The sequence below is a fragment of the Archocentrus centrarchus genome, chromosome 9 (assembly GCF_007364275.1).
Source record: "Archocentrus centrarchus isolate MPI-CPG fArcCen1 chromosome 9, fArcCen1, whole genome shotgun sequence".
NCBI classification, from domain to species: domain Eukaryota; kingdom Metazoa; phylum Chordata; class Actinopteri; order Cichliformes; family Cichlidae; genus Archocentrus; species Archocentrus centrarchus.
The window spans coordinates 21,147,456-21,218,127 of record NC_044354.1 but is presented as its reverse complement, the minus strand read 5'-3'; the positions used below and the strand labels follow the sequence as shown (position 1 = coordinate 21,218,127).

The window sequence follows — 70,672 nt, the reverse complement described above, 5'->3', positions numbered from 1 at the left end:
TGTTTTAAATGGTAAATATACTTAACTGTAGTAACTTAAGTGTTTTTTGCAGTCCTCCAGTTCATTATATCCTCAGCAGTGATCTGAGACGGGATCTGATTTTCCAAAACAACAGCTCACAAGATTTCTTTAAACACTGGGCCATGGACTGTGGAGGGTAATGATGCATAAATCTGAAGCCTGACAGCACTGTGTGACACCTCAGCTGTCTGATGTGATCCCTAGTGATCCTGTCCGCAGAACTAACTGATAGTTATGAACAATTACATTTTACCATATGCACAACCCTGAAATGATTCAGTCTGACAAGTTCTTCTCTCTGTGCAAAAGCTACACCCACTACACATGTTTGGCATTTTTCATAGCTGCAGACTTCAGCTTCTGTTACCTCACTGTTAGCAAACACCTAAGTTTGGACAGCCCTTTTAAGATATCAGTCTGTTAACATATTTATCAAAATACTTTTGCTTTGCCCTGCTAACAACTTCAAATGCTTAGATGAGATGTACCTTATTATTCATATATTTGGGAAATTCTTTTGTTGCAGCAGTTGAAATGATGATAATAATATCTGGGAGATGCTGCCCTGTCAGGCAGATATATTGCATTATAGCAGGTGATACCACGTGGTATGAACGATTTCCTTTATTTATTCTCGTAGCAGTGGAGCTCAGCCTGTCTGTTAGAGAAGGTCGTCCACTGCCCATCAGCAGGTGGTGAAAAAGGAGGTCAGGATTCTCCATGATGGATAACAGTTTTTTCAGTGACCTCTCCACCACAGCTTCAAAATTGTCCAGTTTGCAGCCAATCACAGAGCCAGCCTTCCTGATCAGTTTATTCAGTGTGTTGGTGTCACCAGCAGACCACAGCAAAGTACACTGCAATCCCCACAACTGATCCTCTTTGTTGATCTTACAGTTTAGCCTGTTTTCAATAATGACGCCCAGATAACTTGTACTTCTCCACCCCATCAACATCCTGCCCCATGACTGACACACGCTATGAAGCCATCCTCTTCCTTCTGTAGTTTATCACCATCTCTCTGGTCTAATTCACATTCAGAAGCAGATGATTTATACCCACTCCACAAAATTACTCACTACTGGTCTGAATTCCTCCTCCTGCTAGTCACTAATACATCCCAGCACTGCAGAATCATAAGAGTATTTCTGTAGGTGGCATGATCTGGAGATGTGCTGAAAGTCTAAGGTGTACAGAGTGAACAGAAATGGAGACAGCACAGTCTCCATTGGAGCGATGTGGAGTTCCTTTATTGCACATTGCCAAATCAGACAGAGCACTGCCCAGTCTCACATACTGTAGTCTCTCTGTCAGGTGGTCAGTAATCCAGAACACGGGTTTAAGAAAAATAAATTTAACCTCAGTAATGGCAACCATCTGAAGCTGCTTTGCAGCAGATTAGGCTGCATTTTAGTTATCTAGTTCATTTAATGAGAGGTGGTGAATTTCTTTAAATTTACTTTCCAGATGTGTGCTTCCTTGCAACCATCATTTAAACTATGAGCTTGCACTTTGTGCAGCACATTTTGTTTACACTGTAATCAACAGACAGAGAATATTTTTACAGTCTTTATCATGCAGTGCAGACAGCAGCTGTCACTATCCCAGTGAGTTAAAACAATCAAATAGTTTACAGCTGAAGCTTTTATTTTATTTTATTTTATTTGGGTGAGTGATTACTGACAAATTTTAAAGCCAGTCATGTACACTAACAGAATGATCTACCTGGTATGTGGTGATATATTTGGTAAGATCACAGAGTATGGGAAAGGTAAATATAAAATCTCTCATTGCAAGCCATGAGGGTTTAAATGAAGAGAAAGAGCCATCACCTACTGAGTGCTTTTGTGTTTATGATGATGTTGGGCACCAGCTGATGCATTCAAAGCACATAACTTTTAAAGTTGCCTGTCATATCACTTTCTGATGTGATTTCACACTTTCTCTATTTTCAGTGACATATTTCTTTCTCTTTCTTTTAGGCTGTTTATATTAATGAAATATTATAACTATAATAAGCCTGTTACAGCCATGCTGGTTTTTCCCACACATGATTAATCTACAGTCAAGTTTGTACAGTACTTCTATGCTTTGGATGGATCAGACTACAGAGAGACAAATGTAAGTGACTTTCGTTCATGGAATTAGGTGTTAGTTAAAATAAATGCGCGTATATACAAAATATGCCCTAACTGAGCAAGTGTACATTTCTTTTAAATGGTGAAGAGGTGAAGCCCCTTTTCAATCCGCTTCTACAGCTTGACGAAATGTTGACTGTTGTGTATGGGGGACACCTAGTGTGCAAAAATGGTTATTGCAGGTAAGACACTGCCACCGTGTTGGTTTTAAGACCTGAAACCCTGAATATTGTGTATTATTTATTATTATTTTATCCACCAAATACCATTTTTGCCTCTAGTAAAATGACAAAAATAGCTGTACTGTAATATGACATTTTACTTTTGACATTTTCAAACAAAATGCATTAAATAATTATAATTGAGGTATTTTTCTTGCAGTAGAGTGAATTTAAATATTCGTCTTTCACTGCAGACCAGATATTCATTAAAATTACATTAAAAATTAACCACCTACTCAGACTTTAGGTATGTTCACTGTGAAGTCTTCAGTAATGGCTGTGAATTGTAAAGGTCATGGAGTTTGAACCATTCTCTTACATAACCATCTACATGAAATGACTGTACGTATTCTTCAATCAAAAACAATAATAACATATATTTAAACAATAATTAATGACTGGATAAATTTTCAACTTATTTGAAACGATAATCGTATATTTGTGATATAAACTATATGGCGTCTGGCTCTCAAATGAGATCCCTCTTTGAAAACCTAACACAGTCGCCAGGTCAGATTTACGGTGTCATCCCTGATAAGATTTAGAGGGAGATTAAAAAGGATCCAGCTGATCTTAGGTCTGCGGCGGCTCTGCTGCGACTACTTGCGGACAGCCGTCCGTTGTTTGCTTTCTCGCGATAACCCGCGAAGTTTCCGGTGTTGTGTATGTTCCTGGAAACATGGCGGCCAGCTTCCGCGGCCGTCCTATCCGGAGTCTTCGGATGCGAGGTAAGCGCAACAAACCTCGATTCGGGGGTTGCTGTAAAAGCAGGATATTGCAAAATATGATTTTGTCACGCACGCGGTGGCCTTGCAGTAACGTCCCGGCGTGTCCGCGGTGTGTGTTTTTGGCAGGTCGGAATGACAGCGGGGAGGAGAACGTACCGCTGGATCTCAGTAGAGGTAAGCAGAGGCTTCATCACATCACCCTGAAAGCGATTATTGTTCAAAATGGATGAGGGCGATTTTTGCAAACGCTATCCCCGCGTGGTGAAAATCTACACAGTGTACGCGCTTGACCCGTCACTGGTGTTGTTATTTCGCCATTTTCCCTCACCGTTTGGTCTGAAAACGTCGCTATCGATGTCATAACAACAGGCGGCAACGAGCTAACTAACTAGCTGAGTTAGCTGTTAGCTAGCTGCCCCAGCTAACCAGCCGTGACGACGCTCTTGTTGTTTTGATCGGCGTGAGTGGGCACGATAGCCTGTTATTTAGCCAAATAGCCATAAGTGTTGCAGTCATGCATTTGTCAGCGCTGACTGTATGGGAATTGAGTCTGAAGGCTGTGGGCTGAGGAGCATTGAGGCAGCACACACGGTGGTTCTTCCAGAGGAACACTGATAACACAGCTGCACAACTTGTCAGATCTACTCCTCCAGCATCCACACTGCATAGCAGTTTGTTTACGCGGAGCAGCGGCGTCGTAGTCCTGCAGGCCCAGATCCCTGCTAGATTCATTACAGCCGTGTTAACAAGGGAAATGCTCACCTGAAAATGCATGATTGACAACTAATCTGTTAGCTGCTTCAGCATGATTTCCATTATTTGTTCGTTCTTCGTGACGTTAAGGCAGCTGGAGAAAACTAAACTATGTCGGTGCCCAAGGGTTTAAATTCCATGTAATCACTGTCCTGTAAATTAAAACGTGATGGATTCATATCATACTGTAAGGTTGTCTGAAGATTAGTATGTGCTGCTAATTGTATGTTAAAGATTAAGTGACCTTTTGGTCTGGTATTTTTCTCATTTCCACTTTTGAGCATTTTGTTTAGATATGATAGGTTGATTGTAGTGTTGGGAGCAGTCAGAATGATGACTAATACAGATAGCTGTTACTTTTGACAAGTTGAAACTGAGTCAGTCTTTATCCTCTGGCACACTTTGTTGTTGAGGAGAAAGTGATCTTTGCAGCTCTTTAAGATTGTTCATAAGATGTGTTCATAGTTTGTGTGACGTTTACATTTTTCTTACAGGGCAGTATCTGGAAGTTGATTCCTCTCAAAGTAGATGTTAAGGCATCGAGCACAATCAAACAGTCCTCTGTTTAAAATGCAGTTCCCGTTTGTCAAAACATTTAGCGAAGCATAGTTGAAAGGAACTGAAAACAAAAACACTTCCCGCTCAGGTCTTGCTTTTTACTGTCTAGTATTTGTTTTGATTATACACTCTACATTAGTTCCACCTAAACCAACTTCCTTCCTGCAGCATATCTATTATGGTTCATTGACTAATATTATGGCAATATGGTTTAATGACTCCCTTAGTTACATTGTATTTCCTTTTCATTCTCCTTCAGAACCATCAGAAAACTTCCGTGAAATCCTTCAAAATGTGGCCAAACCGCACGGAGTCAGTAACATGCGAAAACTGGGCCACCTGAACAACTTCATAAAGGTAATGCTGTCAAGCTCTGATAATTTTGCCTTATTAAAGGCAGCTTGCCTTGTGGAAATGTAGTGAAACATGCAGCTTTTTGAGAGGGTCCACTCAGTTCAGATATCTCTAAAGATTGATTAGCTGCTGCTCCTCTGTAGTGTCACTGCTGACCTCTCCTTGATCTTTTCCTCTTGGGTGTTGATGCCAGCAGGCCTAGCTGTGCCTGTCATTGTGATGCTGACAGTGAATATAACAGGAGCTCTAGGGATGGGAAAGCACTCCAGTCTAATGTGCATCAGGAGCAGCACTCTGACTTTGAAATCTGAGATTAATAGTGTCTAGTTTATTATTTGTATGGACGTGAAACTTGCTTAGCTGTAAAATATTTCAGCTTTTTGTGACTTTATTCAATTTTTTTCTTTTGGTTTTTAATGTTGATGGCAATAATGAGGATTTTTTTTTTTTGGGGGGGGGGGCACAAAAAGCACAAAAAGCACAAATATGTTATCGTGGATTGTAGCAGATGTAAGACCAGAAATTTAAAGCTGCATTAACTGCTCTGTTCCACATAAGTTATTTGTGATGTGGACATGAATAAGAACAGTAAGAAATTTAGGTTGTTTTCTGCTCATTTGCCATTTCACAGCAGATAGAAAACCTTTACAAAACACCCTAAACAAAAAAAGGTTGACTAGATTTTACATGTGAGCTGTGCTTTTAGGCTTTGCTGTCATCCTCGTCAGCCCTGTTGTGGACTGGTGACCTCTCCAGGGTGTTTTTCTGCCGTCAACCCAAAACATACTGGAGTAGTCTCCTTCCTGTTATTTTGAACAGGAATAACAGGGTGTAGAAAATGAGTTAATGATTGCAAGATGAGCATGAGATGGAAAACTAGCAGTTTCTTGTGCTTTGAGCACATTGGTTCTGCTGCCCATCACCTCATTTAAAAAAAAAAAAAAAAAAAAAAGTCAAAGCCATTTGCACAATGATTTTATTTACCACTGCTGGTGCTTTTGCAACAGTTTCGCTTTCGCTACACTGGGGTCAGAGTGGCATCTGTGGGTATTAGATAGGTGCAGTTATTTGGGTACTCTTCAGTTTGTTTTGACGACTCTGACTATGTCTGTGCCATCTGTACAGTTTGTCTTTAAATGCATATAAATACAGTCGCAAGCAATAATTCAAGGAGGGAAACTGTGGCGCTCACTCAAAAGCAGTATTATCAGAACAACTACTAGTCCGTAGTGTCTGCAGCTGTCCGTTCGTGTGTTTACAAGACAGTACAATCCTGACCTTAGACATAGTTCAATTTCCTCTTTCACCCCACTGCCTCAAACCCCTTCTGACTGTGGGTCACAGGCATATTGTAAACACTTGTTGGTGGCTGTTAAGCAAGTGAGTGTTAGCCCTCCTGCAACTGTGCAGCTGGCACTGGAGCAGGCTTGAGGTTGAGTGAGAGGGTTTGTGTGTCTGTAATCTGTACACCTAACTCTCTTGTTTACAACTGACTGGAGGGTTATAGCCATGACTTGTGTGTGTGTGTGTGTGTGTGTGTGTGTGTGTGTGTGTGTGTGTGTGTGTGTGTGTGTGTGTGTGTGTGTGTGTGTGTGTACATCCCATTAGAGCACCATGACTCTGATTCCTTATAAGGGTTTCAGGACAGTGAGGGTGACCTAATCCCCCCACCCCCCCCACCCCCGAGAGCATCACGTGCACCCTGTCTCCATCTCCTCTCCCCTCATCTTGCCTGTTTGCGCTCTGACATCACAGCTGTTTTAAAACAACCTCATACTCCTTCCTACGTCTCATCACCCATCCCACCCTGCTCTGTCTTGCCTCCTGCTCTGCAATGTGCTTTAAGAGATTTTTGCTCAGCTTTGAGGAACAGATCAAACAAAAAGTACTATCTGTGTTGGCATCAGGAAATGCATGGCAAAATAGACAACTGTGATGGAGTAGCATTGACTGGTTGTGCGAAGGAGCCTTTGAGTACCTCTAAGAAAGATAGCAGCTCCAAAGTGGCAGCGCGGTGTTGTCACTTGTCCTGCCAGGTGACACAAACTGTCTGTGTGGCTCTTCCTTTTAGTGATGGAGGACCTATTACCTTGGATATCTTGGTGGAATATTCAGCATGTCATTATATTCAGTGCTATTAAACACATAAAGCCAAATTTGAAAAAATCAGATATGCTAAATATTGACTATGCAGTTCACTGTCTCACTAATTGTTGTGTGCAACTCTGCGTTATTAGGGGGCTCCACAGACAGTCTACATAACATTTGGATAACCATCACATACTAACATAAGGCTTTTTAGATACTTTAAAGCTGTTTTCAGTAGTTTGAATGCACCTTCTGGCTTATATGTCTCAATGGCTGTGGCTTTGTGCTCTGGCAACAGAGTCACCCAGTTCCTACATGAAGGATCCTCAAGGCCATTTTTCTGCAGTGAAAGGTGGAAGTGTACAATCTTTCTTCTTTACTGTTTTTGTTATATTTATTTGTATTTATATATAAACAATTTTTATCGAAATGCATAACTATGATTTACAAAATACAAATACTACAATTTTGTTGTCGTCTCACAATTTTTCCACAGATTTTGATTGTATTTGTGGCAGTTGATGGGGTGCACATGTGCATGTATGTACATGATTCTGAAATGTAATAATAATAATAATACCAAGTTCTCATCTGCAAATAGGTTAGTTAACAATAAAGTTAGCAATAAAAAGAGCAACCTAAAAGGCTGCCTGTCCAGTGAGTCTCTCATCCTCAAGATGAACTCCAGCTCTGCCTGGACTGCAACTGGGCACAGTAGATCTAATAGCTCTTTTCTGCTCGGTGTGCTCGGCCTAATAACACATGTACCAGTAGTCCATCTGCTGTAGGTTCTGGTTAGTTTGGCATCCAGAGCAGGAGAAGGACGGCCATTGTCGGCTGCCGTCCAAGACTGTGGAATTGGACTCCGTTTGACCCTAGTACAAGAGGCTCTCTGGAGAAGAAGCTGAATGCTATTGAGGACATTGGTTAGCAGCCATTGAACTTTGGAAACAAGGATGTCTCTCAGATGGATAAATATATATTAAAAAATAATTAACTAAAATGAGTCATCAAGTAGTGTGTATAAGACTTCATTTATAAGTGTAATGAGATATGACTTTTTTTTCTCTTTTAGCCATATTGCACAGCCTTACCTGCCGTGAGGGAATTGCTAAAGGTAGACATTCATGCTGGAAACAGGGTCATGCTGAGTGCCAGGCCTGATGGGGTAGAGAAAATAGGAGCACATATCTAGGCTATGAGAGAACAATACAGCAGAATTACTCCAGCTATCGGAGAGTCTCTTATCTCCTTGTATTTTCACATATTATTATACAAGCATGTGCTTAAGCAACAAATGGTGGCAGGCAGTCGCTCAGTCTGTGAATGTGTTGCCTCTATGGCTTTTCTTCTTAGAGCCTTTGTCTAAAACAGGTGAAAGCATACGTTCATTCACAGTTATCCATTCACAGTTAAGTCAGCATGTATATGGCTGGACTTGGCTTACTCCTACCCTTGACTAAAGCCATGCTAATGTAGCCATAGCCATATTCAGATAGTTTTTCTGTTTCTGTCTTATAGCTGCTGTGCAGCATTGGCCACCGCGAGGAAAACTTTGGGTTTACATATGAAGAAATCATCATTTGGTAAGTGCTCTCGGCAACAAATAGTAGTGTAGATAAAGTATGTCCTTTTTTAATGTGCTCTGTTTATTTATTGTAGCTGTTAAGCTGTTCTGCATTTGGAACACAGATGTTTTGAATTTGTAATTGAAAACCAGCAAAAAAAAATAAATAAAAAATTGTCAAGTTCATTAAATAATTCAGGAAATAGTCAAATTTGGTGTCAGGTTGTCTATGCTGTAGTTTCATTCATTTTATTGTTTATTTTCAATCTCTAGTCTGCGACTAGCTCTCCTTAATGAAGCTAAAGAAGTGCGTGCTGCGGGGTTGCGGGCGCTTCGCTACCTCATTAGAGATACCAGCATACTGCAGAAGGTCCTCAGACTACAGGTGGATTACTTGATAGCCAGGTGAGCTTCTGCTTTGACCAACCCAGTCAGATGGAAAGGCTGTTGGGTTGGCTTCATGTTATGGGCTAAAGTGTATTCCTCCCCTTTTTTTCTTTTTTTTTTTTTTTTTTGCACAACAGTCAGTTTCTTAGAAAAGCTGCTTGTTAGTTTGTAGTACCATACTTCAGCCAGTCTTCTCCTGCTAAAGCATTGTTTTCTGGGTTTTTTTTGCCTAGCCATGGCACATGAGTAATTACGTCCGTGGGTTGTTTCAGATGCATTGACATCCAGCAGAGTAATGAGGGGGAGAGGACTCAGGCTCTACGACTTGTCCGAAAGGTAAGAAAATATATGTTTTGTTGATCTCTGTTCCTTCTTTCCAGTTGTAGAGTCACTCTCATGCCACTCTAGGAATTTGCCCTCACTGCTCAGTCTTCTGCCAGCAAGATGCCGCCAGAAAGATCCCGGGGTTAGCTGGAGTGTCAGTGGGGATGGTTTGCATGAGTCTGCAGGCGAGGTTATTTATAGTGTAGTTTACTGTAAATCTTCACACAGCACACAGTCAGTGCTGCAGTTTCAGCTTCAATTTTTGAAGGAACTACCAGTTTTACAAGAACTAAATATGTGACCTTCAGAATAGTCAGATCCTGTTTTTGCATTTCAAAAGTTGATTTTCTTTTTCTGGAAACCTACAAAAAGTGGCCTTAAATAAGAAAAAAGCACTGAAGTTATTTTTTGCCTCTCTTTGTCGTGACTTGTTTTTGATGACTCATGTTTCTGTTCTCTCCGTCCCTCTGTAGATCATCACTGTCAACGCCATGCTTTTTCCCACATCTATTGCAAACTCTTTAATTGCTGTGGGGACTGATGGCCTGCAGGAGCGAGACCGCATGGTCCGCGCTGCCATTGCCATCGTATGCGAGCTAGGTAAGTCCATGGCCTTTGAGTGAGAGCTCTTGGGGTTAAAAGAAAAACTTTCTAACATGTAGCACTATTATTGTTTGACATTATTATCATTGCTTGTGTAGCTCTGAAAAACCCAGAGGTGGTGGCCAAACGGGGAGGCCTCAGCACCATCCTTAAGAGTGTGATTGACTGTCAATTAAGTCGCATCAACGAAGCACTTATCACCACCATACTCCATTTACTCAACCACCCACGCACCCGCCAGTATGTGCGTGTTGATGTTGAGTTGGAGGTATACAGCACACACACACATTCACACTTGCACTCTGACACAGATAGTTTATGAATTGAGAAGAAGCTTCTGTTTATAAATGAGCCAGTGTGCTGGGAGCCATTCCAGTCAGGATTAGCAGAGCTGTAGGTGCCCGTCTCTTTCCCATGGAGCTTACAGTAATCAGTTACAGCATTTCTCTAAAGCCTCATTGTCTGTAAACACTTGAGACTCATCACTGCAGTCACACAGATGTTATATAAGATGTGTAGCAGGTTAATTATTACTACAAGATGTTTCCTGAGAATAGTAAATAAAGATGTAATGTAAAGCTCTCTTTACTGTTGTGTTTTGAATGCGTCAGTCTTCTGTTTTTGTGCTCTGTTTTCCAGCAAATCCTCGCGCCTTTCACTGATTTTCACTATCGTCACAACGCAGACACGGCTGAAGGGCAACTCAAGTGAGTGTGTGTGGTGGTATGAAGAGCCTGTGTTACAATAGAAACAAAAAGATTGAGTGTCTGGCATTTCCCTCTGTTGACTGTTTGCTATGTTCCAATATTGGTAAAACCGAGAGAGAGAGAGAGAGGAGGGTTTGTGTAGTGTTTTTGTTAGGCGACCTTTGTTGTCAGGGTGACTTGACTCCACAGCAGCTTGCCAAAGGATGTGAAGTCAGATTTTTATAAAAGATCTTTTATGTTTTGCTTGTGTTGTGTAGTTGGATCCTTTGCAGAAAGCTTTGTAATGTTTTTTTTGACCCCCTCCCCCCCTCCCCCCCTATAGAGATCATAATGATGTCGTGTGTACTGAACGTGATTTAAAAAAAATTTTTTTTTTAAAAATGTTTGTTTTTGTGTTCACAGGGAAGACCGAGAGGCCCGTTTTTTGTCCAGCAGAATGGCTATAGTGGCCGCCTTCCGCTCTTGGTCTGGTAAGGGCTTTAATATTAATGTAATTATTCTTTGTGTAAATATTTGTTAAGCGTATCTAGTGTTAAATATCTCCTATTTTTTTGCTCAGGAATTATCAACCTATGCAAGGCTGGAAATTCTGGAATCCAGTCTTTAATTGGTTTACTTTGCATACCAAATATGGAAGTTAGGGTGAGTATAAAAATGTTTGGGGGCTAAGGATGGTTGAATATTCAAAAACACTGATTTGATCGCTTGCCTGTTAAGATTTCGTCCAGTGTTTGTATTGGACTGCAATTAGATGGAGTTACATTAGAAAATAATAATAAACCAACATTTCCTGTATGAAACAGGTTTTTATATATATTTAGTGTTTGGCGTCAGAACCAAAGCACAAAGTATTTTTGTCATGCCATCTTATTGAACCAACGGATCAAGCATAAAATGGATTCCCTGAATCCTTTAAACCACTGTTTTACACAGCATTAACATTATAAGTGCCCTTTCCACTGCTCAATAATACAGCTTTTGCCATATCCAGTGTTATTAATTTTAACCAGTTTTATAAAATGTGCTCTGCAGAAAGGCTTGTTGGAGGTGTTATACGAGATATTCAGGCTTCCCGTGCCCATTGTAACTCAAGACTTCACTGAAGCTCTTCTTAGTGTCGGTAAGTACAAAAATATGGGATTATTGTCAAATCATTTGAACCCATATAAAGAACAAACACTGAAACTGAGAAACTGTTGAAAAATATACGCTTGCTATATGGGCAGCAAAAGAATAGAAAGGCTGTTCAATGTAAAACTAAACAAAATGGCAGAACATCTCACAGCTTGTTAGCTTAATAAGTAACACAACTGTGTGTAAAAAGAGATTCCCAGAAAGTTTGAGTTTTTCAGAAGTAAAGATGAAAAGCACCCTGTGGATAAGTCGTCGAACAATTCAGGAATAACACTTATCAGTGTATAATTTGGAAACAGAAAAGCAGAAGTCTTAATTATCTACAGCACAAAATATCATTAAACATTCTGAGAATCTGGAGAAGTCTCTGTGCAAACAGGACGCCAGAAACCAAACCTAAATGGCAGTCATCTTTAGGCCCTCGGGCAACACTGCATCAAAAATAGATATTTGGTCACTTCAAGGGGTTAGGAACACTTTTGAAAATCATCATCATCATGAGTGGACACAGTTCATTATCAGATCCACAGATACAAATTCAAACATGATCCAGAAACTTACATTTTTTCCTTTCAGAAGATAAAAAAAAAATCTTAGTTTTTAATATGTTGTCTGGGCACTACTTTCAGCTAAATATACAATTAAATGCTTTGTTTCTTCTGGACTCCAAGTAGGTCCATGCTTTACACACACTAATACACTTGTGTTTGCTTTGCAGACCCCGCCAGGTTCCAGGACACCTGGAGACTGTCTGATGGGTTTGTTGCTGCCGAGGCCAAAGTCATCCTACCTCATCGGGCCCGGTCTAGGTGAGACATGAAAGCAAAGAATAGAAATAAAATATAATGACAGAACTGCCAGTTCAGTGTGTAAACGAACCATAAGAACAATTTGTATCTGCTTGCTTCATTAGGCCTGACCTGATGGACAACTACCTGGCATTTGTTCTTTCTGCCTTCATTTCCAGTGGGCTTTTAGAGGTGAGCTCATACAGTAAATGGAAAGTGCTTTAATTTACTAAGGCCAGCTGTGCGTGACTTTCATGGTATTATATTGTAGCAGCTTTCAAGTGTTTATGTTGATATCCTTCTCCCTTATTTTTGATACTGTAGGGCCTTGTTGAAGTTGTGACTAGTAGTGATGACCAGCTTGCTGTCAGGGCCACTATCCTCTTGGGAGAACTTTTACACATGGTAATGTATATATTTAAAAAAATAAATAAATAAAAAGATTGAATTATAATTTTGCATAGTTCTAAAAACAGATCTGTTCCAGTGACTTTAATGTTCTATTCATGCTCTATTCATGGTTTTATTTCTCTCGTGTTTAGGCAAATACCATCCTTCCTCATTCCCATAGTCACCACTTGCACTGCCTTCCCACCCTCATCAACATGGCAGCCTCCTTTGACATCCCTCAAGAGAAACGACTGTGAGTACAAACTGCCCCACACTCACAAAACCACAAAAGGAGGTTTTGTTGGTGCAGCACCCTCTTTGCAACCGATTTCACAGAGCAGCAGCCAGTAACCTCCAGCAACCACTCGCCAACCGCTTGGAGAATATGTATTTTTCCCTAGTGACCGGAAGGTTGCCAGGGGGTTGCTGACTGGTCTCCAGGCCTTACTTGAATATGTGTTAAAAAAAATGTTTAAACCACTTGTAAAACATACTCCACCTGTACTGCTGTGTGCTCCAGGCGAGCAAGTGCAGCCGTCAACAATCTGAAACGTTTCCATGAGAAGAAGAAGAAAGGTTTGAAACCACACAGTCTTTACCTGGACCACATCATTCGCAAGTCTGTGTCGTCACATAACCGCAGAGACTCACGTGTCCACAAGGACATCTATGTCATTAAGGTAAATACCAACATTGTTTGCAGTAGTTTAAGGGAATGTTTTTTTTCTTTTTCTTTTGGAGATATGCTTGTTTGCCATCTTACGGTTGGTCTTAGCTTCATCTTCAGTGTGTTTATTGCAGCGATATGTGGTGTTTGTTTAGGTTTGAAAGAGGGAGGCTGATTGGCACAATGTAAAGCTAAATATTTAAATGTTTAAATATTATAGAGCTGCTTTTTTCTGCCTTTGTGCTCAGGACACAGAGGAAGCACTGATGATGAACCTGAAAGACAGTCAGATTCTCAACCACAAGCAGAACTTGGAGTGGAACTGGTTGCTAATTGCCACCATCCTTAAGGTCAGGCTGTTCACATGTAGCACCACAGACTTAGTGTTTGGGTTTTCTTGTGTAAAAACATGCTTTGGTTTGGGGTTTTTTTTGTCTTCTCAGTGGCCACATGTAAACCTCAGGAACAACAAAGATGAACAGATGCACAAGTAAGGCTTTTTTTTTTTTAACCACAGCCCAACATACCAAGCTGATGCAGTTTGGTGTATTTTTCTCACCTCCTGTTTTAAATTTCCATTTATTTCTGTGTGATGCAGGTTTGTTCGGAGGCTGCTGTACTTTTATAAGCCCAGTAGTAAATTGTACGCAGGGCTCGGGTTGGATCATGTAAAGGCCAGGCAACTCACTGTGGTTGGCTGTCAGTTTGTTGAGTTCCTCATGGACTCTGATGAGGTTAGAGAAGTTTGCATCGATGCACATATTCTCATTTTATTTTCTGTCATTTATGAGCCTTTGTTGTTGACTCTTACTCTTTTCCTACTATCACCAGGATGGCCAGGGTTACCTGGAGGACCTGGTGAAGGACATGGTGTCATGGCTGTCCTCGTCTTCGGGAATGAAGCCCGAGCGCTGTCTACAGAGTAATGGCCTGCTCACTACACTCAGCCAACACTACTTTCTCTTCCTGGGGACACTCTCTGCACACCCACAGGGAGTCAAACTACTAGAGAAATGTGGCCTGTTTCAGTGGTGAGTGAGCAGAAAAACCGGAAAGATATTCTGAGCTTTTCCAGGCCCCCAGAGTGAAACAGTGTCAGAGCTGTTTGATAAAACATCCTGCAAGGTGACATTTGCACTTTTTTTTTTTTTTTTCTTCCTGTATTTGCAGCCTGCTGAATCTGTGCTCTGTAAAGAACCAGGATGCTGTGCTGAAACTTGCTGTATCCACACTGGACTATAGTAGAGATGGTCTGGCCAGAGTGATCCTCTCCAAGATCCTCACTGCTGCTACTGATGTAAGAAAGCTGTGATAAGAGCAAGATAGCTAGACACACAGAATGCATATTGAGTAGTAATGGGGAAACTGTTTTTTCCTGCACAGTGGTCAGTTACCTCTTACCTCGTGCAAAAAAACCCCAGAATCATCTATTTCCAAACTTGCACTTTTTTTTTTTTTTTAAACACACCTAATCACCTCATTTTCCTCCACCTACCACACCTGCTGAAAAATGGTAGCTTTTCAATGCAATTAAATGCCTGCACCACCGTTTAACACACAATGCTTCTTGTCTTGCTGAGCAGACATGCAGGCTGTATGCCACCAAGCACCTCCGTGTGCTGCTGCGTGCAGGCGTGGAGTTCTTCAGTAGTTGGGGCATGGAGCTGCTGGTCACACAGCTTCACGACCACAGCAAGGCTGTGTCCATGGAGGCCCTGGACATACTGGATGAGGCATGTGAAGACAAGGTGAGTGATGACGCCGCTTAGATTGTTGTCAGCACAGCAATGAAATAATAAAGTAGCGAAAGTATCATTAACTCAGTGGTGTTATCTGACAGTATGCCCACTCTGCTGCTTTATAGGCCAACCTTCACGCTCTAATCCAGCTGAAACCAGCTGTGTCCCACCTGGGAGACAAAGGCCTCTTGCTGCTCCTCAGGTGGGTGTTTCCTTCCACAGCACTGCTTACCAGAAGTGTTTTACAAAAATGCCACATGTCACTTTCAAGTAGTCCTTCTTGAATACGCTCTACCTCTACTTTTTTTTTTTTTTTGTTTGTTTTTTTTTCTGCTGTTTAGGTTCCTGTCCATTCCTAAAGGTTTCTCCTACCTCAATGAGAGGGGCTATGTCAGCAAACAGCTGGATAAATGGCAAAAGGTATTATCCAAATATCAGCAGGCAGCTTAATGAAATCATTCAAATATTCTGAATTCATTTGGCTATAACAAGGACACATAAAAATGAATATTAAGTAGACTCATTTATATTGCAGGAGTACAACCTTAAATATGTGGACCTGATAGAGGAGCAGCTCAATGAAGCACTAACAACTTACCGCAAACCTGTCGATGGAGACAACTATGTCAGACGCAGCAACCAAAGGTGAGAAGATGTAATTTGGCGCCACCTGACGGGCTGCAGCAGTGAAAGTATTTTTAACTGTGCCTAATTTCTTTGACCTTGTTTCCAGGTTACAAAGACCAAATGTCTATCTGCCGGTACACTTGTATGGTCAGCTGGTTCACGACAAGACAGGCTGTCATCTATTAGAGGCTCAGGTATGGTCTTTTTTTTTTTTTTTTTTTTTTTTTTTTTTTAATTACTAACCTTGTTATTTAGCTGTTCTGTAGCACTAAATGGTGTCAAATTTGTCATTTATTTTGTCTTTTTCCCCCCATCTGTCTCCAGAGTGTAGTTCCTGACCTTAGCTACACAGTTCGCTCCCCGATGCTGGACACCTGGGAGGGCATTAAACAGCTCAAAGCTGCTCTCTGGGCACTAGTCAGTCTCACATAAGTTAAGCTTTAATGATAATAATAATACTCACAAAGTCAATGCCTTGATGGTGGATGTTGTTTTTCCTTTCAGGGCAACATTGGCTCTTCAAACTGGGGTCTGAATCTCCTGCAGGAGGAGAATGTCATTCCTGATATCCTTGCACTGGCTCAGCACTGTGAGGTGCTGTCAGTACGAGGGTGAGCGCTTCTTTCTTTGTCTTTTATTCAGCTACGTTTAAACAGCATAACTACTGAACATGTTGACTCGAAGCATGTTCAAGTCAACATGAACATGCTTAACATGCAAAACAAATGAGTCGGAAGTGTTTCCTTTATTTCATGCACGATAGGTTGCATTTTGACTGTCATCTGCTGTTCACAGGACATGTGTTTATGTACTGGGTGTGATAGCCAAGACCAAGCAAGGTTGTGAGGTGCTAAAACAGTTTGGTTGGGATGCAGTCAGACACAGTCGCAGGACGCTGTGGCCCGTCACTCCAGATGAGATCGACACACAGCTGACATCTGAGCTTTCTTCAGTACCAAGTACGCTCAGTTTAAACTCAGAGTCCACCAGCTCCCGCCACAACAGCGAGAGTGAGTCTCAACCAAGTAAGTAGCACATTGTCTTTATCCCCCGTCATTTCTACACAATTGGAAAAACTCTTGTATTTATTTTGTAATGATCTGTATAATAATTATTAATTACTGATATACCCAGTCAAATGGTGGTAGAGGTTAGACCTTTTTGCCTCTATTGTGTTCTTAATTCATATCATTTCTCTTAGACATGTACATCCTGGACGATGACAAGTATGATGTTCTGGACCAGTCAGACGAGACGTCTTTCTACTTACACTCCAAACCAATCAAAGACCGCAGCCCCTTTACAATCCTGGCCTCTACTCGCTTCGTTCGCACTCGCTTCCTGAACTCCCTGTCTCTCCCCAGCAAGAAACTACGCTCCACCAGCGACCCCAAAACACAGTCAGGCTCCCGCACTCCCACTGAGCTCAAGACAGGGAGCATGAGGCGGAACAGGACAGTGACCGAGCCCTCTGTCTACAGCCCAAACCAGGGGGACATCTTTACTCCTGTGTTTAATGGCCGAGGAATGCCAAAGAGTCCAACAGTCAGCCTGGAGACATCCTTTGTCGGGACCAGGGGGGGCTCGGAGGAGCACCTTGTGGATGGGAGGCTGGCCAGAGGGGGAGGCTCAGGCCTTGGACTCAGTACTCTAGGCGGGCACGGGACTGCAGAGCACCACAGCCGGGAGAGGGAGCAGAGTAGCCGAGAGCGTCTAGCAGGGGATGGCGGCTCTTCTAGTGGAGGCAATGTTGGAGGGGGTGGCGGAGGTACTCAATTTAAAAGCCGCAGTCAGAGCTTTAACACGGACACCACAACCAGCGGCATCAGCTCCATGAGCTCCAGCCCCTCCCGGGAGACTGTTGGAAACCCCGAGCATCCGGAGGCTGAACCCGACTCGTCTGACTGCGTGAGCCTCAACACAGTAGTGTCTGCCAAAACTGTCAAAACACTCTCGTCTCTCACCCCCCAGTCCCAGACTAACCACATGTCCACATCCAAGTCCTCCACTGTCTCTCTGGTACCACCCGGGTCCTCCCACACTCTCCCCCGCCGAGCTCAGTCTCTCAAGTCCCCCTCAGTGACCACCATAAAAAGCCTGGCTGATTGTAGCTTCATGTACACCAGCCCAAGAGACGCACTGGGCTACGCTACGCTGAAGAGGCTGCAGCAGCAGAGGATACACCCATCTTTGTCGCACAGTGAAGCGCTAGCTTCACCTGCCAAAGATGTGTTGTTCACTGACACCATCACTATGAAGAGCGGCAGCCTTGATTCCAGACTCACTCCTCGCAGGTAATTTAGCACCACTGCAGGGATTATATGATAGAAACCAGACATCTTAACCCATCTGTTTATTTCTGTTATCTTCCTGAGTGTATTCAAATGATGTTTGCTGCTGCTTGAAGACGTCATCTTAAAGAAAAACTCAAAAACATGCTTTAATTTGTGCTAGCTTGGGCTTCGCTTTTGATTGTGTTCTACCTTTGCAATGACAGATGGGGGTGTCTCTTTTGTGTACCTTTTGCTATGTCTGTCAGGATATCAGATAGGAGGGTTACCTGTCCAGAACCCAGCGCCTTAAGTTCATACCGCAGGCTGTCCAGAACACTTGTACCGCGGTGGGTGGACCTAGCTTGTGTCCTCCTTAGAGCTGTAGCTTCTAGCACCAGTTCAGACAGATCAATAAGTTGTTGCTGCTTTAATAGAGTACTAACAGCTCCTTGCCTACAGTTGATCTGCCATTGCTTTCCTGTTTGAGTAAGTCCCATGTAGACTGGTCATTTTCTAGTGGCCCCCTGTGACCCTAACTAAAAATAGAAATGGCAAACAGATAAGTGCCATGTTCTGTGTTAGAATATATTCTGTTTTATAGTATAAAATGGATCATAACTGATAAGTCATGCATGGAAAAACAGTGGTGGGTAAGTTGAATTAGGTAGTGCAAAAATCAGGACCAGAAAATAAGGAAATGTGAGAGTGTGAAGAACTGAGAAAAGAGCTGAAGCTCTGACACAAAAGTCAAACACGTAAGCTCTCAACTCTCAACCTGTATATTAAACATTGTTCTTATCGACTGCATATTGTACCTATAGAAATTAATTCATTTCTTACTTTAAAACTTAGACAGTGGAAACACAATGACTGTTGCTGCTGCCCTAATGGGTTTCTGCAGTATGTCAGGCTTTAGAGACTATTAATGAGTTCCCCCTCTCTGTTCTTTTATCCAACATTTTTTTTCCATTTACTCCCCACATTCCTTTTCTTTCCCAGCCTCTCCCCCCAGATCCTCTCACGCACTTCTCCTCTTGCCCTCCCTAGGTTTCTGAAAGCTCTAAGTTTTGCCTCTCTGGACAAAGAAGAACTACTCAGTCCCATCAACCAAAGCACCCTTCACCGCTGCTCTTCAGTACGCTCAATGGTCTCCAGCGTCACCTTCGGGTGTAATGATGACTACATTGGCCTGGCGCTGCCAATGCACATCAATCACATGTTCCACATCAGAGACTCGGCCTACTTTCAGCAGAGGATCAGCCCGCCATCAGAAGAGCGGAAACGCTTTCTTTTTGGTGACGGCGATGGTAACGGTGACTTTGCACCTAATTAAATAACTGAATTGCAAAAAGAAAGAGACTGATTTCTATTTGTGCTTCCCTTTGTAGGTGATCGTCCTGCCATCCCAGTACTGAAGCAGCAGTTTAGCATCTCTGAGCTGATAGTGCACCGAGGAGACACCCCGAACCACTTGGTGGGGTCAGAGGAGACAGGCCTGCAGGATCACACTGAAGAAAACTGCCTCTACTGCGTGGGAGCCATCGTTCTTGGATACCCCACCCAACCACAGATCAACAGCACACACACTCGTACAGGTAAGCTGACACGGACACATTCAGTCAGTTACATTGATATGATTTTAAACTCAGTGGAGAATTCAGGAAATGCCTTTTTTATTTCCTTGCCAGATTTTGTTGACTTTCCATCATGGGGAGGCCAGAGCGGCCATCGCCTGGAGGTGATGCCACAGTCCAAATTTTCTGGGGTGTCGGGCTGCAGCGATGCTGCTGTGTCACAAGGCTCAGTCTGTAGCACACCTACACCTGGTGACATTGTCATTGGTAAGCTAAAGGAAAAAAGTTCTGCTTTTTTTCCCCAGCAGAAAGTCTACAGCCTCCCTAACAGCTAAGATGCATCACCACATATCTGCATGTCTTTAGTTCAAATCCTTTGTTGGACTATTTTCTCTTTCTGCCCCTGCTTCCTGTCTCTCTAGACTGTCAACTGTCAAAATAAATCCGAATGAGAGAAAATCTTTATTTAACTAGCAAAGCCTTTTTAGATTAAACCCTGTACAGGTCTCCAGCCTGTCGCTGGGCTAACATAGAGAGAGACAGACAACTATTCACACTCACATTCACACCTCTGGGTAATTTAGAGTGACCAATTAACCTAACCCCAGTAACTGCATGTCTTTGGACTGTGGGAGGAAACTGGATACCCGGAGGAAACCCACGCAGACACGGGGAGAACATGCAAACTCCACACATTTATTTGCCTCTTGCCCTGTGACAGCTGGGATAGGCTCCAGCCACCCCCGCATCCCTGAAAAAGGATAAGCGGAAGAGAATGGATGGATGGATCATTTCATTACAAATCATAATGGTAAAATATATTTTAGAATTTGTAAAGAATACAACAAACAACACAGTAACTAACACATTTAAATAGCTCAACTATTGTAGAAGAAGGACATAAAGGAGAAGTTAAAAATGAATTTTGGACAATGGGTAGCATTATTTACACTAAAATACTTTATATTTTACCCACCTCTTCCACTTGGACCTGCAACCTTTCTCTCTCATCCACTGTCCACACTGCTCCTCACACCTGAAACTTGTCTGATTTGGCATCTCTGCTCCGGATTCCTCTCTTTATTTGCTCGGATTAGTTCTCCATACTCTGGACTCTCCCCTTAGGTCACCTACAGTTCCCCTGCTGCTCTGCACAGCCAGCAGCCAGCTCGGTTCCCCAATTGCATCCAATAACACACTCCACCCCCCCTCTGCCACGGCTCAGTATCCTGTTAGCAACTTTTTTTGCTTTTGTTAGAGCACATATTAAATATTTGCTTTCTTCCCTCAGGTGGCAAGGCAATATCCGAAGACGGCCCCGCCTCTCGAGTCTTACTGAGGAAGGAGGTGCTCCGCCTCATCATCAACCTCAGCTCTTCTGTAGGAACCAAAGGCCACGAAACAGGACTACTGACGTAAGACTCCTTTTCCCCCCTTCTACGTATATGCTGTATGTATTTTGAAGTTGTTTTTCAAGTTCTCTAAATAAAAAAAAAAAAAAAAAAAATCTTTCCTCTCTCTTCAGGATAAAAGAGAAGTTTCCATATGCGTTTGATGACATTTGCCTGTACTCTGAGGTTTCTCACCTCTTATCCCACTGTGCGTTTCGCCTGACCTCAAGACGTTTCATACAGGAACTCTTCCAGGACGTGCAATTTATGCCAGTAAGAGATCATTTTAAACTTCATTTGAAGTTTTCAAAAACAGACTGTGTATTTGTGCCTACATATTTAATCATTTGTCCCCCCCCTCCCCCAGATGTTTGAGGAAGCAGAGGCAATCCTGACAAAGCTACCAAAACCTGTTGAAGAGGATGCTGACCCTCCTCCAGAATCCTGATCATCTTATCCCCCCCCCCCCCCCTCACCACCACCACCACCTGTGTTCCTTGCACAGCTGCAGTCCCAGCTTCTTATCACCCTGAAAGGAAGGCAAAACTGAAATAATACGAGTTGTGGCTCTAAAGATTTGGGTGGGGGGGGGGGGGGGGGGGGGTGTTTCTGGTGGTTTTAACAGAGCACCATAGCAAAGGAAAAAGAGGAGATGGTCATCAGTCACCTTACATACGAGCTGGAAACAAAGGACATCAGTATTTATAAAGAAATGTAACCCGACATGCCTAATGCTGTCTCAGACTATTAAAAAAACAGAAAACAATTAAAAAAAAAAAAAAAAAAAAACAGGAAAAAGGGGGAGAAGTTTAACCAAATACTGTTTTCAAATGGACTGGCGATATTGAGCAACACTCAGTAATACATCAACATAACGCTCAGTGACAAGCTGGATCATTAGGACAAAGACTCGAGCTGTGTTTTAAAAAAAGAAACTATCACCACCCCCCCACCCCACCCCCGTCTTTCCAGAGGCGGCTGTTTTTCTGTAATGAAATGAGAAGTCATGTTGTCGTGTCTGCCCAGTGGTTCCTCGGACCTTGCGTTCTTTTCTTCGACAAAACACTACAGAGGGATCCTGCTGTTTTTAAAAATGTATCTGGAGCCTTCAAATCCCACCCTGACTCGTGATCTGTTCTAGCCAGAAATGTGCTTTTGCTTCTCTTGCCTCTCTACTTCCTACAACCTGTAGCCTCTTGTCAGCACAGGTAGCCAATTGCTTTTCTAGTTCTTATATCTCAGACAATCAAGCATCACTAGTATTCTGTTTTCTAAAGCATTATATCTACCACCCTTACTCAGTACATGGGAAGAATAGCACATAATTTATTGCTAGTTTATTCCATCCTTTACCTGCTAAGGACTTTTCATGGTTTTTCATCCATTGCATTTTTAGCGAGCTTCTCGGGAAGTGGGTTGATCCTCGGAAAGATGCTTGGGAGATTTGTTGCAAATTCAGTACCAAACTGTGCTTACACATGTTTCCAAACTCTGCATAAACCTAGCAGCTGCACATCTCCATGCCTTCTTCCCTCTGTGCGTCACCTCCACTGCATGTCCAACAAGCATGGCAAAGTTGTAATGTCACCTGAACGTGTTTCTTGCTTGTAAAACCTTTTTAAAAATAGGTTGCCATTACTTGCTGCCATTACGTTGTAGGAATATAATGACCCCTGGATTTGCCTCCACTGTGCAGTTTCACAGGGGGAATGCGAGCGATGACTAAAGGATTTGTAAAAGGTTTTCCAGGGAAATGAGGAGCTCGGTTTCCATTGGCTTGTTTTTTTGTTTTTTGTTTTTGGTTTTTTTGCTCTACTGCTGCTATACAAATGGACTCATAGAGAGATGATTCATAGATCAGCTGAGTGATGTCAGGCCCGATCTATTTATTATATGTCTGTACCATAGAGTGAGCTCAACCAGAGAAGAAAAAAGTTATTTATATTTTTTCCTCAAGACTGTATTATAATTTAAAAGTTTTTTTTTTTTCTTCTTTTTGTTTTTTTTTTTTTTTTTTTTTTTTTTTTTTTTGCCTGAATTGTGGTTTCCCTTGTATAATGTGTACAGTATGTCTTGGGGGCATTGGTGACCTAAAGAAACATACAATCCTATCAAAGGGATGCATTGTTAATAAAACAAAATTCGAATTACCCAAAGATAGTTGATATCATTACATTTTAATCTAACTTTTCTCATTGTTTGCTGTGTTAATGTCTTTTTATCAGTCTGCAAAATATGGTCAGTTTCAGCTGTAACTGAAGAAATATTTAAATTAGGTAAAAATTCTCAAAAAATAGGGTAGGCATATCTTCTACATATAGGAATGTTGACTTCTGAAGGTATAAAATATAGTTACTTAATGCTTAAGTTATCAGAAATCTTACCCATAAGATTTCCCATTTATGTAGCAAAACTTTGACAATTTCAGTAACAGTCAATTTTATTTAGATAACATGTTGTTCCAAAAACAGACAAATTTGTAGCCCTGTTGGGCTATGAAGCTGCAACAGGTGGGCTGTAAGAGGTCCTTTACAAGGGTTTGAATCCCAGCCAGGGCATGCATCCAGTAAGGGCCCCCAGGCTAGGCCCCCCAGGCTAGTCCCCCCATGCTACCTGAACCTGCCTCATAAGTAAGAGCTCCATAACTGAAGCCATACTGGCTCAGAGAATCAGGAACTGTTGGAATGCGTGTAACACCAGTGGAAGAGGTTACATGAAGAGGATGTGGGACCTCTAGATTCTTTGACACTCAACATCCAGACTGACATCAGAAGATGTGAATGCAGCATTGTGAATAATCCCTATTACGACCATCACTGAAACCAAGCAGCTGATCTAAACTACAGCAAAGGTGATTCTTGAGATGTTTGACTATAAGATGAATAGCCACCAGTAGCAGTACTCACTATGGAGAAGGACAGGTAGCACAGAGGGAAGTTGGCCACCTCAGAGCTGCAGAAAACTCTGATGAAGAGAGGGGGTGCCTAACAAGTACAACAAGCTGTCCATACCTGAGGGCTTGGAAACTGCCAAGCAAAGACTCACAGACTTGGCTAACTTCTTGAAGAGGTACACCAGAGACAGAAGCCAGGAGAATAAACCAGATGTTCTCCACTGAACCATCCAAGGTGTACTCTCACTGGCAATATGGGAACATCCCCACAAAGGCTGGAGATGGAGCAGTACTGGAAGAGAATATTGGAGGAGAATACAACACATAACAACAATGCTCAGTGGCTAGTGGATCTAAGAGCAGATCACAGCAACCTCCCAGAACAGGCTCATGGAAACTCGTGTCAGGCATAATAGTGGCTAAGATGAACCAGCACATGGCTCAATACATGAGCAGGGCCCAGAAAGGAATTGGCAGAAACACCAGAGGAGCAAAACACCAGCTACTGGTAGATAGAGAAGTCACTCGAGATTGGAAGACCAGACTGACCAGCCTGTGCACCACCTGGATTCATTTACAAGAAAGCCTATGAATCCTGGAATGCCTAGAACTATACAAGATCAACAGCCTAAGAGCTTTCATCAAGAATTCAGTGGGGATGTGAAGAACAACAATAGAGGCCAACTTCAAGCCAGTTGCACAAGTCACCATCAAGTATGGGATTTACCAAGGAGATGCTCTGTCCCAACTGCTGTTCTGCATTGGCCTGAATCCCCTCAGCCAGCTCATTAAGAAGACATGGATGCACTGCACTGCATGAGATAACCAACTGCGCAACCACAAAAGTCACAAGTAAGAGAGAAAACACTCCACAACAACAAGGTTCAAAACATTAACATCTCTCTGTTTTTCTTCAGCAACACACTTTCTGCACTGTTTGTCTTTATGGCTTTGCTCCACTGGGCCTAGAAAAAACTAAAAAATGATCAACAGATGGCAGCAAACATCAAGAACGTATGCACAGATTTAAGTTTGTAAATGATTAAAACCCGCCATAAATATATGTTGCGTGTTTGATGTGCAATGCACCATAAATCTATGAAATAAGTGCATGAAAATATTATGTAAATATACTACTTAAAACAGTCTAAAAATGCTGGCGTAAAAATGTAGTTGTCATTCTCTTAACTCTTAACTTAGATCCAGTCTGAATCCAGCCCTCTGCTGGGATTAGGGTAATTCTGATATTTTGCATCAAAGTAATCCTTATCGTTTTCAAATGTTTTGAACAACATAAACTGGAGGTCTGATCTGGATAAAATACTGGACTGAATTATCTGATCTTATCCGATCACGTAATCCTGTTTTCCCTTTGAAGAACCAGATTTCAGGATTTGATCCTATCTGAGGGGTTTCAGTTTACCAGTTTACCTTTGAACGACTGGAACCAGACAATAAACCTGTTGGATAAGACGCACTTCTATGATCATTTGGTTTGATTCTGAAGGATTCCAAAATGAAATCCTAAAGGAATTTTTAAAAGGGGGTTTTGTGATTTGCAATGAAATATTTACATTTTAAAAAAGAAAATGAATTACTGAAACAAAGCCGTGGGGGGTTTAAAACTGTATTGCTTACTATTATTCTTCTTTTCTGACCTATTTTTGATCCTGAACTCCTCTTATATATATCATCATTATTTGAAAAGAAATTGAACCAGAGTAGTGCATGTTTTAAACCTCAAACTAATGAATTAAAACACAAAGGACATATTTTATCTTTTGCTTGTGTGATGATCAGAGTTGGGATTAAACGTTTTGGTGGGCTGCAGAAGATTTTCAAATTTCCACGGGAGTGCTCCACGGCAGTTTGCAAATCAAGAAACTGCTTTTCTGATCTTAGTGGAGAGAAACGGATTGGTTCTTATAGAGCACTTTTCTACTCTACCTGAGCACTCAACATATCTTCATTCACTCCTTCATAAAAGTACTTTTTTCTACAACCACTGGAGAGCAACTTGGGGTTCAGTATCTTGCCCAAGGATACTTTGGCATGCAGACTGGAGCAGCCAGGAATCGATCCGCCAACTAATTAGCAGATGACCTGCTCTACCTCCTGAGCCACAGCCACCGAGAGACTGTGCTAAAGTTTGGGGATCTTTGCCCGGTGATCTTTGTTTATCAGCCAAGACCTCAGAATAACCCGCAGAGCCACATTCACCGATCTAAATAAATGACCAGGCACACAGGAGCTTAACAAGCGCTCAATGTATGAAGCAAGGCCATTTAATGCTTCAAAAGTATTAAATGCTTTTAAAAAATGACCTGAACAATCAGTGTTGTGTGGAGTTTAGAGTTCAGAATGTGTATATGAGAACATGAGATCAGTTTTCCGAAAGAAACACCACGCTTACAGGAGAGCATACTGTAGAGTTTTTAAATTTTTATTTTTTTTTTACTGCTTTGCTGAATAAGCTTAAAGAAATGTTTCCTGACCTTCTGGTTTCTAGTCATTCTTAAAGATGTACTTGAGACTGGGATTACTCTCTGGAACACATTGTAGATGTTAAAGTCCAGGGGGATATAAATGAAATTAATTAGTTCCCCAAACAAAATACACAAAAGCAGCCTGATATCAGGCAGAAACGTCAAGTCTTTACACTCCATCTCTCACCTGTGAAGCCTGGAAAACACAAAAGGGGACAGAACAATAAATCATGTCTTTATGGGCTCAGCAGGGATAATATACCTGATGCCTGTTTTTCTTTTTCCTTTAGAGAAAAAAAACACATTTCCACCAGAAAACTGATGGAGAAAAGAAAAATATGTTCCTAAAAATTCACCAGATTTAAAGAAATGAAATGTCTCGTAGACAAAATTTATTGGTGGGAGAAAGTTGTCACAAAGTCGGGCTAATTGCAAGAAAAAGCTGTAGGTAAAAGATGTCAGTGGACATTTTAATTTCATGAAATGACTCACAAAGTTTGAAGAGTGTTTCCTTTATTTTTTCTCTTACTATCTGAAAAAAAACAAACACATTTTTTGGGCCCAAATTGGCTGGATCTTGGGTCTTAAGTGCCAGAGCCATTTTTTTCTAATATATATTACAAAGAATTTAAACAAGACAATGTTGTGAGTTCTGGAAGTGTTGTTGGAAAGTGTTTGTGTACTTAGAAAGAACATATTAAATACATATTACAACAAAATATACATTTCTGCAAAGCCATTACATTTCTTATTTATAATCATGGAAAACTATAATGTTTTCAGTGCGGTTATTCATTCACATAATGAACATAGTTAATATTTTTTTCACTGATTGCACATTTTACTGTGGAGAGTGTGTTCATTTTGATGAGTCTAAACACTGCTACTGTGAAGCTTTCCCACATAACAAATAATTACATTCAATAAAAATACAAAATGACTAACTCACAATTCTTTGTCAAACCCTTGATCAAATACGCTTTCCATATGTTGATTCAGGAAGTTTGACCCTCATTGCAATAGTTTGTTGCATTGCAGTGCATTGCTTCAAAAATATTGCACAGCTGTCCAGTCCTATCTTCCATTATGGACCGAGATACACTCAGTCAGAAGAATGTGTCTGAATGTTTTTCACTGTCTTCATAGCTGACGTTATCATAAGCTTGTCTCACATGGCTGTCCTTCTCCGCCTTTTGCTTGGCCTCTTCTATTTCCCGCTGGAACTGCAGCAGCACGGCTTTATTTACACCGGGACCTGAGAGAAAGAAGCCCAATGCAACAGAAAGACATTTAGTCTTTGCTCTCAGTTTTACTGCTGTCTTCTGTTACAGAGAAAAAAAATGGGAGAAAATAATATATTTACCAAAATAACTGAGCAGCACAGGGAGGAATATAAGTCCGTGAGCCATTCCCAGTAGTGTAATGACAAGATTTAACCGGAAGAAGAAAATCTGGATGAGCTGTGCTTTGGCCAACGCCAGCACAAGGATGCCTGGCAGGTTAGTCATAGCAACACCAGCAAACACCTTTAGAGTACACGTACACACACACACACACACACACACACACACACACACAAAATAAATAAATAAATAAAAGAATGAAATCCTGCAGCTGTTAATTTATGGTGAAAATATTAATGTATCTCTGATTTTTGCTTCAAAGTTTTGAGGAATTACCATGTGCTCTAGATTAGTTTATAGTGTACTTACTGCACTGCCCATTTTGGCTGTAGCCTCGGCTGCTCTTGTCACACGTGTGGGCTTAGTGCTAAGTGCAAAGGATCTCGTCATATGGGACACAAACTCAACAGAAATGCCCACCGCCTGCAGATCACGCAGATGATGTGAGTTAGTAAAGAAAAAGAAGAAACGAAATTAGGCCAGACAAGGAAACGCTGAAACATGGGCTCAATTGTGATGCTGTACGCAGCAAACATCTGGCATTAATAAGATCACTAATGCATCTTTTCATTACATGGGAAAAATATGAAAGACTAGCAAATTTAGTAAAAATATTCACACTTTTATAGGCTGATTGTAGACCAAATTGCATAGGCTGGTCTCAAAAGAAACTCGATGACGCAGCTGGAAGGCACTTTTCATTAACCAGGCTGATTGTCACCGTGTCTTTTAAGTATCACAGGCAACTATAACATCACCACAGTTATTTTTGCTGCCTTAAAAAGCTTCATTTGGAGCTCCAGAAGAGAAACTGAGCCTCACTTATAACATGAAATGCTCCTTTAGTCCCAGTTACAGATTTGCTCTTACCGTGACCAGATTAATGAGGGCCACCGCATTATAGTCAATGCCCCACAGCGTCATGACACCAACAGTATCCACAACGATCATGATAATGGTGAGCAAATTGAGCAGGCCAGAGCGCACATCCAAGCCAAGCAACAGACAGCAGACCACGAAGGTCGGCAACAGACATATGGAGATGTTGAAGAGTCCCTCATTCACAATTGTCAAGTACTGCTCATAAAATACATTAGTTATCCTGGAAGAAGGAGAAAAGCAGAACAATGATCAGAAAATACAAACTGCTGAGATTTAAAGGCTCAGAGGCAGAGGCTGACATAGAGGAAAACAGGAAAAGCACATACGTGTAAGGAAATACTTCAAAGTCAGGCGAGGTGCCCGGCACCTTCCTCATGCTTAGAGTGATGTTGTAGGCCAGCTCTCTGGCCTTCTGCAGGGCAGCAGTGAACTCCTGGGAATTGGTCAGAGGTGTGTGGTAAGCCATGAACCGAGAGGCTGGAGAGACAAAGGAGTAAAAAAAAACAAAACTTTTTATTTACTGTCATCATTTCTATCTGAATGAACAGAACCTGTTTTACTGCTTCGAGGTGATTTCAAGGACCTACCCATTATTTCTCCACTTTCATCTCTCACCACTGCTTTGTCATAGGCACCTAGACCACTGTTTAAAAAGACAATAAGCCATGAGATTGCTGTTCCCATGTTTTGATGTGTCAGTGTGCATGTGTGCATCTACAGTACAAACCCTTTGGGGCACTGCAGGTCAGGCCTATTAGTCAGGAAGTCAGGGAGGAAGCGGTTGAATTCTTTCACAGTGGGCCTTATGATACCATCTTCAGGTTTTGTCAGACACTTTTTAAGACAGCCGAAACCAGCTATTGAGACAAGTGAGAAGAGTAAGCGTTAATAAAGTAATGTCTTTCTTCATGTATGGACAGAAAACATCAAAGACTGTGTGTAACTATGTTTTCTTCTCAGAAATGATTCTTACTTTGGTTTGCAGGACAGAACTGTCCTATACTGGAACCATCGGTGTACAGACGACAACATTTCGATTCCGGGTTCAACCAGTCAATGAAATCATCCACCCACGAGTTAGCAGGGATAGCCACATAGGATCTACAGGTGACATCATATAAATGATTAAGTTATTTGCATAGTGATCAAATTGAGGAAAATGTTGGAAACAGCAATGCACTGTCAGTCTGGTGCATTCAAAGCAACATTACCCAGCACTCCCAAGCAACACTTCATTATTTTATTCCAAATTACTGTTTGACCTGTTGCCCTTTCGGTAGACACTACAGGCCTATCAAAACAAGGACACCAGCTTAAAGAACAGTTTTTACACAAGTGCAAATACTGTCCTACTCAAGCAGAATTACTATAATGCACTATGGCATTTCTATTTAATTCTTGACTCCTTTATATTGATAATTTATACATTCATTATTTATCATCTTCTGCTAAAAGGGCACAGTTTACAGTGGGAATGACTTTGTTGTTTTATTGTGAGAATGGCTTGTTTTATACTCAAGGCAGAAGTAGCGCCTCAGCTTCGCCGTATTTTACAATGCAATTACAATTAAAGGCATTCTGATTCAGTTAAATTTATTGGTGTTTGAAACGATAATTTTGTTGTTGCTGCTTGATGAGTTGTTTGACAACTGATAAGGCCGGCAATAAATATGGCTCCATAATCCTTATCTCCAGGAAAGAAATGTGTTTTGTTACCTAGAAGGGTCTCTGTCTCTGTTCAAGCCATCTGATAAGGTATATCAAAATCAAAAGATGTTCATCTGCATCAGAGTGAACACATAAGCTGAAAGTGCTGCGATGTATTTGTGCATTGAAGGTCTCACACCTGTCAGAACACAGATTCTGACTACGCACGTTTCAAGTGCAATTACTGGGGATGTCTGAGTGATTGCACTCACTATCACTCAGAGCCACCCGTTATCTGCTCTATGGCATTCATGTAACTGAGTCAATCATTAACTAATCTGATTGGGAAGTATGTGAGAGGTTGTTACTACAATATCAGCAAGTTCAAGGATATGTTAGTAAAAAATGATGATGTGAAGGACACATGTAGAGAAAGTCTCAGTACTGTTGCAAGGAACTGGTAGATACAGAGTTTAAGTGAACAACAATGGTACGGAGCTTGCTTCAGAGCCTAAAGTTTGCTATGCTCAGATTAGAGATTTTAATCTTCTGACTCACAGTTCAGGGTAATCAGTGGCATATTGGATCTTCTGGGTCAGAGAGAACTGATCACAGCCCACGCTTGAGCAGACTGCATTCATGCCCTCCACAGAGTTGAAGTTAAACCCTTTTTTTGTTACAAAATAAACAGGGACTCCGACTTCAAAGTACTTGTACAGGTACTGGAAATAGGTCAGCATGTAAGAGTCCTGGATGAGAAACAAAACAATCTTAGTAAAGTTAGACAGGAAGAGAAAACTGCTATGTTAATTTACACATAACTGTGCGTACTGACCTGAGGCATAGCAAGCTCCTGATCCAAACCCACTTTCACATTCATCATGAGGAATAAGGATCCACAGAGCATGAAGATGAAAACCAACATCTGAAGAGAACATAGAACAGAGAGTAATCTACTTAAAAAACACAAATAAAAGCAGGACACAAAGCAGGGGTTTATGCTTATCTCTTTAAATTTGACCTCACAGGATTTGACATTACACTAGAGGTTATATGTTTAGAATAACCAGAGATTGAATATTTCGTATGTTATGGCATTACCACTATGATCCTGGTGTAGCGGTGCAGTAGGACAGGGGCATAGTATTTCTTCATGAAGGGCATCAGAAAGCCCTCATTTGGCTTTTTGGGACGCTGTGTGGACACTTTAACACAACAGAGCAGCTCGCAGCGGTTGTTGTCTTGGCGCCGGGCATCCAGGGACAGCAGCGCAACAAAGGCTGTCATCTGGAGGACAAAGTCCATGAGCACAGCCAAAGCAGCATAGAGAGCAAAGGACTTCACTGCTGGCATAGTGGACAGGGCCCCTGAAACAAGCATGGACAGTGGGTAACACACTGGATGAAACTCCACATCCAGCTTTTTTTTTTTTTCATGGTTTCCATTTTTCTCATGCATTTCTTTTAACCAGATTAAAGATATCAAAAGTTCATACCTAGAAAGAAGCAGACAGACTCAGAAAGACTGCACAGGAGCATGCTGGGAGCCACGCATCCAAGGACACGACCGATCTGCTGCTGTCGCGTCTCCCCAGGCCTACGCACATCTCTCTGCAAGAAAGGAAGAGTGACATATTAAAAATGGCACTGTCTTAGAAAAATGTCAGTATTGTACATTTATGGAGCACACAAATATACAATACCTGGTACTCCAGAACAAAGATGAAGATGTTATCAGCTCCAACCGCGAGCACCAGGAAGGGGACGACCTGAAGAATAACCAGTGAGGAGGGTATACCAATCCAGGAATAAAAACCCATAGAGGCCAGGACAGAACAGGCAACCACCAGGATCCCACCCAAACCAACCAGAAACTTGGAGTCCACCTACAGGACAAAGAGATGCAGATGTGCAATCACCTCGGTGAACCCATTCCCCTGTATATCATTTCTGTATTACTCTGTGTTCTACTGTAAAGATAAGCACAATTCTTATCTTCACAGTAAAAGATAAGTATTGTGCAGCTTCTTCTTGTCACATACAGTAGGTGACATATACCATTCAATTCTTTTTGCTTGTTTTATACTCAGATTTTTATAGCAACAATCAAATTAATGTTTCAGCAACTTTAAAAAAATGACCACAGTGCCAGCAGCTCTTGCTCGGAGCATTAAAACCATGTTTTTTCTAGTGAAATATGGCTTTATCTGCCATGTTATCAAGGTTACTGCAAACAATTATCTAATCTAACTCAGCCTACCTGGACTGCAGCTAATAGTTGCAACGTGTACCATATTATAGATCAAATGTGTGAAGAGTATGACAGGATCCATGAACACCTGTTCAAAGACTGATGGCAGTAAAGGCAATAACTGTTGATTTTTGGTTGAAATGGTGGACAAACCATCTCAGCTGGTATTCCTCAACTCAAAAATGCTCAAAAGCTGGGGAATACCTGATAGTGCACTGAAATAAAGCTGCTCTCTGAAGACATACCAGTATGCGTTTCCATGAAGAGTACTCGCCAAGTGCCACAGCGATGTAAATAAAGATTACAGCATAGCTGATCATGAAGATGGGGATATCTTCTGCTGTTGTTCGATTAATCTCATCTTCCAGAGACCTCTATTAACACAGCAGAGAACAAAGAGAAGTCAAGGATTAGATTAGAAAATGAGGTGATAGAGACAGAGAAGACAACTTAACATTTCTTAGAAAAAAAATGCAACGGCAGGTCTTTATCAGCATGCCTGCTGGTTGCTACCTTTTGCTGTCTTGAACATTTTGACCTTTGTTAGATAGAACGCAACTGTGAGCATGTAGAAAACAAGTGTGGAGATGTGGTAATGATATGCACAAAGGTACCTGGATCAGCTCAGACCAGTGAACATGGTCAGGGTCTTAAAATCATAGATAATTACCAAAATGACCAAATACACCTGAATGTCTCTTCAGAAACTAAGATTTTATAAAACATGAATAATGCGATCTCATAGTGTTGGTACCTCTGCCATGTATGCAAAAGTGAAGTTGGTGGACGGGTCTTTCTGGTAATCCTGGACAATTTTAAGAAACTCTTTCTCCCACTGCATAGCCACTTTGAATTTGGGGTCACTGCGAGCGTAGTTGTTGAGGGAGTAGGTCAGGATTAAGGCCTCAGCACTGATGAATGCATCATCTGCATGAAGCCAAACACATATTGTTCAGGTGAACTTTTTGTGTGTTTTACAATCATTTCTGGTGTAAAAAAAAGTGGTGCTAAAAGTCCCTCACCCTCATAGCCTCCCACAGCCAGAAATGGGAAGACTGGAGCTCCATAATCAGCCATGCAGCTCATACCTAAATCTGTGATGTCTTTGAAGGACAACGGAGAGCTTGAAAAGAAGTGGAAAAAGAGGAAGAGGGAATGGGTTTAATGCCACGGAAGGTGAAGTCCATGAAAATAAGCAGATTGTATTTCTTTGTTTTTATGGTCTATGCTTTATTCTATTTTATTGACCTATGGAGTTAGCTTGCTTATTTTTGTAGTTAATCTTGTAAAGCACTTTGGTCAACAATGTTGTTTTTAAATGTGCTATAGAAATAAAATTGACATTGACATTTTTTAATGAATGCTTACCCAAGACAGTAGATTAGGTGGTCTCTCCAGTCCACCTCTTTAGTCACTCCCAGCTCAGTCATATTCACCTTAGCATTAATGTTGTCTAAGCTGTTCTGGAAGTATTGTGGCAAGCTGTTGACTGCACAGTCAGTCAGGGAAGGGTTGTTTGGGTTTAGTGGTGCAAAACACACATCCTTCAAGCTCGCTATCCGGTTCAGATCATCTGACCAAAACTCGATTTTCTAAAAACAGAATTGGGGTGGGGGGGTACAGTAACTCAAGATGGTGCACTTTTGCAAACACTGTCAGTGATCAACTTTGACTTTGTCTACCTGTATTCGATTTTGTAGTTCCAGCAGTTCAAGGATGATGTCTTTGGACATTATCCCGCTAAAGTTTTGAGGTCCAAACAGCAGCGAGTCATAAATCTGGCCTTTTCTTCCTGGTGCTGTTAAGATCAGTTGGTTTGTCCTGTAGAAGGGGTCAAAGTATGTGTCGTGGAAGTCTTTCTCCTGGCGAGCCCGGCTATTGGGGGCAGACCACAGTTCAACCGGATCGGTAGTGAGCTCAATGTTCTTGAGGCCAGCAGAGAAAATAGCCCACAGCTATAGCTGACAGCAGGAGGCACCTTGAAATAAAGATCAAAAATTCTTGGGATGTAGTTTCTTCATCTGGCTGACAATCATATGTGTTTTAAATCCACTGTGTGCAGTTTGTGTGCTGATATGGTTCCAGACTCAGATCTCTTTAACACACCAAGTTAGAAATGTACAAATTATATATCTGTTCTGAAATAGAAAATTATCACCATTCTTTGTGCTACAAATGCCACTTTGAATTCATGAGGAATAGAATGCAGGCTTTCTAATTTTAAATCTCAGAGGTTGTGTTGCTACAGCATTACAGGGTCTGATATGAGTGCAGCTTATGGCTTCACTACATCCTACTGGGTGCACACTTTCTACTTTTACTGGCTCAGGGTACTTACAGTGAGGGGATAGGTAGCCATAATGGTTCCCCAAATCTGGAACAGTGAACTCAGGAAATCCTGAGCAGCCAGGCTGTTTGTCTCAGCACATGTCACCTCTGATGGATTGATGACTTGCTGAGTCACGTTATTACTGTTCTTGTCTTTGCCTTTGCCCTTATGTTTTCCTTTCTCTTCATCTTTTCTGTTACGAGACGTCACCCAATAGGAGACAAAGAGGTACAGCAGGAAGGAAAGTATCAGGAGAAAGAGTAAGATGATAGAAATTACAAGATAACCATCAATCGACAGCAATGTGAAAGGGGGGGCGACCGGTGGGGGAGGTGGCACACTCGGACATGATGCTTGACAATCCTGGCATGAGCAGACTTCCCCACCTGTAGGTGTGGTCTCGTTACACATCAGAGCATGCCCGTTGTAGGGAATCACACCCTCTGGCACCCCCGTGGCATCTCCTTCTTCTATTAATCTGAAGTCAATGTCCAGTGGAGCCAAGCCGTTACTGGAGTCCCCCTGAAAATCATACCAGCGCTGGGGGGTGCACAGCTTTGCTCCATAACGACCGCACATGGTGGAAATGGCGTAGCCTCCGATTGTGGCTGGAATCCTGACATTTTTACAAGAATTGAAGGAGGCGTCTGCAAAGGTGTTGCTGATGAATGCCTGATAACCCACCACAGCCTCCCTCGTCACGTTGAGCTCAGTGACGTTCATCACCTTTGTGACCTTTACTGTCTGACTCTGGTTAGGACTGCAGGTGTTGATGCAGTGCAGGTGGGCAAAGTTGTAAGCACAGGCAGGGCAGCGGACGAGAACAGCCTGGGACAGGCTCAGGCTGGCTTCCAGGGATCTCAGCTGTCTGATGGTGCAGCAGGCGTACGTGTTGTTCTCCCCCTGGTCAAACATGGGGCACACCTGCAGAAGGAGCATGCACTATTACAAAAGGATCTTAACACACAATTATTGAGAATAGACACAGACAACAACCTTTTTCTTTTAGTTTGCGTTACCTACTCAAGAAGTGAGATCTACAAACCGCTTTGAGTTTCTTGTAGTGTTCTCCTGTGACGGGCTGGGCGCGGGTGTAATTCAGACATGGGACAATGGGAGGAATGAGGGTGTTTTCTAGCAGCGGGTTACGACCACACTCTTCATAAAAAACACAATAGCCTGGCTCATGCTGGGCCCCTGACAGACTCTGCGTGGAAGACATGAGTTGTCAAGAGTAATGACAGTAAAGGGAGCGACAGTGTTTTAAATGTGAGTAAAACAGAGGGCTCAGTTTAAATGCAGATTCTATTAAGAAATCAAAGAAAGAAAAGAAACGCTGTTATCATTAATATTAAGTAATAAGCTTAATAAGATGCTTTCCAAAAAAAAATCTGTAAAGGTTTGATTATTGATTGTTATATGTTATTATAGTGCCTTTATAAGAATAACTAATAAAATCTCACAGCTGGGTCGCAATGACATTATTGCTACATTGTACCCTGCCAGCTCTTCTTTTTAACAGCAATTTGCAACAATAAAATAGAGATTGTACTAATATACTGCACACGATCAAGGTCAATTATGACCACAAACTACACCTGTGACCATAAAACAAGATAGCAATTTCCAAATACTAATTACAATATCATTTTTTAAATTTAATTTTGTTTATGTTTTAATAATGCTTGACTTATGTTGATATATAAATTGGCTTTTATTTTATATTCAAACACAAGGTACTCTTGTAACATGTGAAGTGATTAAAGGTGATAGTTGCATCCAGGTATTCGCAATTTATCTTTAACTTTTACCATTTAGAGTAAAAGTAAAATAAAAAACAATTTTAACACCATTAACTAAAAATGTGAATTTAAAGGAAAGTCACAGAGGTGTGAAGGGCATCACCTTTGAAACCATGTAAGAGTTATAACACTTGCATGAGAGTACATGAGATAAATGTAATTGTGACTGCTACGAGAGAGAGCTAGAACTTTCAGTCATATAAAAGTTTTTAAATACAGAAAATATTAAATGAAATGCACGCATTTCATTCAATAATGTATGTTCAATACAATTCAACCTAAACCTGAAAGTATTTTATCTGAAAAGCTGTTTTTTAAGTGGCCCACAGAACAGCTCTCTGCTGCCTGCACACCCACTTGTCTAATCTCAGCTCTGGACAGCTCTTTGTATTGCTTTCAATTTGTGATTCTTATCCAGGAAAATGCTATAAAAATACATTTTGCATGCTTAGGATTTGAATTACATGTGAATTCTTCTGATTTCCAGTCGTGATCACAGATCAAATGATGGTGAATACATTACAAAAAAACAAGTTTGTAATAGTAGTATAGAGCAATACAAGCTTATTGTGCTGTTGACTGAAAAATGTACAATTTTATTACTTCAGTATATTATAGGAAACCATTCAAAAACAGTAATAAATTCCATAGTTTAAAATAAAGGAAAAAACAACTTACCACACACACTAGAAAAGTGAAGAGAGGTGCAACACGCATCATGATTCCTGAGAGTGATTCAACAACAAAAGAGTCAAAGTCTTAAGTTACGATAAAAAGGAGTGTATATTAATCACTGTTGACCTTTTAGAAAATGCATTAGACAAAGAAGGTGAGAGGTGCTCTGGGGGCTCTGTCCTCTCTCTCCTGTCATCTGTTTGTCTCACAATGTTAGGGTTGGGGGATGAAACGTGCTCAGCTCCATCCGTCCTAGGACGTCCCACCTGTCTTATCTGGTGTGATGTTGCTGCTGGCCAATCACAGTTACAGATCAGCAATTCCTCTGTTTGATAATTAACATGGAATAGATTTTGATAGTGTTGCTGGGGAGATTCAAAGTAGCTGGGAGAAACAAAATCCCCACCACCACCAAATATGTCAACCGCACCTAATTCTTCACTTGTGCTTCATCTTACACTGATACTCGAATTGATACTGTTCTGGAAATTTTCAGTTTCTGTTGACAATAGATAAACATGCCAGTTGATTTAAATCAGATCAATCTCTTCACAGCAAGAAGCAGATCCTGTAGGCTACTACTGCTGTTTGTTTTGAGAGCAGTGTATGCAGGAAACATCCAAAGTAAAGCACACTACAACAGGGCTGAACCTTTAGACCATCATCAAAGTGACTATCTGATCTATAAGGTACAGTGAGAGGACAACACCTATCTATGCTCATATGATATATGATTTTTAACCAAAAAGCTATTTTTCTTTTTCTTTCTTTTTAATCTAAAAGTCATTCACTGCTTTAAATGGTTAATAAGTGCTATATAAATACAAGTATATTACATTCATTCATCAAACCCAGTGGCAGTCTGTAGGTAGGAGCCCTGCCATGCCAAGAAAAACATGATCAACTTGGCAATTAATGCTTTTATCACATGTCAAGGTCACAGCTGAGATAAGAAGACAACTGATGCTCCTGATGGTGTGATCTGAGCTGTCAGGGCGAAGGTGCATAAGCATTCAAATTTGTGATAAACAGACATGGTAAAGAAGATGGAAGAAATGGGACAGATATGAAGATGTTTATTGTTCTTGTGATAAGTGGCAGCATAGCAGAATTTTGTACCTATTCATATCAGAAGGTAAAAGTGTATGATTTATCAGCATGGCTATATATTGTTGCTTTTCATTGATTTTCAGAGTGATAGCAGCATTGCTCCACAACGCCAACAGTGCCTGTGCAATTCATAACGAGAGTTTCATTCAAAGCAATCTATTTCTGTGCTGTACAACTTCTAGTTGTTTTGCTTTTTAATCTCTTCATTATTTTATTCTCACTCTGTTTTATCGGTGTTTGTTGCAGTCTTGCCAGATGCAGAGTGCTCTGGCATTCATTCTTTATGAGTGTTATTTCTTAAAGGACTCTGCCCAATCATAAAATTTTTTTAACAAAGATTAGCTGAAATTCAACAAACCTCTGTCATTCTAAAAGGAAAAACATCAGTAACAAAAGCTGGATTAGATTTATGTGCTGCTACAATTTAGACTTTAAGGTTTGATAACAAAGTTTAAAGTCTAAATTGTGCTTATTTTTTTTTTTCAAGGAATTTTAAGGTTTTATCACCTTTTCTAGAATATCTACATACAAACCTGAAAAACTTTTAAGAGGTAACCTCCAATCACAGAGCTTTCAACATGATACGGGTTCTGATATCTGATATTCACCTAAATTTGCACATATTTGAGGCTGAAACAACGCTTTTACTTCATGTGATGTAAGTTTGGTGCCAATCAAGGTTTGACTCTGTGACTTTTTGCTTGTTTTTTCATGATTTATTTAAACCTTTTTTTTTTTTTACTATGTTTTTGTCAAACATGCTCTCCCTCTGTGGTGGTGGTTGTCATGCACTAATTTGTTTTGTGCATTTTCATGATTAAATGTTTTATTATTATTATTATTGATTTAAAACAGTTGTGCATTTTAAAAAAATCATGTCCACTAAATCAAGCTTTGGCAGCTGTTCCTTTGCAGATGTAATTTTTTTTTTTTTCCCCTTTTGATATTTCCGTTCACAGCATTGCAAAAACAGGACCACCATTAATCTGTGGTTTCAAACTCTGGGATGACTGCTATTGGTGGGCAATATAGACACTGCAGGTTGGGGTGGTGATGGTTTTTGAATAAACAGACCAAAAAAAAAAAAAGGATTCTGCTGATGGTACTGTGCTGTTCATTGTTTCACTAAAATTCAGCCTGGTTCCTCTTCTTCTTCTCTTCTTCTTCTTTTTTAATTTTAATTTTGGCCTTTTACAGCTTTATTTGATAGTTCACAGTGGAGAGAGACAGGAAGGTGGGAGGAGAGATGGGGGAAGACATGAGGTAAATGGCGATAGGTCAGTATGCAAATCTGCGCATCCCGGCTGTCATGGGGTGAAAGGCAGGGAACACCAGCCTGTTGTAGGGCTAACACAGAGTGACAGACAACCATTCACACTCACACTTATGGGCAATTTGAGTCACCAGTTAACCTAACCCCACTAACTGCATGTCTTCAGACTGTGGGAGTAAACTGGAGTACCTGGAGACACCCACACAAGCAAGAGGAGAACATGTATACTCCACACAGAAAGGCCCGGGCCAAGGTGGAGTCAAACCCTGACCTTCCAGCTGTGCTAACCACTGCATCACTGTACTTTTATACTAGAAAAAATTGATGAGTACTGCATAAGATAAACATTTCTCTAACAGTCCAAAAAAACTGTAACTTACAGCAAAGGAAAACCAAATTATATTATATACTTTATGAACATAGAAGTATAAACACTGCATTATATCTTTGCCTTAATGTTGCTCTTTAAGACAGTGGGAGAAATCTTTAATTTGATCCTATTGTCATTTTTGTTCTGTTTTTAAATAATATTGTAACTGATTGCATTGTGTTATTGCCCTAGTAAAATTAATGCATCAAAGAATCTGTGACATAATCTAATGTGATAAATTTTGATGAAAGATGTCCTTACATAAGAACACCCAGTAAATCTTTCAGCGCATATATATATATATACATATATATATACATATATATATATATATATATATATATACAATATATATACATATATATACATATATATACATATATATATATATATATATATATATAATATATATATATATATATATCTCTATATATCTATATCTCTCTCTCTATCTCTCTCTCTCATATCTTCTCTCTCTATCTCTCTCTATCTCTCTCTCTCTCTATATCTCTCTATCTCTCTCTCTCTATATATATCTCGTACTCCTCACTCCCCGCCCATCCTAGATTTGTTTTCGCATGCTTGTCAGTTTTTTGGATTTGTTTGTATTTATTATTGTTTCATCCAGACAGTGCTTGCTAAAAAAAGTAAGGTACAATGATATATAAAGGCAGAGGGCCGGTGTGATTTTTGTTTTTCATGGCAAAACACTAAATACTACAATATGCACAAATTTATCTAAGAGGCAGTCAAAAAGACTGAAAGTAGTGAATATCATCACAGTGACAGATACTAAATATATAGTGAATCAGTATAGACTATTGGAGTTTTAAAAGTCTCAGATTTGTGAATGAAAATAGAGAAGCGCTGTATCATCCAGGGTACAGAGTGTTCAAATAATGCCTCTCTAAATCAATTTAGACATTGCAAAGCTCGCATCCAGATACCATACACTGTCTCCTTTTTATGAGGGGACTCCTTATCATTATTTATGGAGTTCATGTTAAGAGAGCCAATTATCTTTATTGTTGGACTCCAATAAGGGTGAAGGGTAATTTCCATAGAAGGGCCCTGGTAGGTAACAGATTAAAACAGTCTTAGAGGATAACTGTGATTCCACATGAGGGAGATTCGAGATCTTTAAGCATCTGTAAAATAACTGATAAAACATAAATATATGTAACAGCTGAGTGGTTTTGGCCTTTAATATATTTAGCAAGAAATAATTCAGTCTCAGACATACCACTGACACTTGTAGTTAATTTGTTTAGATATAAACTAATTAAAAATGTTTCAGTGCTCTTTAAAAGTTGCCTTTTAATTATAGCAGTTAAATATATAATGATCTTATAGAATATGATACAATGCTATGGATTAAACTATTAAACTGTTTATAAAGAAGTGAACATGGCCTCATCTACAGCAGTAAAATGCAACATAGAGTATAGTGAAGCAGTAATATCAGTGCAAAAAAGGTAACAATTTATCAAAAGTAAAAGTGCACACTTTTTTTTAAATCACCGAGAGTGGCATATGTCACAGTGTGACATTGCTACTTTTACTGAATCTGAATATGTCTTCTACCATTCTCTAAATCAGTGGTACTCAAAATAAGGTCTGGGGACCATGAGAGATCTGCATTCCATAGCCAAGGTGTCCTCAAAATTGGTTTCTATAATCTATGAAATGGTGCTCTAGATGGTGACTGTTGTGCACATTGTGTTCTCTATGCCCTCTAATATGTTTGGAAAACCTCTTGTTACACGGGTATGAAGCATTAAGGGTTGACGATACAATACAAATAGTTGTAATGGCATTTTATAGTACAAATTGTATTGGTATGAAGTATCAATATGCGCAAAAAAACTGGTCCGGTATGATGGAATTCCAGGTCGGGTCCTGAAACACTGCAGCAAGCCTATCCGGAGTCTTTACAAACACGGTTAACACATCACTGGCACAGTTTTCTGTACCCTCCTGCCTCAAGACATCAACGATTGTGCCAGTCCTCAAGAAGAGGATAGCAACCAGCCCCAGTGATTACAGGCCAATTGCACTGGCACCTATGGTTGCAGAATTGGAAAGATTGGTATTAAAGAGCCATCAGAGTAATGCCTCCCCAGGCACCCCAACCTGGAACCCCAGCAATATGCATATAAAGCAAACAGGACAACTGACAATCTCCACTACCCTCCACACTGTACTATGCCACCTGGAACAGCCTGGAAACTACACTTGGCTGTTATTTCAATACCATCCTTCCTTGCAGACTATTCCACAAACTATCCACCCTGGGTCTTCCACGTGACATCTGCCTGTGAACACGGGACTTTTTAATCATAGACTGTCCAGGCTGTGCCCCACCATTCCTCCTCACTTTCACTCAGCATGGGAGCCCCACAAGGCTGTGTTCTGGGTCCATTTCTGTACTCTCTGTACACATATGACTCCACAGCCTCCCACAACAATAAAACTGTCATCATTAAGTTTGCAGATGAGACAACAGTGGTAGAACTCATCACCGGGGTGAAATGACCGAGACTGACAGACTGGAGCACAAAAAAAACAACCTGCTCTTGAACACTTGTAGAACAAGAGAACTGATCACTAACTTCAGGAAGAAGAGGGAAGACCACCTACTTCTAAGATAATAGTAAAACAGTGCAGGTAGTCTCTTCCTGTAAACTCCTGGCCACACTAATCACATCAGACCTCTCTTTGGACTCAGCCAACTGCTCAAGAAGGCACACCAACATCTCTGCTTCCTGAAAAGCCTCAGGTAGTTCAACTTGCCACAGTCTTTTGACCACTGATCCACAGAGAGTGTCTTGAGACATGGCATTCTGTTGTGGTTGGGAACCAACAAAAAAACTCTGCACAGGGTAATCAGCGCAGCCCAAAAGATCACCAACTCACCCTTACCTGCCCTGGAGAAAAATCTTTAGTTCTCACTGTCCGACAAAAACATCAAACATCCTGAAGACTCTTTCGACCCTGCCCACCTCTGTTTCCACTCCTTCCCTCAGGCAAGCGATGCAGGGCTGTCAAAACATGCAGTACAAAACTATTAAACAGTTTATTTCCCAGACTCATCACTGAACTTACGTGTTTCCTCAAATGACGACCATTTGCAATAATCTGTCTCATGTGAATAACCTTGTCTATTACATGTGAAATACACAATTTTTTTGTAGTTTTTTTGCTTGCATTTATATATCTTATCTTTATATTTATAGGTATATGAGTATTGACTGCATGACTGTATTAAAATGGTTATAGTTCTTTATTTCTATATAGCATACATTTATTCAAGTGTCTGCTTCATCTCAGAGTGCACCAAAATTTTGTTGACTATACAATGTACAAGGACAATAAAGAAAACCTTCAACCTTCAACCTTGAATTATAAGGGAGTCCTGTGGAAACTTTAATCTCTTCTAAGCGGTCTCTGTATTCAAAAGGTTTGAGAACCTTTGATCTAAACCATTAATGCAAAACTGCTGATCCTTCTCCACAACACAAGTGCGATGATATGACCTCGGCTTTCTAACCCCTGGCACAGGCAAGCTGCAAAATGTTATGCAAGTTTAAACCATTTTACTCAATCAATAGAGCCCTTATTGACAAGTCAAACCTTTTCCTGATCTTTACAGATGAAGGAAGGTTTACAAGACAGTAGTGAGTCCTGCTATGATGTGTGGTTTGGAGACGATGGCACTGACAAAAGACAGGAAGCAGAGCTGGAGGTGAAGAATTGAAGATGTTAAGATTTACAACTGGGAGTGACCAGAATGGACAAGATTAGAAATAAGTACATCAGAGGGACCGCTAAGGTTGAGCAGTTTGGAGATAAAGTTAGAGAGATAGAGTGAGTTGCAGAGGAGGGATATTGGATATACTGGAGCTGCCAGGACCATAGAGGAGGTTCATGGATGTAGTGAAGGAGGACATGAAAGATGGTTGATGTGACAAAGGAGGAATGCTAGGGGTAGGGTTGTCATGGTTCCTGGGTCTTGGATCCAGGGTTTTGAGTTTTTAGGATGTTTAGGTTTCTTCTAGTTTTGTGTGTTTTGATTGTGGTTTATATAGTGTTTATATGTCTTCTTCATTTCCTTACATCTGATATAGGTTTCATCCTGATATTATTTCATACCTTTAGTTCTAAGCCTCTGTTCCAAAGGTCTTTTGGTTCATTCTGTATTCTGGTTTGTTTCTTATTTTCAGGTTCTTGTGCTTCTCATCTACTTCTGTTCTTCGTCTCAGTCTGGTTTGTGTTTTCCTTGTATCCCTGTTCATTCCTGCTTCCCTTGTTTTTCCATGTCTAAACTAGTCTTCACCTCTGCGTTTGTGTTTTGGTCAAGTTAATCTTGCCTCCCCGTCCAGTTGTGATGCGCTTGCTTTTTTATTTTAGGACTGTTCTTCTCTGTGTTGTGTGTCTAGGTTAACTTTCTCTCAAGTCATTATGTTAGTTATCCTCAACTGGGTTTCCCACCTGTTTTCCATTGTCTCATTATCCTGCGTTTGTATTTACTGTCTCAGTCTCCCTTTGTCCTTCGTTACTCCCTGATGGCTGTGTTCCTCCTTGTTCTGTGGTTTTCAGGAAGAACCATAGTTTGTAAAAGCTCAGCAATAAAGCTGCTTTTTGAGTTTATGTTTTGTCTCCCGAGTCCTGCATTTTGGGTCCATCTCCTGCCTGCCACGCAGCTGTCCTTCACATAGGGTGAAATGGAGGTAGAATGATCCACTGCAGAGATCCCTAAAGGAAGCAGCTGAAAGAAGAAGATGAAGAAGACATGAAGAGGTTTGGTGTTTAAGAAAAAAAAGAACTTTTACTTCTGCCTGTTTGTATTTTTCTGAAAATACGCATTATCCATCCTGTTTATTAAGCATGACAAAAATAAAGGAAAAATATTCTGAATTAGATATTGTTACTATTATATCTTCTAACAGATAATTAACTTAGTTTAAAAGATACTGCCCTGCCCTCCACCCACCCTTTGTGAGTCAGTGCCATTTACAGCTCTGATCTCTGTTCATGTATGGGCTTACTGTGGTTCTCCTCAAAGGGTTGTTACCCTCTGTCTTTTCAGACTGCATTGGCATTTGGACTATGCTTTCTTTGTCATTCAGTAGTCATCAGCCCTCTGCTTCCTTCTTGGCTAGTTCAGTGGTTTCATACTGTGGTGCACTGAGAAAAGGTGTGGATGACCAGGGGGACGATGTGGAGTAAAATACTTTAATTATGGTAAAAAAAAAAAACAGGATTTTGCTGATGCAATAGTAAATTTCTCATGAAGGGAGTCACCTGTCAATTAAAAAAAACCCATCATGATCTTATAGGGAAAAGACTGTTAATAATTAAGTCTGGTGAAAGATCTATACCACACCTTAATGTTTCACAGCCAGTTTTGTTATTTAAAGGAAGGTTGGTGGAACTCCCTCTGCCCACGTTTTTGTATTTCAGAATGCTTTTTACAAATACCACAGTAAAAGCGAGATGTCAGTAATTAATGTGTAAAGTCAGTGTCAACTGAAAAAAAATATAGTGTCTGCACTAAATAACTCTAGTTTAAACATATATATATATATATATATATATATATATATATATATATATATATATATATATATATAAAGTATCACTGAAGGGGGAAAATAAGTGCTCATTAAATAAGCTTATTTTCATAAAATTATTATAAATAACAGTTCAACACCATAATACATCGTCATGACAAATGCAGTGTAAAAGCTGCAACAACAGGTAAACTTGAACTGCACAGAAAATTTGCCTTTATGGCAGAAAATAAAGGTTATTATATGCAGTGTGTCTCTGTGTGTGTGTGATTTGTGTTGTTTTTTGTTTTGTTTTTTTCCCTGCTGCTTGCTCAACGTTAACTCTTACCCGTTTGAGGATCGTTAGGATAAACTTCACTGGGACTCCCACATTTTTCCCCCTAAGCGGGCTCCTCACCATTTGAAGTAGATTTAGGCTGGCTGTGCGTTGTTTCCGTGCGGTCCATGTCGGTATGCCTTTGACTTTTCGTCTTTGAGGCCAATCTGTGTTAGCTGGCAAGAGTTTCAGAGCAGAGGGAGCGACAAAGAGAGCGCCAGTCGTGTTGTCCAGGTGGGTGTCGGTCTACACCTGCTGCGCTGCTGGTGAGTCGTTTTACGCACCGGTGCAGCGCTGGGCTGAATCGTGGTAATTTATACGGAGATTTCATTGACATTGAGTGTTATATTTGCGGGGATCCATCTAAATTATACCCCAGACACATAATTCTACACTCAAATTCAGGTCATGAATGGTCGTGAACATGATATAATAAGTGAATTTAACATCAGCAAATTTGATAACTATAAAGTAACTAGCTGTCTCTGTTCATAAACATTAATGCTCTTTCACTTTGCCTATTTAGACCATCTAGTTAGCTGCATTAGTTGCAGCGGTGTTTGTTAGTTTGTGTGCTCACGCCTTGCAATTCCTGACTTTTGGAGCCATCACCTGCCTGGAACCGCTCATACTGTGAAGTCGAAGTGGAGTAATAGCGCTAGTGGTACTTTGAATTTTTGTGCATTTAAAATACTCATTTGAAAAATAATAATAATGCATAAATTCCTAAAATTAAGTATTAGGTTGAACAAAAATGTGTTATAAATCACTTTGTAGTCAGTATTCCTGTTTTCGGTGAAATAGCTCTTGTAATTCAGCTGATCAAAGACATTATCTGTTTCTCCAGTCTCAGCTTCTTCTCGTTGGCTCCCGGTTAAATACAGAATTGAATTTTTAAAAAGTCTTGTATAATCAGATCCCATCATATCTTAAATACGTGGCCAGGAGAGGAGCCTGACAGCTCCGACTTTGGATTTAGGAGACAGACACCCTCCCTACTTTCTGATAAAGGCTGGATGAGGTCAACCTGAACATCTTAGTTGTTCAGCAATCAGGCTGCATGGGGACCTCCCGTGATGCACTCAGCAGTTCTTCTTCACTCTCTTTTTCAATTGCCATGCATACTTTTATCTTCTCTCTCTGATTGTCTCTGTGATTCTCACCCTGGCTGATGACAGCAGATGACTGCTGGTCCCTCAGCCTGGTTCTGCTGGAGGTCTCTCTGTTGGGAGTGCCTCCTCATAGAGGATTATCAGCTTGCTGGGATTTTCTCTCCAATATTGGAGGGTACTGATCTTGCAATATTAAGTGCCTTGAGGTGACTACTGATGCAAATTGGAACTGTATCAATAAAAACAGATGAAATTGAACTATAATCCATAAAGTGCTGTAATATTGCTGTTTCCACTACCAGTATGAAGCCAGATTCAGGTATTCAGCAAAATACAGCTGAAAACATGCAAAAAGTAATTAATGCTTGTGTATAAAACAATGATACTCAAACCCAAGTTTCTCAATTTTCAAGTGCAACCTCTCAGTAAGACTCAGTTTCATGCAGCTCAAAAGCTGACTAGAAACAAACTTGCTGTAAATTGTCATATGAGTTTTAATGTGACTTTAAAAAAATTCTGTTTTTTTTTTTTAAAACAGTATACCAAATACTTGATGGCTGCAGTTTTTTTTTTTTTGCTGGACATCAACTTGACTGAACAGGTATGTAAGTCACTGCAGAACTGGAATCAGAATTCAAGTGACTAAAATCAGTATTCAACACCACAAATACAACCCTTTACTTTGATTAAAATGACAAACACACTTGGGGGGATTTTGCTTTCAATAAACCAAATCGATTATTTAGGGAATCAGGAATTTATTCCAGAAAAGTTAACATATTCAGGACTTTTCTACCCCTATGAAAATACATTACTGTGAAGAATAAAGTAAAACACATGGCTCATTTGGAGAGTTTTTACATTTCAGAACTAAAAATAAATCAAAAGTACAAATAGGCAGGTACAAAAAAAATGACATGCAGTTTTCCAAGTTCAAAAGTTAACACTAGCCAAACGTAAAAGTACAGTGAGTATGAAAGGAGGTGGGGAAAAAAAGTTGCACATGATTCAAAATCTGCGTTGTTTATTGGGAGGTCCATAATCTCCGGGGCCAGGGAGGCCTCTGGGGAAGCCACCCTGACCTCCTCCAGGCATGCTGTTGTTACCTGGCCCTGGCAACATTGGAGAATTCTCTGCAGCCAAGCAGGAGTACCATCAGGACCTGAACTGCCACCTAGAGAGTTTCTGTTCATGGGCATCCCATGACCACCCATGTGCATCCTCATGTCTTGCTCCCTATTCTCAGAGAAGTTGCCCCTGAAGCCCTCCTGCTGCCTCTTCATCATCTCCTCATTGCGCAGCCTCATCTCCTCCTCTCTCCTGCGGCGTTCTTCCTCCTGCCGGAGCTCAGCCTGTTTCCTCTTCTGCACCTCCTGACTGTGGAGCTCCTCCATCCTGCGCAACTCTTCCTTGCCGCCTCAGCAGGTCCTGCCTCATCAGCATCACCTGATGCTCGTGTCTGGCCGCCTCCATCTCAGCCTCCAGCTTCTCCTGCGCCTCCTTCATGTTGCGGTCTACCATCTCATACTGCTGCTTCTCCATCTCCATCAGGGCCTTCCAACGCATGGCATACTCATACTCGAAGGAGCCAGGCTGAGCAAATCGTGGTGGCTGTTCACGCTCTTTGTGATACTGCTGGTTTTTGTTTATCAACTTTTCTGGCAGTCCTTCCTCTTCATCAAACTGTTCCATAGGTTCCACTGTAACAGGCCGGGGAAAAGCTGTGAGAAGATAGGCACCATCACTGCACTTATCCAAAGCTTTCCTTGCAGCTGGCTTTGAGGTGAACTCCACTATACCCTTCCCCGTAGGCCTCCCTCGGGCATCCACTATGACCACAGCTCTTTCTATCTGACCAAAGACGACAAAGGCCTCCTCCAGGAGCTCGTTGGACACAAACTCTGGCAGATTCTTCACAGTTAAAGCAGCTCCGTGTGTTGCAAATCTCACCCGTATGGGCCTGCCTCTGAAGGGAGTATCATCCAGCTCGGCTCTGGCGATCTCTGCTATGATTCTCGTTTCGAGACTGATGAAGCCGAAGCCTCTTTCCTTGTTAATAAATATCTCACTGGCTTTCCCATACTTGGTGAACAGCTTTTCCAGATCCTCCTCGGTAACTCCAGTTGGTAAGTTACCTACAAACAGCCTGCTCCGCTGGGTAAAGGTTTTCTCCCCGGGCTTCCTGAAACTCTGCAGATCCAGCGTTAAGGCCTCGTTGAGGCTGGTTGGCTCGCTGGGCTCCGGCTGCTGCCCGTTGCTGTTTGTTCCTTCGCTTTTCAGCTGCTCTCCCGGGCGGTTTGGGCCACGATTCTGCTGGGGGCCTCTGTTCCCTTGCATTTTCACAACGGATTTAAAATCTGAATTAAGTAAATGGCTTGTTTAAAAACACAGAAACTCTTTGCAAACGATAGCGCACAAAGAGCTCTGAAAATGGCGAAGGTACGTGCTACCGCTACGCTATTGTGACCTCATTTTACCACGACATCAGCGACGTAGCTTATGTGCGACGATACAAGAAAAAAAAAAACAGAAAAAAATATCCAGTCATTAAAAAAAAACGGTGTGTGAGTGCATTTAAATAAAAAATTATGCTCTAATTTTTAAAATATCTTTAGTTTTTTACCACTCGAATTGGGTGCGTTAGGTTTGTTGATAGAGATTTTCTCACTTCTCGCGATAGTAAGCGTTCGCAAGTAGAGAAACTGTCACCGGTGCGCAGGCGTTTTCGCGGGAATTATTCCTGTTGTTCGCTAACTATTGAAAAAAATCAGCGATATCTGAATATATCAACTCACACTTGATTATAAAGGAGTAGCAACTGAAGTGCGAACGTCTTTTTTCTCCGGTAGGTCGTTATAACCTGTTAGTATTATCCTTATTCTCATGAAAGGTTAGCATGTTTTGGAAGACCTCAGACAACTTTACTTGCTCTCATCATGCCATGCTTTAAATTAATAGCCTGTTAATTATGCTAATCTAGTTCTACCCCTTCTCTGTCCCTATTCTGGTCAGTCATGTTCTCAGACCTAAGTGTTCAGAAGGAGGCTCCTCTCTGCTGTGCCGCCCTGCCTCCGAGGACCAGGGCCCGGTGTTTGAGGAGGATGTCTTTGGTTATTAGTCCCTGCTCTCAGCGCTACAACGGTTGGGTGAGCGGAGCTTCAGCCGCCAGTATGCTCATATTTACGCAGCACGACTCATGCAGATGAGGCCTCTGCTGTCAGAGAGAGCTCAGCAGAAGTGGGGTAAGCTCAGAACAATCTTGCCTACATCTGGGACACTTAAGCATTTGAATTGCATTCCTTAATCGTTTTTTTTTCCCTCTCTAAGGATCCGATGTGGTTATCAGGAAGCTGTGTAATCTAGAGACAGGGGAGCAGTGTTTGCATTGGTTGGGACTTTGTTCAAGCGGATGGACTTGCAGCCATCTATTCTGAAGGAAATCAGTGAGGAGGTTGGCAGTAGTGCTAAATTCACATAACTATAACCACGAAAAATGAAAAACAGATGCTGGTTTGTACTTATGTTATACATTTTTCTTTTCCTTGCCCTCAGCACAACCTCCTGCCTCAGCCTGCACGAGCTAAATACATTCATGAATCAGATGAGCTGATTCTGGAGGATGAACTCCAGAGGATTAAACTAGAGGGGAAAATTGACAAAGACAAGTGTGTCACAGGTCGGTAGTTTTTCAGGATGTCAAATCACATGAGTTGAGAATGTATGAGTTTAATGTTGGTATTTCTTGTTTGCTTTCTTAGGTAGTGTGATTGCAGTATATGGTGCTGAGAGGAACGATGGGAAGTTCACAGTTGAGGACTTTTGCACAGCAGATCTCCCTTTGCAGACAGCAAGACCTGCACTTGACTCTGACAGGTATAAAAACATACCTAGACTGTATAAATCCCTGCCTTTTGTGATCAAAGACATTAATTGCTTTGTCTTCATACAGGTTTGTGCTCCTGGCCTCAGGCCTGGGACTTGGCAGTACTCATGCTGACAGCATGCTGGGTCTACAGTTGCTTGTCGACATGGTAACTGGTCAGCTTGGTGACCTCGGTGAGCAGAGCGGTGCAGCAACGATTTCCAGGGTTCTCCTGGCCGGAAACCTCCTGAGTCAAAACATTCAGGACAAGGATGCATCAACAAAGGTGGAAAAAATTGTTAACCTTGACATAAAGTCACGCTTCTTTTCTATAATGTTTCCAAAAAGTCACTCATGTGAACTTGTTTACTTAAAACATTAAGAGAAACTATTTAAATCTTTTTTTAACCTCTTTTTTTTTTTTTTTTTTTTTTTCCCCGCAGGCCAAGTATCTAACTAAAAAGACCCAAGCTGGCAGTGTGGATGCCATTCGTTTGCTGGATGAGTTGCTGCTTCAGCTAGTGGTGAGTCCTGAAAATTGTGAAAGTTTACTTAATAATAAATGTTTATATTATTATTTATAACCTGCATGGGAAATGGAGAAGAAGTGTACTGTACCATTTTTCAAGAACAAGAAAGCTGTACGGTGGCCCTGAGAGGTGAAACACACTGCAGCTTAAGAAAACAACAGCAAATAGAAAAATGCTGCAAAAGCACAAAAAACCCACAAAGTTTTTTTCGTCTTTGGTCAGATAGAAAGAGCTGTGGTCATAGTGGATGACCGAGGGAGGCCCACGGGGAAGGGTATAGTGGAGTTCACCTCAACCCCCCCCCCCCCCCCCCCCCCCCCCCCCCCCCCCCCCCCATTTTCTTGTTTGCAGTGTATTTGCTCTCTCGGGGCCACCATAAAGATGTGTAGAGTTGTAGTAACTACAGAACGGGCCGTACCATGAAGATATGGGAAAGAGTTATCAAAGCTAGGAGAGAGGTGATGATCAGTGAGCAGCAGTATGGCTCCATGCTGAGAGAGAGAGCACTACAGATGCAGGTTTGCTTTAAGAGTGTTGATGGAGAAGTACAGAGGTTAGAAGGAGCCCCACCATCCGAAGTAATGGACAATGCACATAAGAGGTGAAGAAGAGACTGCAGGCATGGTGGAGACAAGTTAGACATGCTGTGCTATTATTTGATATATGGTTTGGAGATGGTGGCGCTGACAGAACTGAAAATAAGATTTTTGTTGGGAGTAACCAGGATGCAGGCTTAGAAATTAGTATATTAGAGGGACAGCTCAGGTTGAGAGGTTTGTAGACAAAGTTAGAGAGGCTGAGATGGTTTGGACATGTGCAGATAGTGGACAAAGGATGTTAAAGATGGAGCTGCCAGGCAGGGGGGGAAAGAAGACCACAGATTACCATCTTTAGTGTCAGACTGTAATTTTTATCTTTTGCTACATGCTGCATCCTGCTGATTAAGGCCTCAGTTCCTGTGGATGTAATGCCTGGCCAGTGCGACCCCACCAACTACACCCTCCCACAGCAGCCTCTCCACCGATGTATGTTCCCATTGTCGTCTGTTTACCCCACACTACAGCTAGCCTCAAATCCCTACCAGGCCAACATAAACGGAGTGAGGTAAGCAGTGTTCACACACATTTTTGTTAATATTTAGTGCAGATTATGCTTATGACTTTCTTTTGCTTGTTTCCTTGAAGGTTCCTCGGTACATCAGGACAGAATGTCTTCGACATTCAGAAGTACAGCAGCAGGGACAGCCACCTGGAAATATTAGAGGAAACGCTTCGACTCAGACATCTGGCCCCTACGGCACCTGATACGCTAGGTTAGTTGATGCAGAATAACACACAGAGCTTCTGGTAAATCTAAGCACAATATTAGTTTATTCACACGATTTTCTCTGAATCGCTCAGGTTGTTACCCATTTTACCAAAAAGACCCTTTCATTTTGGAAGAGTGTCCCCATGTTTACTTCAGTGGCAATGCCCCTACTTTTGACTCTAAGCTCATCAAAGGTTAGTGTACACAGAAGAAACTGTGGATGTTATCTCGTGGTCTATTATAAGCCACAAATGTACTCTTTGCACATATTTCTTGACTAATGTGTGCTAATGTGTTACTGTTTGTCATCTTCTCATCCTGCCAGGGCCGGATGGCCAGGAGGTCCTTTTGGTTACTGTTCCAGAGTTCAGCAGCACACAAACAGCATGCCTTGTCAATTTACGCACTCTTCAGTGTGAGCCAGTCAGCTTTTCTGCCTTTTCTCCAGATGAAGATGAGGAAAGTGAGATGAACATCAGCCACTGAGGACACAACTGGTGCTTATTTAGGCAGATCTCTTTTTGCCACAGAAAGATCAAATGAACTTCAGGCCAAAAATCACAATCCTTGCTGCAGAGAAGCTTTCCAATAAAATACACTTACCTCGTAGGTTTCTTTTGGTGTTTCTGTTAAAATAATTTTTTCATTAAACTGAAAGAAAACCAGCACTTGATATCCCACATGAATCGGGTGCTTAAAAAAAGAGAGAAGAGACCTGTGTTTTTTAATAAGAAGCCTTTATTTGAAAAATAACTCTTCTAACCCAGCTGTAAAAACACGACAAAAAACTCTGTACTCCTTAATCTGTTACCAACCTTACTGTTCATACTGTAAAAAATATTTCTGCCAAAGGCGAGGATGGTGTAAATAATTCAGCTATGTTTTTTTTTTATGTGCGTCCACAATAAACTTCTTTTCATGAAGCATTTATAGAAATGAATGAGTTAAAGAATGCAGTGTGTACTTTCAAATGGAAAAAAACCCCCAAACATTAATGAAATGGCTCTATTTCTGTGAAGAGACATTATTTCAAGTGTTGATTAACAGATGTACTATTTTAATATATTTAATATTCTGTATATTCCCTTTGCTTATGTTGTACAAAGACAAGATCCCTAATTTGATTCTTCAGCCAGTTCTAAGTACAACAAAGCAATGTGAACTACAGTTAAGAGAGGACAGTTGTTTACTGAAACAAACCATGTGTGTTTTCTTTAATAGTCATCGATCTTGTACTCGTAATCCAGGATGGAGTCTGTGAGGCTGCCGGGAGTCGAGGACTGTCCCTCTTCTATGAACCAAGAGTCATACCAGGATGTAGTGGCCTCTGTTGTTGTGGGAATTGTGACTGTCGTAGTGGGCAGTGTTGTCGTTATCATTGCAGTTGTCATCGATCTTAACTTCATGATTTTCTGTTGGCGAAGACGACGGATACGAGCAATCCTGAGCCTCCGCTGCTGCTTAGGGCTGAGTTGTAAATTTGGGGAATACCCGTTGCTGCCAGTGACACGCCTCTGGCCATTGTTGACTGTGGGTTGCTGTACTCTGGTATTGCTGTAGACAAGTCGAATTGGCTTGTTGCCATGGAGGGCCATAATCTGCAGAGAAATTAGAAAAATTATACTTTACTGAGTACTGCCGTAAGACGCATACACATCAAGGGGTGGTGTCACTTCACAGTGGCAGAGTCTCACCTGTTTAATGCGGTCCCAGTTGGACTTGGCCAGGTTGAAGCTGCAGGCAGTCGCACCTGACTCATAGCCCACCACACAGAGTTTGGTCACAGGGGAGAATCCCTCAGCTCGAGCAGTCACGCGGTACTCCCCAGGGTTAAGCAGACGCCAGTAATCCCCTGTTTGTGCTACAGTGGCCAACAGTGGCATTAAGCACAGTTTGTGCTATGTTATGTTTTATTACACACTGAACAATGCTGTGAACAGTTTACTGACCTGTGGTGACGTCATGATTTATGCCTTCAATAGATATAGTGGCGTTTGCAATAGGGTTCCCCTGCTGATCTTTCACAATCCCTCTAATGCCACGATGCACCTAAAATACAGAAATGGTTACATGAGTGAAAGATGCAAAGAGCAAGCTACTGTTGCTGAGTAGTAGACCTCTACAACTGCTCAGGAAAATGAGTAGTCTAATTTTTTTTTCACAAGTGGATTTTAGAGTAAAATTGAGCCCAAGTACAAGTTTGGGAGGGGGGGTGAGGCAGTTGTCTGCGTTGCCTGGTGGGACACTTTCAGTCTCTGACTGAAAGCAGTATTCAAAAGAAGCTAATTTATATAGCCCAAACAAATATTGCGAACTACAACCTATGACATACTCTGTCAGTAGACCCTCAAAGGACAAATATGAGGATAAAAAGAGCAACTTCTGTAAAAGCAATACAGCAGGGATCACTTATCAAGGATGGACACACTTGAATAAAATTTTGTGTGTAGAAAGGAGGTATAACTGCAAAATCACATTACTGGAAATCACAGTTTTGGGAGTGCCTTTATTATTAGTAATGTAAAAAACAAATATATTCAGCAGGATGTTGAGTAGCCTTTCTACTGCAGGCTGAAGCACAGTCAAGTTAGGTTGTAGTTTGTGTTTGCTTGTGACTGACCTGCTCCATGAAGGTGAGCATTGCTTCTCTGTTTTTCTCCCACTCATACGCCAGCTCGCTTTGATGAGGGAACTTATCACAGCCCAGGAAAATGGACAATTCAAAACAGTTGGTGTGCAGGTAGCTGAAGTCATTCATACCTGGAGGGAAGATCAAGAGCATGTACTATAAATACTGTCCACCAGGGCGTGCTGCAAACATACAGGCACTTAAAGGCACTGGTCTCTACTTACTGCCTGTGACTGGCTTCCATTTGGCCCGGTTGATGATCCCGATTCCCCCTCCTGCTGTGTCTCCGTGGCAGGATCTGTGATGGTTGTTTGTCATGCTCAGGTGTGTGGAAGCGTAGGAGACAGCCAGCCACCTGAAGAGGGATTCGTCTGCAATTACCCGGGGCTCATCTTCAGGCTCAGCATAATGGTAACCAGCACTTCTTCCTCTATCATCCTCTTCTTCCTCTCTGTGCCCATAACCCTGGTTGTAGGAGTGTTCGTAGCCATGTTCGTAGCCACGGTCGTAGCCATGGTCATAGCCAGGGTCATGGCCATGGTCATAGCCATGGTCATAGCCAGGGTCATGGCCAGGGTCATGGCCAGGGTCATGGCCAGGGTCGTGACCGCGGTCATGGTCGTATCCGTGACCCCGCCACTCCTCTTCTGGCTCTGCATATCCCCTACTTCTCCAGTCTTCCACTGGCTCCTCATGGTAGCCCCTTCCCCACTCTGTTACATCAAAACTTTCGTCCTCATACCTATAAAAATGAGTGTAGTTGAATTATTAAGCACTATTTTGGTGGCTCACTGAGAGCTGTGTGAGAGAAAGTGTCAGGGAAAATGAGCATTTGTGTGTAAAGCAACAGAACACAGACAGGGTAGAAGAAAAGTCATACTGTCTCTTCTTGCGGCTGTGGGGTTTTTGGCTCTCGGCAGGCTTGCTGAGACGTAAGCTGTCATAAGGATAGGCCACAATTCTCTCCCCACCCTGGAAGTTTGCGCCCAACACAAATGGATAGCTTTTCATCCAGGAGATTATGGCCCTGGTTTCCACAGCAATCTGTAACAAAAGCAGGAAGATCAAGACTGCACACACAGAGGATCAGAATCTCATGTAAAATACACTTCTTACTGTTTATCACTACCTGGGTAGTACAAAGGTCTTATTTATATATAAATGTAAATATTTTATTTATCCATCTATCTCTATATAGATAAAGAGAAAAAGACAAATTAAAAGAATGAAAAAGAAATACACTTTTCTTTACCGAACTATTAGATTCAAAGTTCTCTGGTATAGGAACATGATGGTTCGGGGTGAGTTTGGGCACCATGCCCTTATCTTCAGCATCCCACAAGATGCTATTTAGATCAGGGAAGTTCTGGAAGATGTCAAAGCCCTCATTGGTGAAGTGTCCGGTGGTCCAGCTGCTCAGCTCTGATCCCTGTAGGGAAAAAATTGGGTAAAGGAATCCCACTATGTTCCACAGTCATTTCCTGTTTGTTTTTTGTTTTTTTCTCATTGATTTATTTATTTTTACACTGACCGCTTCAAAAGCTTCCTCCTGTCCGTCGGGGTTGAGTGACGGCACCAGGTGGATGCGTATTCCCTCCACCAGGCGCTGGGCTCTGGGGTTTCTATCTTTGTACTCTTTGCACAGGTACTGCATGAGAAGCAGGATCATCTCCCGTCCCACGGCCTCGTTTCCATGGAGACCTGCAGTGAAGCGTAACTCTGGCTCACCTGTGGGGACAACCGGGCGAGACTGTAATTGTCTGTCAGCCATAATCTGCTGGTGTCCGCCTGGTGTTTATTAGGATTTGCAGGATACAATAGTGGTGCCATCAAGACCCAGCATAATTTCAACCAATCACCATTCTGGAGTGTTTAAAGTGCTGCACACGGCAGCATTTCTTTTGTTATACTGCACATTCCAATAAAAACACATCTATCTGCCTGTTTCCTGGTTGAGTTCCCACCTATTTCATGCTCTGTGGGGTTGCTTGAGATTATCATGGCAAGGATTTCCTTTCCCTTGGAGCTGCGGCCCAGGCTGTAGATGGTGGTGATGTTGGGGCACTCCTCATTCACTGATTTCATAAGCTGAACAGATGAGACAGTGGAAACAGTCACTGTGCAAAGTGCTGTACTTCATTATATTACACATGATAAAGCAGATGGTTAATGACGACAATTATGTTACTGTGGAAAGGTCATGTTGCCCTCTCGTGGTTGAAATGAAAAATTGAGCAGACCTCCTGGTTTAATTGTTCCTGGAAAACCTAGGAATTTCAGTGGAATTCTATCAGCCAGCAGATAAGCTTTGCTGGGAAACTTACATCAACCATTTCTGAGTAGCTGTGGTGTTTGAACTTCAAGTAGTCTACTGGAGTCACTTCATTTTGCCTGTACAGAGCATCAACTGGATCTGTTTGGAAAAAAAGAAGCAAGAAAAAATTATTCATTTCCTGTGTTTAAGTGTGTGTGGGTGTGTTTGTGGCCATAAGACTCACCAGGCAGGGGGCAGCCTAGGACCTCCAGCCTCATACAAAGAGAGCCATTCCAGCTCTGTGGGATAATTCGTATGTAGCGGGCCACCACAGGCTCTGCAAGCTGGTTCATCACTGGAACATCCTTATCACTGTTTCCAAAAAACAACTGGACAAGTGGGGATATGTGAATCAGGGGCAGAGGAAGAAGAGTGCATAGCTCATGCTTGACGAAGTGGCACCGTTTTAGGTGAACTCACCCAGTCGGCGTATCCATCATGGATGGTGGTCCACTCTCTGCTGTCATTGCTGAAGGCCAGCAAGTAGGATGTCACGTAGTCATTCCTGAATCAAGAAGTGGGCAAAGTGTTGCATTTAGAAATGTAAAATGAAGCATGTTTATCTCTGCCAGTCTGTTTGTGTCTTACTCATTTAAAGAGTCCCGTCCCTGAGTAATGACTCCAGTGAACTCTGTCTCCTTGCGAGCATCTACCTCAAACCAGTGGATACTGTCCTCTGAATTTGCGCACCATGCTCCACCTCTTCTGTTGTCCTCATCATCGGAGCCCTGGGAACCACAGAGACCAGAACACAATGCTACTGAACCCTTTAACCCTTTTAATATCTTGAGAGGGAAGCAACATGTCTACGTTTGCATGAATTAAAAGAAAATTTTAGAGCAAAAAAAAAAAGAAAGCTGCGTGTTTCAAGCAATTTAAATACCGAGCACTTAAAAAGATTCTTCAACTAGGATAAATAGGAACTGCTAAAGCAGCTACTGGAAGTGACAGACTCAGCAATAACAGTATTTTTCAATGTCGCTGGAAGCTGGTGGTTATTTCAAGACGTGCTAGTAAGTGTATGGTCCTGCACTGATTGTTGTGTACCTGCATGTTTAGGCGCGCCCTCTGAGGTGCGAAGTGATACTGAGACATAGAAGAGGCTGAAAGCTGATCTGGCTCTATCTTATGGGACTCCATCCCCAGGGGAGGACACTCTGCCAAGTAGAAAGAGAACATTTAAATAATGTGTTGATTACAGTCAGCAAAGCTTATGAATATTTTCCAGATTTGAACAGATGTTGACTTACTCTTTGGCTCTTTGAAGACACGCGGCCTGTTCCTGGCTCTCTCCTCTGCCTCCTTTAGCTTCTGCTCTCTCTCTATCCAAGGCCAGAAAAACAGCCTTAATTCAAAATAAATTTCACTGTCTTGGCTGAATATTTTTTCTTTTTCTTTGCCCAGAAATGATCAGAGAACTCAGTATTATTTTACAATTCATTTTTTCTTTTTTCTTTTTTATCCTCAAGAGTACCTGGAGGGCTGAAAAAACCCCTCAAAAATGCCAGATGTTATGATTTATCTCCCAGTCCAAGTCTGCTCTGAAACTATCATCATCGTCATCATCATCCTGACCTGGACTTTTACAGTGGAAGAAGACTGCAGAGTCTCTCACATATTATCATTATTCTTATTCTGACACATACTGGAGTGTAATGCTGGTTGCATGGCTGAGAGTGGGAATGTAAAACATGTTGTAAGCTCACTCACTCACGCGCCCATTTACGCAGTATCTGTAGATACACACACTGGTGTCACAGAGGAGTGCATCCAGTCTCAGAAACTTCTGAATTTATGTTTCAAGTCTGCAAAATCGTTTCACCTTAGACCTAGTCTGGGGCAAATCATGCACACAGGAAGTGTCCCATTAACACCATTCCTGGTGGTGTTAAATATCATATGCTCCGCTTTACCCTGATACCACCAGAAAGCCTCCTTTCACACATCAGACACATGGCACAGACGAGCACAGAGGAGCTTCTCCTTTGTTGTCACTCCTCTTCATCCCTCACTCAAATCCAATGCCGGCACGTCCTTCTTAGCTGATCTCACGCTCTTTGCTTTTGGTCCAGCCCATAAGAGATTTCTGAAGTCTTTACAGCCCTAATCTCCATTTAATTTTGGTAGGGTGAACTTTTGCCCCTGTCATGCAAGTTAAAACAAGTGCCAGAGACCCAGACATTTGTATGCATGGAAATAACATCTGTGTTCTCTTAGTAGTAGAGAAAATATGATTGAGGGGAGACAACATCATTGTTAGTACTTTTCCACTTAGGTCACGAGCCATGTTCTTTGCTTTGACAGGATTGTGCACAGTGGTGCTAATAACACAAAGAAGAATCACACATGGGTCTTCTTACCTCTTTCTTCCCTCTCCCTCTCTTTTGCCGCTCTTTCTCGCTCTCTTTCTACCCACTTTTCATCTGTCCCATCTTCTTTTCTCTCTGAAAACAACAACAACAACAAAAGAAGAAAATCGCTCATAATTTTATAGAATTGACAATAATTGCCACAGAACCACGCACAGTAGTGTACTGTATATATGTGCCTCTTTTTGTGGTTTTGCAAGTCATTAAGAAATGTAAACAGGTCATCAAGGAACACTTGAAAGCCATTGACCCGACTGTTGTTTATCCCTTTCCTTTGCTGTTTGCTTTATTGGCAGGAAGTTCTCTGTGACTAAACCAATAATAGAAAACATTTGGGTATGGATGTGATTCACATGTGTATGAGGGAGGGGGCACATACTCATCCCGTATTCGTCGTAATCATAATACCAGGTCCCCTCGTAGGGCTCAGTGGCTGTGGGCTCTTCTGTGTAAAAAACAAATGCGAAGTTAGACAATTCGTCCAGTCAGTCAGAGGCGCCGCGACTTCACAAAGTGAAACTTTATGGGATTAAATACAAACTTTTACAAGTTAGCAGTGCCCTGATTTATTCAACCACAAGAGTAGGTCTCTATTTTGATGCTACTGTGATGCCTGCCATGTAATGAAGTTGTTAAACCTTCAATTCCCCATTTACAAGAATCATAACTTGGCTGGGATCTGATGAGAGGGCTTGTTGTTACTCTACAACAAAACTATGGAAAGTTTTGTTGCCTGTGTGGAGGGAATAAACCCACTCACTCCTGTGAAAAAACTAGGGCAGGTCAGCTCATAAATTCACTACAGTGTTGCTCCCATGTGTTGTATTCTAATGAAATACTAAGTATGGGCTGGGTATTTCATTTGCATCTTAACTCTTAATAGAGATTTCTCACTAGTTGAAAATTTGTCATATTTACTGAAGGATCTCAGTTCATTTCTAACATCTTTGAAAGTCAGCAGTCACCTGGTAGAGTTTCCACTTCAATTTCTGGGCTGACCTCTTTACCATCAGGTCGCCTGCCTGGTACCACATCTGCAGGAAGAATTTAAAAGGTCAAGCTGAGAGGTCACTTAAGCGTATCAGACAGAGGAGTAGGAGAATACAACAAGACAAGGCAGAATGGCCAAGTATGAGTGGAAATGCTAGAGGAGCATAGGTGCTGTACAGTATTCTGGAAACACAGAGTAATGAGAGCCTGCCGTTCCAACCCAGATGAGTGTCACAGGGCTGCACGACACACTGTTTCCAGCATGCATTTGATCCTGCGGGAAAAAGAGTTAAGTCCTCTGTTCTGCTGACTTCAGCTGGAAGAAATAAGAGCAGTCATAAAAGTTTTCTGCATTATGTCTGAAAATCTGATCCAAAAGATTACCATATATCTATTATCAAACTTTATTTATCATAAATTTACATGCTTTCCTTAGCTGTGGCGCCACTTAAGAGCACACACCAACCACTGAGTTAACTGAGTGTCCAGCTGATTAGTCACTGAACATCCTATTCCTAATTCCTTACCCAAATAAGGGGTGGGGGTGGGGGCTTTCCCAGTTGACAGTGGACAAAATGCAGGGTACACCTTGGACAGATCGCTGGTCCTTATATGTCTCATACTTTTGAATTTTTTAAATAAATGTTTTCTTAATTCATACTTAGTTCATATAGTATGTTGCATTAGGAAAGAAAGCACAGGCGACCACTTTGATGAGAAAATTGAAGGTTTTCATTTTTATATAAATTTGCAACATAGATGATTTCATACCACCAACACTTTAAAAAAAAAAAAAAAAAAAGACATCTTCTCTATCAATATTAAAAGTATGCACTGTAAACTGTGCCCCCCCCCCCCCCCCCCCCTCCAAAAGGAGAAAAAAACAAACAAACTGGTGTTAATACAGCAAAGCAGTAAAGATGAGTCAGTGTGGAAGTCCTTGGCTTAACTCAGTTTTTGTGGTTTGACTGCTCCAATATTCTTTTACATATATGAAGAAAAATGTACAAGTTGATAGAATTACAACTGTTAAGTTTCACAAGACAAATAGTTTAGCATTTGTCTTGACACAAGCAGCCAGTCATAAGGCACGGGAGTGCCTAGAAGAGGGGTGTGTGGTAGCACTCATCCCCTCTGAAGGTCAGGAGACTCCCACTGGTTTCTTTTAACCTTCCAGTTCTATTGGACTAGATTACTGTTAATTTTACCATCTTACCATGCCCAGCACTATCAGATGAGATCATAACTGAGTAGATTTACTATACTACTTTGCCAAAGTACGGTTTTAATTTACTTGTACTTTACTGAACTATTTCTCTGCTGTTTTCTACATCTACTCCATCATATTTTGTGCTCTCTACCATTTATTTTAAAGCTTTAGTTACTTATTAGTTTGAAGTATCTACAGCAAGGTCATGATAAAATCTTTACTATTACTTAAGTAGTATTATGACATTCACTTAATTAAGCAATCCAATTGCTTGTTTCACCACTTTCTAAAATAATTTAAATCTTTGTGCAGTGTATTTGTGGTCATGTAATTGTGCCCAGTGTTTTTTTGTTGTTTTTTTTTTTTACATTTTGCACTGAGAAATATTCAAGACAAAATATTGTTACTTGCTGTAACAATATTTTGTTGCCCTGTTCTTGCCCTCCACCCTCTGATACCCCATTGAAAAATTCCTGGAAACACTCCTGCTGTAAGTAAGTAAATTCAGGATATTTCTCAGAACTGTCTCAGATTTTTTTTTAAATAAATAAACAATGATCCTATTTCTTTGTTGTTCCAATGACCTCCCCATGGTTTCCCACACAGATATAATTATGGTTTCATCATCTTATTCATGTTTCATAAACTGCGTCCACGCAATCATCCTCAATCAAAACAAAGACACAAAAGATTCATACGTACATGTGGCATCCCAGTAATCACTGTCATCTGTTCGAGGCTTTGCATCAACCTCAGGGGCAGCAGACGTTGGGTCCACTTCTTGCCAGTAGGCATCATAGTTATCGGTCACAGAGGGGTATGGGTCTTTCTCGTGTGGTTTCATGTGATCATCATAGATGCTGGGTGCTGAAGTTGGCACTTCATTCTCTTCTTGTTTCCAGTAGTAGTCATAGGCATCTGTTACAAAAGCAGCTGGGTCTTCCTCATCTGGTTTAAAGTAGTCTTCATAGGCATCTATTACAGGGCTGTCTGTCCTCCAGTTGTTGTATGGAGGATCTGTGATTGGAGCCTCAGGCTGTGGCCTGGAGGGTGTGGGCTCAGGACCCCAGTAGTCATCTTCTGGGTTCAGGTAATCTGTTTCTGAGAGGAAAACAGACGGGAAGGCTGGCTAATGGTGGGCTCACATGTCTGGACACAAATATTTTTATGGTTCTTGGGTATTTTATAATGTTCTGATTATTAAACTACATCTGTCCAAAATATACAATAGAAAAGTGTGTTTTTTTATCCCCTTGTCCTTGTAACAACTTGACCTTTATAACAGGATTTGTGGAAAGTACCCATAATTCTACTAGTTTCCCAACAGTCAGGATATCATGTATTAGGAAGCATCCCTACTATTTAGAGTTTTTTCTAGTTTTGTAGCGGCCATATGTGGTATTAAAAACAAAAACAAACAGAAAACCCCCCCTGCAACCCACAAAAGCACAGAAAAAACTTCCACAAGAGCTAAAAAAGAAAGAAATAAGCTTTATTTGCATGAAGATAATGAAATCCATAAACTGAGAGGAAATGCACAGGCGTGGCCCATGGGGGAAAAAACAGAAAAGAGCTAGAAAACTTTTTGCACCAGGTGAGAAATTTACATTCAAATGAGTGTGCGCCATCTTTGAATCTTATCCAGTTCATTTCAGTGTTGTGATTTAGAGAATGTAGGTGTGGCTCATGTAACGCTGAGCTAGCACAGAGACGAGGAGGTGGGGTTGCATTTGTTCTTTCTAACTCCACACCTGCACAGTTTTGTCATTTTCAAATTTGCAGTCTTCAGATCAGACTCATAGACGGTAGCTTCTGGGTTGGAAAAATGAAGGCAGTCTCGAAGTGCCTCAAACCTGCCTTCTGATGGCCACCAGATGGCGATAGCTGTGGTTGCAAAAAGACTTCAGGTGCTGTAGAAGTCTATGGGAAAACAGCTTTCTGTCTTGACCTCTGTAAGCGCTTTCCTTCTAAATTTACAGGCTCAGTCACTCAATTTGGGTCATACTGAATGGAAAATGCTCTGTTTTGTAAATCTTGGTCATACAGTGGAGGATTATCTTTTGAACCTACCTATCCCAGTGTATCTCTTTCTGTTTTTCTGCTAAAGGTAGCGCCGGTAAAACGGCTGCATGACCTCAGACACCTGTGCCCCCTGTTTGTGTTTGTCTCTGTGTTTGTATTTCTTGGATGGGTGTTCTGTTAACTGTAATTTCCCCATTGTGGGACTAATAAAGGTATTTGTATTCGTATGAAACCACATGCTCACAGGCTAACAAGCCATTAGCTAACAAGTGTGTGGTTTCACAGTTCTTATTGTATCCGTTTTATTTTTTTTTCCAATCAAGAAGGCAATGGTGGAAATGCTCATTTCCAGGCTTCAAAACAGGACTTCGGAAACCAATGGGTGGTGTCACGGTATGATCAGTGTAATGTACTTATATTGTGTACTAAATAGACAGGAACGAGCTTGTTCTCAACTGGCGCATTCTTTTATTATTCCACAAACATGGCCAGGCCGCTTTCCTGACTGCCCCAACTGCTTCAGATTGTACAAAATACGCCAATGTGGAAGTGATTTGAACTCTCAAACATTCAGCAGTGGCCGGACAAAGAAGTCAGGCTGCATAAAACTTTAGTGAGATTAATCATTCCAGTAAAGTATTTCTGTAATACTTTTTAAGGTCTCAGACCCTATTGTTTGAAGTCTTCTTCAACATGGTAATGATGATCTTTTCGAATGGTCACATTTCACGTGCATAGTGTCCTCAGGTTTCTCACATTCATCCCACACTCCTCTGCAGGCTCACCCATGTGTTCACATCTCACCGCTCTTGACTTTAAAATGCTTACAAGGCTTGTGGCTTCCAAATCTACAAACCAGTGGCATAACCACTTCTTTTATACTTCCGATCCACCCAAAACTGACATCATTTTAGGTTTTACATAAAGTGCAGTAGCACTAACCAAATCCTGTTCAGACTTTGATGCTTACAGAGACTAAAGTTTCCATTTATATTCTCGATGCTCTGCCTGTTTTGTTGTTTTTGTTTTTTCCAAACCAGTAATGGAGGAGGTGTAACAGTCTAGTTGTATGAATACCCCTCCACATTGCAATAATTTTCATGTAGTCCCTATGTGTATGCCACTCACCAGGTTCTGGATAGGAGTACTCTGTATATGGTTCGGTGGGTGGTTCAGTTGGGATCGCTGGAAGCACAAGACAGACACGAAGTTTAACAACAATCAAATCCAAGTCAGAGAAGCAGGCTGAAAACACAGCATTCCCTTCTCACTTGTTGTGGTGGGTGGCAAAGTTGTGGTTGTCTTCTTGTCCTTCTTCTTTCCCTTCTTGTCAGTTTTTGGCTTTTTGGTGGCTTTGGGTTCTTTTGGCTCTTTATTCTTCTTCTTCTTGTCCTTCTTCTTCTTCTTCGTGTCTTCATCGGGTGCTCTCCTCACCCGGCCTAAAATACCTGGAAAAACAGGGAAAAGAAGAATATGAGAGAGAGAGAGAGAGAGAGAGAGAGAGAGAGAGAGAGAGAGAGAGAGAGAGAGAGAGAGAAAGAGAAAGAAAGAGGGGTTTCCAGAGCTGACTTTTGACAGTTCTATCACAAGCCCTCTTGACCAGGATTTAAAATAAACCCTTTTTAGCTGTTATTACTACATTTGTAAAGCCATAAAGAGCAACTGCTTATAAGCAGGTCAGATTCCAAGTTATTAAGAAATGAAAGCATATTATTCCACAAGACAACTAGTTCTTTTATGAGCAGTACATTTGAGAGTAAGATTATGCAATTATTTCTTCACTGCGTCAGAATGCAGTGAATCCAAGGAAAGTCCAGACTGCCAATTGCATTTCAGTGGTTGCTTGAGGTCCATCAGTATTTCCTTTTGACTCTGCCTCAAGTCCTGCGGCACCTTCATGGAAACCACGTTTCTCTCTTTCCATTAGTCGTGCTCCATTAACCGCAGTTCAGTTTCAATAATACAAAATCTGTCCAGATACTCAATAAATATATTACTTTCACTTCAGCAATATGAGTGCCACTCATTAAAGAGCTTATTAAAGAGCTCCAAACTAACAGGGCTCATTGCTAAAGTGTGTTCAACGTTAGAGCAACTAAGGCAGTGGAAAAGGTCTGCGTCATAAAAATCTGTCTGCAAGATGCTCGACTTGGTGTCTTCTTCTCTTGTCTGGTGTGAGTTAAACCAACTCATCTGACCTGCTCCCTTGTGTAGAGAAGCTGGAGTGGACAGGCGAGCGCATGGACTTTGTCACGCCTGTTGGAGCTGTCAGAGCCCGAATGGCTGTGTGTTTGTGTCTGTGTTTGCTCTTCCATGCCATGCCATACCTCAGGAAGTACCTCAACAGCTCTGATATCTTGTCAACATAACACATCTGTACTTTAAAAGTTAAAAGTAGAATTTTTTTCCCCACTTACCTGCCTGCTTAGCTTCTGTGTCTCTTTTGGTCTTGATGCTGCTCTCCTGCAGGAGTGGGTCTGCCACAAGTCCTCCCTCACTTTCTGTGTCATCCAGCGATTCATCTCGAAGCTGATCCCCTGCCTGCTTCTCCCCTTCAGCCTGCCAGAGAGAAACTATTCCCCCGGCGCTCTCTCCCCCTCTGGGGATCAGCAGGCAGCACAGGGCCAGCAGAGCCACAGATACAGTCACAGCCTGGCTCTTCATACCTGCTACTCGTCCAACTCGCACAATCCTTTGGTTTGGAGTTTGTACAGCTGTTCAGTGCTTACTCCAGTTTAAGTGCCAGAAGATTCAATTTCACCCTTAGCCCCTTTCCTTCTGATCCACACTTTTACTCGAGCAGGGAAATCTCTGCAGCTCCACGCATACCCACACAGCCACAGTGTCAACCAGCCTCAGACTGCGCTAGACAGAGATGGAGTGGGAGGGGGGTAGAGGTACACAGGGAGGGAAGGGAGGTGGGTTGTAGAGACAGACGGAAAGAAAAGATGCAAAGCAAAGCAGTAATCCAGTCAAATGAATAGACAGGGTTCCTAATTACCCCGAAGCTACGGTCAGCTGAAAAAACAGTGTAAGGCTAGAGAATCCCCTTCACCTGGCTGACGAGTCAGAACAGGTGCAGTGCTCAGACAGGAGTTGGGGGGAGGAGGATGAAGGAAGGCAGGTGAAGGCCCCAGACTGCAGGGTTTCCACCTCCTGGAAGTTGCACGCCAATTAATCTTCGTCTTCAGCTCTGGATGAATTCCTCAGTCACCACAGAGCATCAGGAGAGGGGAGTGATTCCTAGGACATTGAATTCCACAAGCCTATAAGGAGGAGGAGGAGAGTATGGACAAAAGGGGGAGGACTGGGACAAACACCAGTTAATCCTCAGAGTGAGGAATTCCAAAAAAGAAAAAAGAAACTAGGCAGGAGTAAAACATAAATTCTTTTTAAAAAACAAAACAAAATCAGATCTCTGCTTTCCATCACTTCAGTGTGGTGCACTGTTGTTCTTTCCTCAGAGTGTTATGTATTTTTCTTTCTCATTTCTGGAGAAAAGGTTGTGTTACACAAAAGGAGGAAAAGAGGGGTCACGGGGCAGTACACACACTGAGCAGGAGAATTGTTTGAGCAGATGACAGAATCAACATTTGCTGTCTCTTTTTTTTTTTTTTTTTTTGGAACCATCCCCCCCCCATCTTTCTCTTACTCTCCACTGTTTGGAGAGCCTGTCAAGGTCTTTAAATGCTGGGTGTGTAGAATATGCTGCAGCCAGTCTGTTCAAGGTAAAACTTCTTCCTCAGCGAGGCCTAGTCTCTGAAGAACGACTGATCCATCTGTAACTCTAAGCGAAGATGTTAGATGATTTCAGTCTAAGACCTTTCTAACATTCTGCACACATTTATAAGTCTTACAACTGAAGGAGAAAGTTGTTGTTTTGTTTTTTGTTTGTTTTTTTTTTTTGGGGGGGGGGGGGGGGGTCACATTAGCCTGTTTATGGAGATACTTCTACATAATGTGATGACCCCATTTCCAGTTTTGACTCAGTTTTTCTAAAAACGTCTCTGGCACCTACGTCCTTCGATTTCGAATCCAGAAATAAAGCAGTGTTTGGTTCATACTGTCTCAGCCTCCAAGGACAGTGAGACGAAGAGAAAAACACACTGTGGGATTTGATTTTAAGAAAACTATTGAGTTGTGCAGTGTTATCAGTGGGGGATATGACTACTACTGTGAAGAATGCTGCAGATATTTCAGACTACAGTAAGGTCAAGCAGAGGGCTTCTGAGCTGGAACACAGCGATACAGCTGGTTCTTTTTTTTAATTATCATTTCAAATCAAACAGAATGATTTCATTTGTTGGAAGCCAATGTGTGAAAATCTGTGAATTAACATCAATATTTACTCATCAATTATTTCATGTATTAATAGAAAGCCAGTTCTAACATTTTTTTTGACATCATCCTTGAATGATAACTACAAAAAGAAGATGGGCGATGACCATGAGCACTATGAGGCCTTAAATGAACTTGCAAAAGGCAGCAGTTCACACTGGCCTCAGGTAGTACCCACACACGGTTTAATGTCTGCAGTGCAGACAACAGAAATCAGCACGCTTTACAGGCTCAGTTGAAAATGGGGCCAGCATCACTTTAATGTGTCTGTTAAATCCCATATGTCAGCATTATGTTTAATATGCGTGCACAGAGACCTAAACTGAGCGTCAGAATCTACTGGGCAGGAAACAATGACATCACAGAGAGAGAGAGAGAGAGACAGAGAGAGAGGAACAGAGTTGGGGGAGGGAAGGAGTGAGTAAAAGTGAGAGAAAAAGGCTGTAATCCAGCAGGCTCACTAGGTACAAATGGAAACAGAATATAAAACTCAATCCTGCTCTGTTCTCTTCATTCTCACTGGGAACCGAGAGGCCTCCACTCTCTGGTAGGATGCTTGATATGTGGTTGATTTCCATGTTTCACATTATTAACTCTTTAAAGGGCTTCTGACTGATATAATTTGAGTTAAGTTGTACTTTGCTCTCAAATGCAATCACCCCTCCAATAAAACAATGCTAATGTCAGCATGGACTAACCATAAGCAGGAAAGGAAAACAGGTTAGAGATTTTGTGAGTGATTCTGATTCAGGTCATAAAAAAAAAGATTAGAAATATTTTTCCATCCTTGTGTATGCTGTGATTCAGCAGGTCCACCACATCCCAGTCATCTGGCACTGTGGGACTGGAGCCACAAGTCTGATTAAGTGCAGATGTAGAGCATCCAGTATCAAGATTCCATGGAGGCATCCCAACTTTATTAACTCAGGACCAAAATCTCCTTCATTTGATTGCATTTTCAACACAATGGAACGCACATGTAAGCAAGCCAGTAATTTTCTCACCTTATGAAAGATGAAGAGCAGAGTGAAAGGCCACAGATTTTTAAAAAGGTTAACCAGTGCCTGCCAATATTGCTGCTCTGCAGCACGGGGACTTATGAGGCTCACTAAAAACTAAACACTGGAACAGCAGAATGAATCAGGATCAGGTTTAAATTTGAGAGGACATAACTAATGTTGTTTTGAAAACTAAAGGACTGACAAAGAATTGGAAAAACAGATCAGGCTGCAGCTTATGCAACTGAACAGATTAGTCTTGGCAGACTCAGTGTGTGCGTAAGGTTATTTTGTAGCACTACAACAATTGAAATGCCATGTGAATCATGTAGCACTATTGTAGCACTTACAGACATGTTAAAAGTGTGCTCTCTAGTGGCTGAATTGCAGAAATAACGTAATGAATCACTGCAGGGCACAGATGTGCCCTAATTGTGAAGAACAGTTAATAAAAACCTCTGCAAAGGAAGCAGATGCAGGGAAAACAAATGCCCAATTCATTAGTTTAGTTTTTCTAAAGAAAAAAGAAAGAAAGAAAAATGCTGTTTTTTTTGTGCTTATTTAGAAGAATTGTTTTGTACTGGCTGGACAAAACCAGATGTTTGGAGTTGTCATCTTTGGCTCCTAGATCATACAAAAAGTTGCCTGCAGCTCTAACATGTACAATTAATATATATAACATTTTTTTTTTTTTCCCCATTTGTGCACCCCTCAAGACTGCAGAAGTCACCTGTTCATCAACAACAATTTTCACGTGTTAATTTGAACTCATTTTAAACAGAATCTTATCAAACAACAGCTTTTACATTTTAAATTGTTTAGTCATTTACTCACAGTGTAGGGTACACTCACCAGCCAATTTTGGCCTTTTTTCACATGACAGCATCACATGCAGATTTGTCAGCTGCACATCCATGATGAGAATCTCCCGTTTCACCACATCCCAAAG

General features: G+C 41.4%; 5 protein-coding genes across 6 annotated transcripts; 2 read left to right on the top strand and 3 right to left on the bottom strand.

Annotated features, from left to right (window-relative positions):
- Positions 1–3,053: 3,053 nt before the first annotated feature.
- On the top strand, positions 3,054–21,587 carry LOC115785725 (rapamycin-insensitive companion of mTOR). Its single transcript, XM_030737538.1, has 37 exons — positions 3,054–3,108; positions 3,235–3,282; positions 4,679–4,776; positions 8,383–8,447; positions 8,702–8,833; positions 9,088–9,151; positions 9,613–9,739; positions 9,841–10,010; positions 10,382–10,449; positions 10,852–10,919; positions 11,009–11,091; positions 11,482–11,569; positions 12,302–12,392; positions 12,497–12,563; positions 12,696–12,776; positions 12,914–13,014; positions 13,282–13,441; positions 13,677–13,778; positions 13,872–13,918; positions 14,027–14,162; positions 14,260–14,459; positions 14,599–14,725; positions 15,012–15,176; positions 15,293–15,369; positions 15,509–15,587; positions 15,703–15,812; positions 15,901–15,988; positions 16,119–16,211; positions 16,299–16,405; positions 16,590–16,819; positions 16,996–18,088; positions 19,067–19,374; positions 19,456–19,662; positions 19,756–19,908; positions 20,933–21,056; positions 21,167–21,305; positions 21,400–21,587. The coding sequence occupies exons 1-37, from the start codon at positions 3,060–3,062 to the stop codon at positions 21,478–21,480; spliced, it is 5,226 nt and encodes a 1,741-aa protein (XP_030593398.1). The 5' UTR covers positions 3,054–3,059; the 3' UTR covers positions 21,481–21,587.
- Positions 21,588–26,471: 4,884 nt separating this feature from the next.
- Positions 26,472–43,143, bottom strand: npc1l1 (NPC1-like 1). Its single transcript, XM_030737663.1, is given in 22 exon segments — positions 26,472–27,666; positions 27,775–27,937; positions 28,124–28,237; positions 28,685–28,916; positions 29,023–29,173; positions 29,284–29,339; positions 29,424–29,553; positions 29,670–29,797; positions 30,902–31,092; positions 31,179–31,268; positions 31,445–31,710; positions 31,839–31,953; positions 32,046–32,228; positions 32,839–32,967; positions 33,348–33,520; positions 33,616–33,716; positions 33,962–34,185; positions 34,276–34,554; positions 34,902–35,846; positions 35,968–36,129; positions 37,403–37,449; positions 43,075–43,143. Coding segments are annotated over 21 exon segments (4,023 nt in total). The 5' UTR covers positions 37,445–37,449; positions 43,075–43,143; the 3' UTR covers positions 26,472–27,517.
- A 4,751-nt stretch (positions 43,144–47,894) lies between these two features.
- Positions 47,895–49,643, bottom strand: LOC115786381 (non-POU domain-containing octamer-binding protein-like). Its single transcript, XM_030738514.1, is given in 3 exon segments — positions 47,895–48,298; positions 48,301–48,562; positions 48,564–49,643. Coding segments are annotated over 3 exon segments (1,326 nt in total). The 5' UTR covers positions 49,491–49,643; the 3' UTR covers positions 47,895–48,161.
- A 524-nt stretch (positions 49,644–50,167) lies between these two features.
- On the top strand, positions 50,168–53,580 carry pold2 (polymerase (DNA directed), delta 2, regulatory subunit). Its single transcript, XM_030738513.1, is given in 12 exon segments — positions 50,168–50,192; positions 50,195–50,395; positions 50,481–50,533; positions 50,536–50,604; positions 50,706–50,829; positions 50,912–51,026; positions 51,103–51,301; positions 51,459–51,539; positions 52,492–52,649; positions 52,730–52,857; positions 52,946–53,047; positions 53,179–53,580. Coding segments are annotated over 12 exon segments (1,416 nt in total). The 3' UTR covers positions 53,340–53,580.
- Positions 53,581–53,770: 190 nt separating this feature from the next.
- Positions 53,771–67,618, bottom strand: aebp1b (AE binding protein 1b). 2 transcript variants are annotated; one of them, XM_030738511.1, is made up of 22 exons: positions 66,805–67,618; positions 65,659–65,835; positions 65,516–65,572; positions 63,068–63,466; positions 61,131–61,199; positions 60,545–60,610; positions 60,157–60,240; positions 59,047–59,118; positions 58,844–58,953; positions 58,385–58,524; positions 58,217–58,301; positions 57,981–58,125; positions 57,807–57,895; positions 57,447–57,570; positions 57,014–57,210; positions 56,735–56,911; positions 56,363–56,526; positions 55,707–56,224; positions 55,474–55,613; positions 54,803–54,902; positions 54,548–54,714; positions 53,771–54,451 (listed from the first exon to the last, which is right to left on the bottom strand). In XM_030738511.1, exons 1-22 carry the CDS (start codon positions 67,049–67,051, stop codon positions 54,068–54,070), a joined length of 3,711 nt encoding a protein of 1,236 aa, XP_030594371.1. In that variant the 5' UTR covers positions 67,052–67,618; the 3' UTR covers positions 53,771–54,067. The 2 variants fall into 2 exon arrangements, with proteins under 2 accessions (XP_030594371.1, XP_030594372.1); XM_030738512.1 differs by having other exon boundaries at positions 60,545–60,607.
- Positions 67,619–70,672: the final 3,054 nt, after the last annotated feature.

Coding starts and splice junctions, on each gene's coding strand:
- LOC115785725 (XM_030737538.1), top strand. CDS start 3,060: ATGGCGGCCAGCTTCCGCGGCCGTCCTATCCGGAGTCTTCGGATGCGA. Junction 9,740..9,840: donor TGCCATCGTATGCGAGCTAG/GTAAGTCCATGG, acceptor TTGCTTGTGTAG/CTCTGAAAAACCCAGAGGTG. Junction 16,820..16,995: donor CGAGAGTGAGTCTCAACCAA/GTAAGTAGCACA, acceptor CATTTCTCTTAG/ACATGTACATCCTGGACGAT.
- aebp1b (XM_030738511.1), bottom strand. CDS start 67,051: ATGAAGAGCCAGGCTGTGACTGTATCTGTGGCTCTGCTGGCCCTGTGC. Junction 58,525..58,843: donor GGGCGCGCCTAAACATGCAG/GTACACAACAAT, acceptor TGTGGTTCCCAG/GGCTCCGATGATGAGGACAA. Junction 55,614..55,706: donor ATGGAAGCCAGTCACAGGCA/GTAAGTAGAGAC, acceptor TCTTCCCTCCAG/GTATGAATGACTTCAGCTAC.